The sequence below is a fragment of the Scomber japonicus genome, chromosome 6, assembly GCF_027409825.1.
Source record: "Scomber japonicus isolate fScoJap1 chromosome 6, fScoJap1.pri, whole genome shotgun sequence".
In the NCBI taxonomy this organism is placed as follows: domain Eukaryota; kingdom Metazoa; phylum Chordata; class Actinopteri; order Scombriformes; family Scombridae; genus Scomber; species Scomber japonicus.
The window spans coordinates 24,674,331-24,727,459 of record NC_070583.1 but is presented as its reverse complement, the minus strand read 5'-3'; the positions used below and the strand labels follow the sequence as shown (position 1 = coordinate 24,727,459).

Here is a 53,129-nt window from a genome sequence, read left to right as displayed (position 1 = left end):
AGTCACACAGAGATGAGAGGTAAAACACACACACAAACACTACAAACATGCACTGACACACTCACTCACACACCACCCACATTATGGTTTATTAACATTTTCTGCTTCATGTCTTTTCCAGTCTTGCGTCAAACACACATCATCATCATCATCATCAACGGTTTCATGGTCAAGAGTAAACAGAAGATACATTCAATATTCTGTATAAGCTGTACAATGTGTAATAGTTACATTTACTCCCATTGCCTAAAAATACAATATTTTTTGAACCCCCAGATCCATTTTAGTAATATATCCGATCACACCTTTTAAAAAAATGCTAAGGTGTCTATATACAAGGAGGAGGAGTGTGGTAATCACAAGATAAAATTAAAAAAAGAATACAAATAGTTTGTGAAAAGGCAGATGGCAAGCCTAGATGCTTTCTCCCTTTTGTCTTCAGTTTTTCATCGGATACCATGGCAACAGATTGATGGTTCGCAAAGAAAAGGAAACCCACGGAGGAAAAAGGATTTCATGTAATCGGCTTCTGTCTACATGAGGTTCTGAAAAGAAACAAACAACACAGTGAGCCTTGAGACAGGTGCAAACAACCATACTGATAGTGTGATTAAAATACAGGTTAGTTCCAGAAACATGGTTGTTCTGATAAAGTGGCCAAGTAATTCAGATTTCTTGTGTAGCATTGTGTTGTGTGAGATTTTCGATCAGATTTTCATGTGGAAAAACAGGCACAGGTATTTAAAAAAAAAAAACATGAGAAAATTGTGACAAATTCTACCACAAAAATACACAGAAATAGTACCTCATTGTACAAATTGTAATTCCTTTAATTACAATTTGAGATACATTTTTTTCTTTCTATTTCTGTTCTATTCCACTACATTTCAGGGAGTAAATTTGTACTTTTTACTCCAACAAATTTGTCTGATAGCTGTAAGTACAACTTTAAGATTTCATATAAACATACAGTATGATCAGTGTATACATTTTGAGGCTGTACTATAGATTAAACCGCCAAACAGGGCATACATTTGTTACAATTAACTCATCTCAGCCAACTACAACATTAAAATGTTGCTTACATATTAATGTATCAGGACTAATAATCAAATAATATAAATGATATGATATAACACTCTCATAAGTAGTCTATTTTGAATGCATGGGTTTTACTTCTACCTGGGTATTTTTATGTTGTGGTATTAACTTCACCACAGGTTTGAGAAGTTTCTAATGATATGTTTTTGTCAGCAGCTTTCAACTCCACTCAGCTACAAACTTTGGTTTTTCAGGTCATTTAGTTTCATACAGACAGATGTCAGTTTATTTGTTAAAGCATGCATGCTTTACAAAACAAAACAAACACCACTCTTATTAGGCTTAATAATCTTTCTGTTCCCCATCAAGGATTAGGACATGCAATTTAGGAAAAAAAAGTTCTTGTCTGCAAGTCAAACAACCAAAGGAAACACCTACCATTAACTATCCTATGCAAGTTGACAAGTAACTCAAACTGCCCTCAGTTGACTTTTGAACAGACTGTGACCCACACTATGCAGACACAATGTCAGTTCAGCTCAGTTCACCAGTTCTGTACCTCATCTCTCCTCCGGCCAGCGGTGGAGGGCCGCGGAAAGGCTCCTCCACCCAGGGACCCATAGGCTGACATCTGGACCTTGGGCAGGAAGCTGGGCTGTCCATACTGGATTACATTATTCTCATCTGCAGATGACAAACAAATCACTCAAAGTTACAGCTGTATTTATATAGGTTAAATCCTAAGTGATGAAGCAGATTGAAAAAAGACCCCCTGCTACTAAGAGCAGAGCCGCAACGATGAACTAATACGTGTGCATACACTGGCGGCAGTTGTTTTTTTTTTCTAGGCCAAAAGGGATTTGTATGAAGCATCAAAACAATATTAATACATATCCATTTGAGTACATTTTTAGCTCCAGCTGTTGAAGCAAGATGATGTGTATAACAGAAATTGCTTTTCTATTTTCGGTTTGTTGACAGACACACAATGATATAAGCTTAACAGGTGAGTATTATACATGCTACATACCCTGTGATGACCATTTTGAAGGGCCTCTCCTCTGGAGTGAGAGATGTTCTCCCCTTTTCTGAAGAGTGGGTGAGTCGCTGCCCTCCTTTCTTTCACCATCTGCTCGGCTGCGGCTCAAAACGTCAGCCAAGAGCTGAAGGGAGCTGTCTGCAGGAGGAGGCGTTGGTGGAGGGGGGAGTTCTACATGTGATTGATAATTGGTGATAAACAAACACAGAAATATTGACAAGACCAAGAGTCATGGCATGGCATGAATGTCTGTGCTAAATTTCATGTCATTGCATCCAATAGTTGTTCAAATATTTCCCTCAAAACCACAAATGTGAACCATTTGAGATGTCACAATAAGGATGAAAATGTTTGACCACCTAACTGATTGACATGCCATCCATAGTGCCACACTGCTAGCACAGCCAAAATTCTTAAAAACAGTACTATGACTGGCAGTAATACCATTTCCTAGTACTTCCCCTTTCTTTTTTTCAAACTACAACCAAAGCGAGGTCTGCTACAGTGTGTGTCATACCTGCTTGGGCGTGTAGCTCTCGCCTCAGCTGTCCATCCTTGGGGGTTTTCTTCTTACTCCTGGATCTGTGTGCCTGGGCTGCGGGGCTCGACTCGGCAGCTGGAGCAAGAGATTGTCCTGACAAGAGAGTGTGCTGATGTTATCCTCAGGAAACTTCATTCTCCCTTCTTTATTTGGATCCCCTTTAGCTTGTCTAGTTTTTCATAATTTTTTACAATCATTTAACGAGCTGCACATTTTTTTGTTTAAAATGTTCCTTCTTTTTGAAGTAATATAACTTAGTTACCTTATTTCTGAGCTTATGATAAAGACCTCTACACCCTGATTTCTGAGCAGTTACCTTGCACTCATCATCAATCCATGGAGCACCACTTTGTTTAACAGACCTTTCTAAGTGGAGCATGCTCATCCACCAACCACAGATTAATCCATGAATTCTTTCAAAGCAATGTTTACATAATTTTCCTGACATACATCAGACCACTTTAAATCTTAAACATCATTAAAAAATGAGTCTGCATTAAATTATTCATACAAGTTAACAATCCTAACGCCAGACTTGGGCTTTTTTGTTGTTAAAGCAATCAGATTATGGTCACGGCATCCCACTGCCACACTCAACTCATTAACTGAATTATTAACACAGATGGTTGTAGAAATTCTTGTGGGTTAAGTCACAACCTGGGTAAGATTGCAAGCATCTATCAAAGGAAATCAACTTCTTATGTATAAATATTTAGGTCACAAAAAAGGAAAATACTCTTACACACATTACTCGCATATCTATTCAAACACTTCTACCTTGTGGCCTATAACAACAGCCAACTAGAATAGGCTTTCAGTATGCAAGGTCAATCTGTAGCTGTATTACTTCAATGCCAGTACTAATATATTGTATATTCAGAACATAAAATGCAACTCCACCACCATATTTGTACCTGTCTCTTAGATAAAAAATTTTATCCTTCGTCCACCAGCTCAGAATCATCAAATGTAGTGTCCAGGTGTGTTTCCTGGTAATCTTATGAGCCTTGTTCCTGAGGCTGCATATACATAAGGTGAGCTAATACCAATCCCTTCCTCGGCAAACGTAATAACAAATATGTAGTTTTATTATTTGGACACATAAAACAGCATTAAAAGTTAAAAGAATAAGACAAAATTCTTTTAGAAAAGGAAAATTGAGCCTTGAAGTGCTTTAAGCCGCTGATTGAGTTTGTCCACTCCTGGGCGTGACGAGCAGCTTATCATACTTCAGGCTGGCTTTATCACCTCTTTCTCGGGCAGCTTTCAACTTGGCAGCTTCAGCTCTTTCCTCCTCACTTCCACAGCTTCTGAGAAGTCTTCAATTATATAGATTTTTGTGCCCTTTAATTTCTTGGCAGAAGAAAGGATACTCTGTCTATCTTTAAAACACACAAGTTTCACAATCATTTTCCTAGCCCCCCCCCCTCCCCCCCTCCCCCCATCAGTATCCATATTCATGACATCCAGTACCAGTTTACTTGAGAGCATTTGTTGAACCTTCCTCTCTGATTAACTCCCGTTCTATCCTTTCTCTTCTGCAATCCCAATTAAAATATTTGTCCTCCTGCACCGCTTTCCAAAGCAGTCCAGCTTGGTAAACATTACCTCCATTTCATGCCTAGAATTCATTATGTTGTTTTCAAATGACTTCATCTTTGTTTTATTCTCCTTGTATCCCCTTCTTGTCTCTTCAAATTTATCTTGGGTGAATTCCAAGCTGGTCTTCATCTCCTGTACATCTCTAAAACCACCATCCAGTCTTTTTTTTAAGTTCTCCTGCTGCTGAAATACCATCTATATATGTATAAAACTCTCTCTCTGATGTTCCAACTGGGGAAATAAACTCATAGTCACCACTGACTCATCCCAACAGGGAGATATTTTAATATGTTTGGGAGGCATGATCTGTCTCACCAAGAGTTGACAGATGTTGGAGATGTTGATATCCAATCTGGCCTGGAGGCCTTTATGTCAGAGGCCCAGTAATCCCAGAAGTCCCTCAACTTGGACTACAGCCACAAACTCAAAAAACTGAAGTACTATTCCACAATGTTGAGAGAAAATACAGATCAAAATAAGGTAGATTCTTGTTTGATTTGAAAATTGAAGGAAACCAAGGAATACTAAGCTTCACTTTGAATAAATCTGACAGGATTTCCATGTACAAATATTTTCTGTTAGGTAATATCATAACCTAAATTATACATGACACTGTGTGGTTGTGCACTGCCTTTTGGGAAGTTGCGTCATAGATTTGATGCATTAAACTGAATTTAAACTGACCTTTGCTGAGGCTCTCTCCCTTGAAATGGTCTGCCCATTGGCTGGTGTGGTACAGCTCAGTGGCATCCTGGGCCTTGGTGTTGGTAAAAAGATCTGGGTTAGACTGGGAGACCTGGGAGCCCAAGTGGTGGCGGGCCGTGAGGTCAAAGTGCTGCAGCCGTGGACTGTCGCTGTGTTTGAGTGCGTCCCGCTGAGGGGAAGACATCAGAATTGCTGTGTTGGACAGCTCGTCTGGTTTAGGAGGCAGGCTGGAGAGTTCCTCCCTGGAAGTGTCCATCAGGTAGGTTCTGGCTGGCAGCGGAGGACACCAGTCCTCATCTTCCTCCTCAGAGCTTGAGGACAGAAATGAGGAACAGCAGCATGAGTGTGTGTCTTAGTGGGAAACACTGAAACCTACTGTATATGATGTGATATAAAGTGTTGGTTTCACTTTATAGTGTATTTAGTTGACATTTATTATTAAGAAAGGAACACTTTCTATTCATATAAAAAAGGGAACTGATATAGAGTTATAGAAGACTAGAATCACCCCCGTGATTCATGTTGTCACTTCTGTGCTGTCAGGCCTAATTTAATGATGGACGTGTCATTGAAAATAGAAAGTACTAATCCAGACTGTCAGATGGTGGCTAATGTCATTACAAAAGACACGTCACAGTCAGAGCAGCCCCCCAATCCCACCCCGTTATGTCCACAATCTAATCTGTCAGAACCAGTTAGAGGAGACGTTCCCCCCTCCATAACCCCAAAGCTCAATCTACTCACTGCCTGCAGATGCAACTATTGTTAATTCAAAAACTCATCAGACTCAAAACTACACTCAAGTTTGGTTTGACAGCCTTGGCAGAGTTGCAGGGCAGCCTTATATCCATCTGCCTTAACTCTCTCTGTCATACACGCGAAGTCAGAAGCTTTGATGCTAATAATAAACTGAATAAAAATTAAAAAGCGATTTTTCTTCTATATATGAGATATATGGAGTGATTAGCCTCACCTGTGTTGCTCTTCTTCCTGCTTCGTCTTTGTACGACCTCGGTCTTTGTTGGCAGGAAGAGGAAGCGACAAAACATCCACCCAGGTGAGAGGAGTTGACTTAGACGTGGAGCCAGTTGACCTCTGCTTTACCAGTTTGTCTATAAACAGAAAGAAAGAAAGAAAACCAAGTGTAATCACTGTTTTTATGATCTCCGCACTGAGCTTATGAGTTAAAATGAGTCTGCTTTTTAGATTAACATGCCCAACTGAAGGCTTTTAAAGAGCTCTTTTCTCTTTGCTCTGCTTATGAGTGCCTGAAGGCCGGTTTCTTTTTGTTCGCCAGTTTTTTCATCTTCAAGAGCACTTAAAGGTTCCCTGGAATTATTCCTGCATGTGAAATGATTAAGCACTTGGCTTATGCATTTCTTTACATTATTAGTTCAGGTATGTTTTCATCTGAATCTTGTACAAGGTAAAGAAAATGTTCATAAAAAACATTTATATCAGTGTGTGTTTCCATCAACTAATGGAATGCAAATATTTTCAATAGGGGAAAGATTATATAATTCAAATTGTGCCAGGAACTGTTATTTCAATGAATGTCTCCTCTGCCCAAGGTCTCCTCTGCCCATATACTTCCTGTTTCCATATATTCTTTATTTTCTTTATTTATTTTTCCACATGCAATATTTACATATTTCTGCAGTTTGGGGGCATTTTCATTCAGTTTTGTTAAATACAAAAATTCAAAATGCACATAAAAACATCTAAATGGAAGCATACTATTGAGAATATATAGCAATGCTGGTGCAGGCATTTTGCTATAACTTATTCTTTGAGTAGCAATATATGCATTTACACCAAGACCATTAAAAAACATGTAGAAAAACTGAGCATCAATGTGCCTCAAATTGTGTAATGGCTGACAGTTAAACCATTGTTCAAAATCAGTGCACAAGGTATATTACACTGTAACAAGTAACCATGGCAACAATACTCATACATACTACTACATATTTCATGTTGCTTCAGGCTATTGTCACATGTAAAGTAGCCATGGTATAAAAAGTTCAATAACAGACCATAACTGTTCACACACTTTCCCCTCTTTTATAAAAATAAATAGAACATACAAATAAAATAAAAAAATCTCACCGTTGCTTTTCTTGGTATACTGCAGCTTGGCATACTCAGACCCAGACTGACCAGACTGGATGGTCCATTGGTCCAGGTCCTGCTCCAGAGTCACAAGGCCATTGTTTGACAGTATTGGGTTGCTGCTGTAAGGGTCTGGCCCCTGGGTGTAGGATGTGCTGGAATAGGTGTCGTAGTACGCCAACAGATCGTCCTCAGCAGCTGTGTTAATGGTGCTGTAGATGGGACTGTCGTTGGACGCTGTGCTGTGTTTCTCTGACTGGTTCGGGTAGTTGATGATGCCAAGTGCTGTGCATGAAAGGATCATGTTAATTAAACAACGGTGGTTATCTATTAATAATTTAAAAATGTCAAATTTCACAACAACTTTTACAGTCATGCAGATCTTACTGTTATAATATCTTTCAGAGTCCAGCTTGCCAGAGCAGCAGTTGACAGAGTCTTTGCTGTTATGGCAGAGGTTCGGAGTGGGCCAAGAGTCAGCCAGCCAGGGGTAGTTACCCATATTTGATCCCAACAAGCCAGGACTGGAAGCAGAGATGAAATTATATCAACACTTCTTCTACAAGAACAAACACAGTGGCAATAATTATCTGGATGAAATCATATTCTTCAATTTACCCTCCATTGATGATTCCAGATCCTTCACTGTGAGCGAAGCCAACTGGAAGAAGTAAAAATGACTTGGTTATAAATCTTGTTTTACAGCAGAAAAGATAAAGACTGTTTCCAAATATTTAATAGGACATGTAAAAGATTTTGAGACAAACTCGTGCTCAATTGCAAATAAATGCTTTATCCCATGTGGGTTTCAGAGAGCAGATTTTAATCGATATTTTATGAAGAAACCAGTGTTGACCTACATTCACTAAGAGGAACACAACAGATGCATGTACAATGTGCCTGCAATAAAATGCAGATGCCATTTGATGAATCAATGAAAAAGTTTCTTGCTTCTAGGCCAATGCCATCCAAATTTACAACATGATAATAGAATCCATGCACTAAAAGGTGAAATAATACAATCTATACTCATTTGTAATTACCACAGTGAAACATTTATGGAAAAATCAAACTGCATCTGTTTGGCCTTGAGCTGTCTATTCAGTATTTATGAACATGAACAAATATCTCTCAAAGTCAGAAAACAACTGATGTGTTTATGTGCTAATGTGCCAAAGGGCATGTTCTAAAATAAACTGCTTAATGTAGACATACACTTCCGTGTGTTTGCAATGTTTCTTCTATTCCTATCACGAATAAAATGCCTAGTGGGGATAAATACATTTTAATTAACTGAATATGCGACAAAAGTGAACGCATCACTTTGTGAAATACAAGCTGAAATTGAAAACATTCATCACTGCTCAAGATATCCCCAGCAGTCTATTAAAAACTTGTTGAAAACAAAATTTGACAGCTTGCTTTACAACTGCTTTTCCCCCCCTGCAACATCTCCTTTTATGAAATATATAATTTATGAGATGTGACAGAAACTTCTGACAGTGTTTTAAAACCTGAAATCCTCATAGGTCATGTCATTGTAACCTTTTTCTACTTTTTACAGTTAATTTTTTATGGAGCGATCTGTCTGAACTCAAAGACTGAAAGGTGCTGAATGTGTGTCACATTTCAGAAATTCAAATTAAGTTAAATCTTACAGTTAATGCTTTGAACATCCCAAATCTGTCATAATGTCAAAACCCAACTGAGCTTCTTTTCCACTCACCTGCTGGGGTGTATGCGAAGGAAGTGGTATAGTGTCCCAGCTGCTTCCGCCTGCGGTGGCGACAGTACATCCAACCACCAAAACCCATCAGGACCAACCACGCAGCCACACCCAGCCCTGCGATGAAAGCCGGCTGGCGGACAACGCTTGCAATCTGCTCTGATATGCTAAGATTACCACCTTTCTTTACAGTCGTGGATGACGTGTCCACTGGCACGGCTGAGTGGATGACACAAGAAAAAGGCATCAATATTTCATACAGCCCTATGATTCAGCAAAGTCAGAGCAGAATGTAGAGTCATTATCTTTATCATGAAAAACGACCTTGCTAAATTATTTGATTCCACTCAATATCATGTAGATTATACACAGAACAGTGACATTTTGGGGAATGCTCTCAGTCATTTTCCTGCTGCTAATTAGATGAGAAGACTGATACCAATCATGTTTACGAGAGTGGTATCGATCTTCTCATCTAACTCTCAGCAAGAGGGCCAAATGTTTAACTATTTCATAGAAAATTGCAATACAGTATTTTAGTGTAGCAGGATCTTAAAAGGACAAGTACAGTACACATCCTCTGGGGTACAACCTGTCTGGATAAGTGGCTACATACCTCACAAAACAATTAACTTTTAAAAGGATAAAAAGGGAAAAATTCCTAACTGACACATTTCTCACACTAAAAATAACAGTGTTGATGGTACTCCGGCGTGAAGTTACTCACACAATCAATACATTACATTCTACATTCAGATTTCACCTGTGGTAAACCCGGCCCTCTACAAGCACATCTTTCCATATTTCTCATTCAGTAGTAGCTGTAACAGTTTAAGTGACTCACTGAGAAACAGGCTGACAGGCGAGCTTTGAGCACCCACACCCAGGCTGGTGACAGCAGCCACCATGACGGTGTAGTGGACGTCAGGCAGCAGGCCTGTCAGCAAGATGGACAGAACCGCTCCATCCACTGTTCGGTTTATCTGGTTCTCCTGCTCCATGCTGCTGCTCAGACACCAGACCTGATCACCACCAGACATGAGGCGTTAATGTTTGAATTTTAAACAATGTAAACACATGAAGACATTATTTCATCCAGTACACTCTGCGATAAGATGTGGCCTGTGATTATCATAAGACAGACTACGATAAAAACTTGGGTTCTTTTCATTTTGACAGCATTGAAGCTCTATCTGATAGTACACGGTGGAGAAAGACAGCAAAGATACAGCAAAGATAAAAGAGAAAAAGGTTGTCAATGCAGTGACAGTTAAAAGCCAGACTTTAAACCGTAGTGTTGCAAATACATGTGCCTTTTGGCATCACAGTTTATGAGTTGAATGTGTGTTACTCTCTCATTGAAATGAATGCATTTTACTGTGATAGATTACTGTGCTATATAACTCTGTGGCTGAAGAAATATTCAAATCTCTTACATACAAATACCACAAAGTTATAATAGAAATCCTGCTTTCAAAATTCCATATTTTAAAATAGGATTTATCAAGTCAGTAAACTGACAATCTAATGTGTGCTAACCAGACTAAGCTACTCGTCTTTTCCAGACCAAGTAATGCTGTAGTAGTGAGTTACTGAACTGAATAATAGTGTGTTATACTGCAAAATGATTTAACTTTTGACTTGTCTTGCTTTAAATGTATAAAAGTGCATTTATATTAACAGCAAAATGTGCCTTGAATATCAACAGTAAAAGTAAACATTTTTAAAAATGTGAATACTTTATACGTTTCGTATTCTAGCAAGATAACTAGTGATTATAGTTGGGAACAAATGTAATGTAATCTCTAAAACAGAATAAAGAAGTAGTGAAAAGTAGTATAAAATAGCTCAATTAGTAAATGTACTTCATTTAATTTATGAAATTATATTCTACAATAAATAATCTGATGAATAATCAATTGTTAAAATTTTCAGATGAAAACGCTTCAATTTATCCATTTTACTTCAAATAAATTCCTTCAGAAATTCCTTCTCAATAGCGACACCTGTATGTTAAGCTTGTATGGTCGTGTGTGTGCTCGCAGCACAAGACTATTGCAGGTGATGTTAAAAGGTGATGGACCAGATTATGTTCTAGGGTAGGCTGAAGTGAATAAAGGTAGGATTTCAGTCTTGATTTAAAGATTTCAACTTAAAATGCTTCTTTAACATATAATGGAAGGCCATTGAGGAAGATAAGGGGCATGGGAGGCAAATACTCTGAAGCCAACTCATCTTTTATTGATTGAAGGAAAGACCAGACGACCAGAATTGAGAGGGGGAAGAGGGCCAGTTGGTGTTTAAAATCAGCTTGCACTTGTAGCTTGTACTAGTAACCAGTGAATATGTTCAAATTTTCTAGTTTTTCGGTGGAGCGTACAACAGTGAGGTGAGTTGTAGTGAAAATGTATCCTGTAATACACATTTCATTTCTTACGCTTAAGCCATGGGATACTTGCACTGAACAATCGTTGTCAGCAAATTGAATGTTTAAGGGGATTAAGTGTGATCCTTGCCGCTGGCAGATGATCCGCTATATACAAAAGGAATTTCATGATCAGACTTGTGTAGCTCTGTCATAACTTTACACATGCAGACACAGATGGGAAGAAGAAATCAGAACAATAGAACTGTGTGTTCCACTTCAGTGTGTTTCTTTTCTGGAATAGCAGCCTGATGATTACTAATCAGTGTGTTTGTGCTAAGAGACAGATAATCAGATCTCTTTGGGTTTTTTTTTTTCACTGAGCAAACAGATGACAGGGACAGTCAGTGTTCAGCCCAGAAATGTACTGGCAGCAGATAAGAGGCAATGAGTAATTGTTTATTAAAATCAGTCTTTTTCATAAGTATCTAAACAACAAATCTAGACAACACTGAGTAATAGCTGCCTGAAAATAACAATATAACACCCAGGATTAAAAGGCTTTTTTGCAGTCTACAGCTGGCGTCACTGATTATCCGCCTTACAAGCCGAAATAAACATCAGAGAAGACGACAGGAGTCAGGTAACTGCAGCCTCACCTTGTACTCTTGTATGCTGCCGCTCTGAATGTTGTGTGGTGGAGGCTCCCAGGACACACTGACACTGGAGCTGTTGGTGAGCTGCACCACTGATATAGCTTGCGGAGGTGCACTTAAAACTGTAGAGAGTGACAAGAAGACATTTTTTATCAGTATTATCACAAATTGATATGAGAATTATTTTTAATTCATAATCTAAATGAAAGACTCTAGTTTTCCTGTGGCTGTGATTGATTCATTTTCTCTACTGTGCTTTTGGGGTAATGCTCTTCAATACATTTTTATTTCATTTAATTTAATTATTCCGTAACTACCTCGATTTAATTTTCTTCTCATTGTGTTTTTCATGTCCTGTCACACTTCTTTGCCTTTTTAAAAATTCACCTTTCAAAGGCGGTACACTGTACAAATACATTTGCACATTTGTGTATTTAAAGTGTTAGAAATGATACTGAATTATTCAAAAGTATGCAAACAGAAAACCTCTCATCCTGGTGGTGAGATCATTAATAATTCAGGAAAAATATTAAACTGTTTAATCACATTTTCCGCTTAATAAAGTTCATCTTACCCTCCTCAGGGGTACGAAGCAGAACCATGAGGCTGTCATGTCCCTGCAGCTCATTGAAGTAAGGCCGTATCTTCACCTCATACTCTGTTTTACTGTGCAGATCTACTAACGTGGTACTGTGTTCAGACGTAGCCTCAACATCGTGGACCAACCAGGAACTGCCGATAGTCCGGTAAAATATACGATAACCCTGAATGTACCGAGACTGACGGGCAACCTGTAAAAAAGTTGGCAAGAAAAAGTTTCACATTTCCATTTGTAATCAAGGGCAGAACCAGCTGTGTTTGCACTTTAAGTTAATCTGTTTGTGTCACGTAATGTTTGGAAGAGTTTTTGAAGTTAATGTTTGGAGATTAGCGTGTCCTCCACATGCTGCAAGCAAACTTTGAAAAGTCAAGTTTTATCATCAGCAAAATATTCAACTCACAGTCCAAGAAATCTTGGCACTGGTAGGAGACAAAATCACAGGCTTCTGCAGGTACACAGACACCTCTCCTAATTCTCTCTGCACCTGTCTGTGGTCCACACCCTGTTCTGTAGGACTCCCATCTGAAACAACAGAGATATTTCCATTCAGTCCAGATTTAACAGCTGAATAGCAGCTACTAAGCATAAGAAAGGAAAAAAGGCTTTTGATGAAATTAAAAAAAAAAATGCTCAGGGCAGAAGAGCATCACACTGAGAAAGCAATTAGTTTTGAGACTAAACATACAAAGCAAGTTTTTCTAAACCTCGGAGCACATTATCTTAATGCCATCCCTGCATCCAGTATCTGCCTTGTAAAATTAGAATCTAAAATCAAGATTATAGGATAATGCCAAAGTATAATCAGAAAGGACGATGTCTGCTTATGTAACTCACCCTGTGTCCTGACAGGCTCAGATATTGGGCTGGGATCACTGAGTCCATACGAGTTGACGGCTCGGACGATGAACAGATAAACGGTGTTGGGGAAGAGACCGACAACTGTGTGCCTCTCCTGCTTCACGTGGTCTGCCACTGTTTGCCAGGTACTGCCCACTGATTGGCTGGGGAGCAAAAGTCATATTGTTTTTACCAAATATTGTCCTAAGAAAGAAAACTAGGACAATATTTTTTCTTTTGATCATTTGATTATATGAATATTGTGAGATGAAACAAGTGAATTTGATTATGACTCGATTAAGGATTCTGTGTAGGTCAGATGATGATGTCACACTTGAAGGTCAAGATCAAGATCATTATCAGGTGATGTATGCTGACGCTGGATAATTTGATACACAGTTAGCTGCTATGTCCATAAAGTACATTTTCAATAGGAAACATGCTGTCCTCAGTTTGAACATAAACATTGTTTCACTCCTGTTATCTTGAGAGCACAGCTTCATTATCGTGTTATCTATAGATAACAAGGTAATGGGTTTGATCACAACTGCCACACTGATAGCAAAGACAGATGAAAGTGGGACTAGCAATGTCAGACGGCAAGATCTGAGTTTTGCATGTTGACTAAAACACAGGCTAAAAAAGCAGTTTTATTAAGAAATGGAAATATTTGTTCTAGATTATGGCAGATTATGAAATAAATAATGTGATAAAGTAGATGGGATTAAGGCTGCAACTAATGATTGTTTGGTTTGATTATCCTTTAAATTATATTTTTATGATTAGCAAATAATGAAATGGCAGAAAATGGCGAAAAAATGCCTATCACGTCACAAACCACAAGGTCGTCAACCAAAGCCCAAACCTACAAAAATAAAAAATAATTTTCATGGCTATTACAATGATGTAAAACACAGCAAATCTTTCATTTGAGAAACAATTAATCAGCTATAAAAAAGTCTACTTTTGAGACAATTATTTTGAGACTATTTTGGGAAATACATTTATTTGCTTCTCTGCTGAGAGTTGGATGAGAGTATCGAACCCTGGAGCCAGCAGCCTGTTAGTCTGACTTGAAACAACACATCTTATCTTTGAGTCTTTTGTTTTTTGTATGGATTAAACTAATCAGATATGACATGTTAACTAGTGAACTGCAGAGGTGCTAGTAGGTGGATTTTCTTACCTTCATATATAGCCAGGCTAACTCTTTCCTCCTGTTTCCAGTCTTTATTGGTAAGCTAAGCACCTCCTGGCTGTAAGTTTATATTTAGCAGACAGATATGAGATTGGTATCGATCTTCTCATATATCTCTATTCCCAAAATGTTAAACTATTTCTTTAAATAACCAGAACAGTGTGATGAATGCAAAGTAACCTAAAAATAAGTATCTGACATTTTTTATACCCAGTTCTGTACCTCTAAAAGTACAAAGTCACGGCCAGTCTCAGCTTCAGGACATAACAATGACAAGTTTTATTCCTTCTTTTTATTGCAGTCGGTTATAACGATGGCTTCTGAATGGGTCCGGTGAGGATGCAGCAGCCTAATGCTGTGCCGAGACAGGAACTATCAAGCAGCATGAGCACAATTTAACATTTTCCTCAACTCCATGGAGGAGAAAATGGCAAGGTAATTACAAGAAGCAGACCACACATTTCTCTGTCATCAATGATTTCTCCTCTGCCAGCTCTCTCACCAAATGTTCTCCATCTCCAATGTTGCCATGTAAATAGAATCATACAGCTTTTTATAAATGCTGCATATGTAAATGCTTAGGTGTGGGGACGACTGTGGCTAGACTCAGTTCTACATGGAAACAATAGAAATGTAGGTGTTATGTGCTGTATACAAGGAAGTATACTGTCACAGAAAAAATATTAGTTTGTATCTTTGTGTTTGTTCCTGGCGATGCTTGAAAACAAATATTTCCAAGCAATTTGATAGTGGTGGAGCGTACAGCAGCGAGTGGATTTTCAACCATGGCTTCATGATCAGCTCTGTGTGTAAGTCTGCCACACTGAGCTTACTTTCTGCACAGAGCCAACTGGACTCTCGTGTATGTGTGTGTGTGTTTGTGTGTGTGTGTGTGTGTGTGTGTGTGTGTGTGTGGTTGTCTCTGTACACTTGGTCTGTACCCTCTCTGCTGCTTTTATAATGAGTGAACCCTCCAACTGGGCTAGCATCCCAACCCCCCCTACCCCCCTTCCGTTGCCCCAGGACAGAACAGAGCTGCCGAGCTGACCACTTCAATAACTGTCTTCTCTTTCACTCACTGTCTGTCTCGCTAAATCCTCTGGTTGGTTGTCTGAGCTGCTATGGCTCTCCTTGGGATGCCATGGCTAAATACTGATGCAGAAGAGTGTCACGGTTTAGCTTCAGGAGGTCACTTAACAGAACTGTCTCTCCCTGAGGCACAAAGGAGTCATTACGGAAACATAATGACTTGACATGAAGACAGATCTTTAAGTGGGAATAGTCAAAATACTTGCCGAGTAAATCTGAAACTGAAAGAGCGTGGATACAGTTAGTTAAAGTATCTACGATATTTTCAAGATAATGGCGTCTCAAGAGTTAGCTAGTAAGGCTATCAAGGTATAAATGTTATAGTTTTTCATTCATTAATAATATTAATGGGAAGTTACACCGATTTTACATGAAAGCATCAATTTACTAGTCACAGAGGGTACTACACAGCCTGTGAAAACAGTTATATAATGACTCCCAGAGGAGCTTTGCCAAGTCTGAGAAAATGTCTCAAATGACATCAATTGAGTCATCTAGGCTTAGGCTTGGAGATTACACATTTTTAGCACTGAGTCTACATTACAAATGGTCAAATGGTGGGTGTAGAGTTTGACAGATATAGAACATAAGAAATTAAGGATATAGCATTTTGTTCTTTCCTGTTCTATCCTGTTCAACCTACATGTCCGGCCTCCACTTCAAATTGAGCACATGCCCAAAAGAAATTCTTAGATTACTCCAGCATCGTCAGCTGCATCACATACAGTATGACAACAAGGAATGGGCCAAAGCCCTGCTGGAGAGCTTCATAGGGTCTCGTCTTCATCATCATCATCATCTTCATCATCTTCTTTAGCTCAATATCAGAAAGACTAAGAAGCCAGTGGAGAACCACTGGTGGAGCAAGAAGAAGCACACAGCTCCTATCATCAAGTTCTTCCTGAGGAGGCTCAGGTCCTTCAACTTGTACAACAGGCTGGATGCATTTCCAGTCTGTATTAGTCAGTGTCCTCTTCTTTTGGAAGGGTGGTCTATTTATTAATAGACTTTTCATATGCTTACTCATTCAGACATCCAGAGCAGATATCTAGTGCCCTTATTCTTTATTATAATTCTCTGGGTTTGCTTCTGGCCTCTTGCCTGTATCTCTCCTGTGATTCATTCTCATTGCTGTTGCTGCTATGACACCTGAATTTCCCTCTGGGGATCAATAAAGGTTTATCTTATCTTATATTTGGAGCTTGATTCACATATTAGGGACTAAAAATCTGCATATTATGGTACCCCTTGCATTGATTTTGAGCATTCCTTTTTCCTAAATAGTCTTTCTTTGAACTTTATGGAAGTGGAAGTTGTTCATTCTGATTGTCATTAACATGGCGAGCAAGCAACAAATTGCTTGGTACTCAAACTATGTGCATTTTTCCACTTCCTCTACATTCCTACTGTTCCTAACGCTATGAATGTGCCATTTTTACTATTTTTCCCCTGTGAGTTCTTATGGTGTGTGCACTGGGTGATTTTTCTGTCACTAAATTGCTGATGTGCTCTTTTAACTCAGCTATCATCATGAATAAATGTCAGCATTTAATGATACACAGAGATAAGCTTCACAGTCTAGTGAAGGACAGATGAAAATGTTAGGTTTGTCTGAAAGTTATCAACTCAGAGTCTAAAGTACAGTCCCAGTCAAAGGTTTCGACACACTTTTTCATTCAAGTCAATGGGAAACTGTCTCTAAACTTTTGATTGGTAGTGTAAAATGATCCGTCTTGAAAAAAATGACTCAAAAGGGCACTCAGTACACCAATAAGCTTTAACTGCGTACCTGAAGGCCTCGATAATGTAGGAGGTGACAGCGGCCCCGCCCTCATGTGGATTGGACTGCCAGGTAAGAGTGACGGTGTTTTTGGTCACCTCGGTCACCACAGGCTTCTGTGGAGGCCCTGGCAGCTGGATGAACTCAGAAACTCTGGATACCGAAGAACCTCCATCCTCTGTTAAGAAAGACAAGGTAACATAATATTACACAGATGATGAAACACTTGAGCAAAATTGTGTTCTCATGAGGAAGTGTGCAGTTTATTATGCACAGAGGTGTAGTGTGAGAGTGACAGAGTGTGAAGTGTGACAGAAATATAGAGTGTGGAGAGTTTTGAGCACCTCTGACAGCCAACATCCCGCTCCAGCTCGACTCCCCTGTGGGGCTGGTTACGACGCATGTGTACATCCCCGAGTCGGTGTCCTGTTAAAGAGTGGTCAACATTGATGTTTGATGATTGTATGTAACTAACTAAGAAAATGTACAGATTAAAATCTTACACACACACACACACACACACACACACACACGTCAAGATTCAAAAAACCCTCAAAAGTAGTTTTAATTATAGTTACTCTAACTTGATGAACTACATAATCAAAATGCTGCTTACAGGTTAACACATCATAATAATACACTAATAAAATACACATGATGATATACGACTTTAAAAAGCTCCATTATAGAGACTGACCACTTTCATTTTTGCTAGGTAGTAGGAAATGCTTTATTCTCTGTGTCTGTAATTTCCTAATAATTCTCAAGAGGTTTAGTGGAGAAAATACTGAATGTCCTTGAAAAGAAAAACTAAATTAAACCCAAGCAAGAATTAATTTACCCTTACTAATTCATAATTGGAAACTTTGTTCTCCTTAAATATTAAATTGTATAGTTGCCTGTAGACAAATTGCATTTTTTGGATGTTCAGCTGAACACTGATTAAATTTGACATGTTTCAGTTGCATTTACTGGAAGTATACCGAATGAACTCTGTTTTTTTTCTCTATAATCAGTAAAAAAAAATGTATGGGAAATTATAAATATTCATTTTCGAGTCACGTTTTCGAGACATCTGATGAATATACACGTAGGTCCAATATTCTCTCTCCTTTTAGCTTTGGTTTGGTCTCCACCAATTCACAAGGCAAATATCTGAATCTTCAGCCACTAGATGCTCTGCTGTGTACACCAGCTAGTTGATGCTGATGACGAACCATAACAGTAAAGTTATGAGGCAAAAAACCTGAAAGCCACTTAAAAGCTTGTAGAGCTTTAGAGAAAAACTGCAGAGATGCTCATTATTATGACTGGAGTGACCCATTTCACATTACACATTTATACTTGCTCCATTCTTAATATGAAAATATCAATTATAACTGATTTAAGTAAAAGATGGGGATACTGCTTAGACCACAGCTGGGTGGTTTCATCCAATTTACAAAAAAAAGCCATGAATACCTAAACTGTTTTCCCTCAATAGTCCTCATCTCAGCTTCAGTCGTCTAAAAGCTCCAGTGCTACAAACCATCAGGCTCCACAGCACACTCTACCTGCCCTCCTGTTTACATTATGATTTGTATATGCCTGCATGCTTCACTGACACTCTTGGTGTTCACTCCAGCCTTGTGCTGGCAGAGAGCCAGTCTGCTGGAACTATCATCAGACCATATGAGATCATCCACTGCAGTGTTGACCTCTGGCTGACAGACAGCACAGCGTGTGGGCAGGTGAACTTCTTTAGATGACTCCAACTATCACTAAAATATTGATGGCGGGTAGGGGCATCAGCAGGGTAAATATTTTTAGTTCCTCACTCGTCATCTCCATATCCCTTCTTTTTTTCTCCCTTGTCATCCCCTTGATGCCACACTAATGCATCTCTTCTGTTCCATTGAGCACATTGGCATGGCAGATTTCCCCCGCCTCAGTGGTGCACTGGACCAAACCTTAATGCTCCAAGTTTGCAGAGCACCACTGCAGAGTATGGCGCAGCCGGAAAAAACAAGATGAAAAAGGAGGTGAATAAGCAAAGTCCTGGCAAGAGATTTAATTAAAAGCCAGTTAGATGATTAATCATCTATCGCTGGTCAATTAACGAAAATGATGCCGCTTCTTCTCCGTCCTCCCTGTTCTTACTGACCTCCAGGTGGGGTTATAACGCAAAGGAGCTACTGACTGCTCCTCCATCAAAGCAGAACACATTAGCATTTACAAACAAGCACCTTCATTAACATTACAATTACACACCGCATGAGCACATAATTGCGCTGGAGAGATATGCACTGCCTTAGAGAGATTGGTCTTTGCAACTCTGTCTCACCTTAATTTTACAAACGAAAAAAGGAATTTATAATGGAAAAGGAAAAAAACAAGTTGCCATATGAGCTGCGGAGAGAAGGTAAAAGTAAATTGGAGGTCAGGACAAGAATGTCTAGACAGTCGGTGTTCTAAGCCTTTTTGTAAATTCAATATCAGTATGTTGTTTCAAAAAATATCCTTTTCGTGCCCTTTGCAATAAATGACAGTCACTTGATGCAACCCACCACCTCCCTCCCTCCCCCGCCCCCACACATACCTTTATGTCTTTAATTTGCAAGGTGCCATTCTCCACCAAGGTCATTCGAGGTTTATTTCCCTGAAGTCTCTCTCCATCCTTCTCCCATGAAATCTTGACTGAGGGCCCTCCGATTACACGGCAGTGCAGCTGCACCGTCGAACCTCGAGGTACAGTTTGGTTGGCTGGCCCTTGGCGAATGATTGGTGGGATACGGCCTGAAGGGCCTACCAGTTAGAGGGGAGAAGAGGCAGAATATTTGGTTAGGTGTGTCATCTTTCCTCTGATTAGCAATACACTAGCAAAAAACAGAGGAGAGGGAGAACTCACAGAAGGCCTTCAGAACATAAGATTAAAATATTAAAATGCAAAGGGGGAAAATACTTGAGATGCTTAGTAGGCAGAAAGCAATAGGCTGAAAAAAAAGCTACAATCTGGTGCTGACTAACGAAGAACACCGAGTCTGAAATTCATTTCTCATTCAGCATGGAGTCTCCAACTGTGTTCTTTCTTAGTCTTTGTGAGCCTAACTGCTGCACACCTACTAAGTAATTAATATGTTTTCCCTTCATTTATTAGATTGCACAGACTAAGGAGTAGACCTCCCCCAGAGTCAAACATGACTCTGTCTGGACTGATGAATGTAGTCACACACCTCCCTCCACCTCCAGCAGCGCCTTGGTCAGCACACTTCCCGCAACACTGATGGCCTGGCAGATGTAGAAACCAGAGTCCTCTGAGTGGACATCAGTGATGGTCAGCTCTCCGCTCATGGAGACAGAGTAACGACCAGACTGTGACGGCGGCTGGCCCGGGAACAACAACATCTGACAGACACAGCAGAGAAAGAATCTATGACACTGATGCTGCATTATTTTTATGATCAGTTAACATGTGCCTTTTTTTAAAATTACATTCATTGTTCAGTCTACAAAATTTCTGAAAATTACAATCAACAGTCCCCAAAGGCATTCACTTCGCACCAATATAAAAAAAGCAAAATCCTCAATTTGTGTTTTAGGCTGGAAGCAGCAAATATTTGGCACTTTTGTATAGAGTAGACTAATCATTCAAGCACTAACACTGACAAAAAGGACCCTGACTCAACATTTTCAGACAAAATGTTTTCAAGTTTAACAGTAACATTTTTATTAAGTTGAGGCAGATTATTTTACAAGAATTGAGCAAACCACTTATTTTAATAATAAGAGGTTTGAGTGCAGTTTTGTAAAGTAATTTCACATTGTCATGCTTCGCCATATCTGGAATGATTATTAAGGAAAAACTGAAGTTCAGTGTCCTGACTAACACAAATAGAAATAACCAGAAATTTCACAACCAACAATTAAATAAATGAAACATATTTAAACCTGAGAACGTCCATTACACATGTGTATATTGGGGAGCATGTCACCAATTGGGCACAAAACATCCCTCGTGGTCTAAAAACATTAACTACCTATAACAATAATGGAATGGTAGAAACAGGGAAGAAAACACAGGAAATGCAGGAACACACAGTAAATGAGTCCTTAGTCTTAGGCTTAGGCTTTCTGTCTATTAGAGATAAGAGAGGTTGCAATTAAGGAGCACTAGAGATACTATTGTTTTCTTCATTGACAACTTATATATGAAGAGGATTATGCATTATTATATTATAGACTTTTACTTAATTCATAGAAGAAGTTCTGCTTTTGATTTGACCTCAGTCCAGAGTTTTTTCTTGTTTTCTTCACTCCACTCCACACCTGCCCTGCATTCAGTATCGTTAACCCTGCACGGCTCCCTGTGTCTTCCCCAGCCAATCAGTTCCCAACCTGTCCTTGCGTCTTGCCACCTGTTCCTTAAGTTTATTTAAATCCTGGGTTTTAGTTCAGTCTTGTTGGATTCTGACTCTGATCATTTTTCTTCTGTCCTGTTGTACACGTTGAGTCCACCTGCTCCATTCCACATGACAAAACTATAGCAGCTGTTGTGCACAATTTTCCATTTTTCAGAAGAGGGTAAACCATTTTTTGATGTATTGGCTGAAAAAAGGGTCAAAAATTCACATCTGACTGGCATTTGACAGCTAGTTGGGGAAACGCACTTCAGCCTTTGCAATACACTGCAAAGGCTACATCATAGTTTAGCCAACAAGCATTGATAACTCTACAATAATCAACAAGAATTTTAAATATTTGAGAACAACAAGAGACTAATCGTTTAAGCCGCTGGAATTACAAAAGTAATCTTGTACATTAACTAAACAGCAGCATTGTTATTCTTTTTTTTTGCGTAAATAAGACATTAAATGTTTTTACTGTGGAGCCATCCAGGGAACATCCCATCAACTTCTAACCAAACTGCACAAAAACGGTCAAAACTTGAAGGGACAAATGCACTTTTGATGTTTTTTTTGATGATGCCCACTAACAGACGTTTTATAGATTTCCCTCATTCTGTTTCTGTAAGTGAGATAGATGTGAACAAGGGGGAAGGGATGCCCATCAATCCATTCAGCCATCCATTTTATTCCTCTAAGAGGCTTAGACTTCAGTGGAGGGACCAAGGTTATAAGGCTACAGATAATCCCCCCAAATACAGCAAAAAAGCTCTACAAACAGCGAAGCCATGCCTCCACCATCCCACAGACTGAAGCTTATTCATAAAATCTGCAGCCCAACTTCCTGTTTGCTCTCAGACAAGCGTTTGAAATCATCTGAAGCTGCTCCTCCATGTCAGTGATCCCAGCTGCTGCTGAGCAACAGGGTATTTATAGTTGGGTACAATGTGGAAGGAGGACAGTATTTTTCTGCAGGTTTGCCCTGAAGAAGCAGTTTCCACACCTGGTGTACTTCCTGCAAATCTTCCTTCAACCCCCTGAATCACTACTCCCTTACACCGTGGTTGAAAGCAGTAGAAAAATTTCTCGCCAACGCAATACCAATACTTTGTCTCCACTCATACTGTATCTCTGAGCCAAATGCAAATGTGCTGCTCTCTCTTGTTCGCCTCTCAACTGTTTCGCTTGGAAAATGTGTTTTGATGAAAAAAAGTCTCAGAAAAAGTATGATTAAATCAGAGAAAATCCTGTCCGTGTTGAGTCATTTTCACCTTTACAATAAAGAAGGTGTGAAATTATTCATATGATAAACAATACAGTAGAGGTAAGGTCCTGAAAAAAACACATACATAACACCCTGAGACAAATGTATTCATATGCACTCATCCAGTATTTCATAAACAGGAATTTACTGTAGAGAATGTCTCTGTCGCTGCAGTATATGGAATTAGAGAATATCTCATTCCCTGTTCCAGCCTCTTACCTGGCTGCCCTCTTTCTGCCAGAAGATGGCAGGTGGAGGGTTTCCTGTGGTGCCGCATTGGAAGGTGATGCTCCTCCCCTGGGTGGCAATCTGGTCTCTGGGTTTTGTGGCAATCTGAGGTGGTACTAGACAGGAAAAGAAGTGTAACCACAGATTAAAAGCCTTACTTTTACATAAACATGTGTTCAAATCCAAGCTTTGTGGTCCTCTGCGTAATTAATACCCACTTGCCAGCACTCATCATTGCTCTTAACAAGCAAGATTTTAAAGTTGTCCCTTTAACCTCCTGAGCTTTTTGATCTATCATTGCACTTTCATCTTTAATGAGAGACATCACCTCTGTGCCCTCTGAAAAAAACAAATTATCACAGCACAAGGCAGAGCTGTCCCGATGACATTTATTCAGTTATTTTGGGAAAGGTCTGGGCAAAGCTGCCATTTTCAAGCTTGGGTCAGAACCTTGCTTTAGCTATATCATTGCATCCTCACTGACCGCTTGTTTCTACCTCAGTCTAAAAAATTGGCTCACACTTCCAGCTGAATGAGAAGCTTCTCCAATCTGGATTCATCCAATCATACAAATCTCTGCCCAGCGCATATGCTCAAAGACTCACATACACAAGAGAGCACACAAACACATATTTGGCTCCATACACAGAGGATATGAATCATCTGTGTCGTGTCTTAATGTTATCACTAAAAACATGTTCCCAAACAAGAGACAAGACATCTCACACTTTCATCAACATCAAAATGTTTTATGTTTTTGTGATTTTTTTTTCCTCAAGAGGCTGAGCACATCTGATCTGTTAGTCTTATAAACATATTCTTTGGTTGTATTAGATTGGTGATTCGTGACTTATCTCTTATTCACAATAAGTATTTTTATTTCATTTTGATGTGTCATATTTTTCTATTGTGTTATATTGCAAATCAGCAGAAGTCTAGAAGTTGTTAGAAAGGGAAATTGTTTTTTTCTTCCTTGCACATCTTCCTTGCACTCTGTTTATTTAGATACAGTTGACTGTCTGTATTTTTCTTGTTTACTATTTTTCATAGCTGATGAAAAAGTCTGAGTTGCATTATGGGAAGTGCGGGATCCAGCTGTTTTGGAGTTTTATCTATACAACAGACTAAAAGTCAGGACATCTAAGCTTCTGCAGCTGATTTTGACTTTTTATTTTTTAATCTGTCTGTTGTTAGTCTAACAACAGTAATGGAAGTGCATTAAAATAGATGGAGTATCCCTTTAAAAACACTATATTATTATACATTATGTAAAAGTATACGTGTCTAGCCACCCAAAATGATTAGTAAAAGCACTAATGACAAATACAACAATGAACAAAATGTTAAATGGTCAGTAATGCAACCTGAGGTCAAACGTGTCCCTATTTAAAAGTTAAAACCAAGACCTCCATTTATAATTAAAAGCCTTGCAGCAGCATTTTGAACTGCTGTATCTGTAAATGAGAGAGGGATTTATGTGGTGTCACACTATCCTGACACACTCCCCACGATGCAGCAGATGTGTGTTTGATAAGAGCCCTTAATCTGGTGTACATTAAGTCACTGCATCTTATTTAATGCCTGAGTGCAGCAACAGGCATGTTGTCAACATCCCTGTACCTAATGGAAGAACTTATTTACACCATTAGGCAGTGATTGTTGATTTAAAAAACATTAAAACGGCATACAGAAAAAAAAAGCAACACAAATGGCTTTTTTAGGAAAAGAATTAGATGGAAAGTGAACTTACGGAACGGGCCAACTGGAATGATGATAAGGTTTGAAACATGATGGAGAGAGATGGAAAATTAATGAGATGGATGAAATACTGAGCTACAAAACAAAACCGGTGATGGCATGAAAAAAGAACAAAAAGAAGAAAAAAAAGAAGTGGAGTAAATGGAAATTGCTCGGTTTGGATTTCATTTACACTGATAAAAGCATTAGAGGATGAAGTCGTCTCAGACTATTTAAACCAAGACAGAGAGACAGAAAAAAAAGGGCACGGAGAGTGAGGCTAAGAGAGGAAGGAGATAAAGAGACAGGAAGAGAGAGGGAGAGAGTCATGTCTTATTAATACTGGGACTGCTCTCTGGCAGTGAGTTAAAGCACACATCTACCAAACATCTGTCAAATGGCGTAATCCATACGGTTTAGCATAAGCTCCTGGCAGCACCGCTGGATAGGGACTCAGAAAGATACACTGATACAAAAAACACAGAGCATTGGACAGGAAATGGGAACAGGCTTTTGTATGAAGCTGTTGCCATGTGCCTGTACGCTGCCTTATGCATGAACATGGCTCTAGGTATGAGAGCTTTTTTATGCATGCCAAAGTGTGTGTGTGTGTGGGTGTGTGTGCTCCCACTGCATTTTCAGCTCATATACAATATGCATGATGTGTTTCTTACCATGGACCTGCAACATGGCTGAGGCCTCTGTCTTGCCCACACTGTTCTCAGATGTGCATGTATACGTCCCTTCATCCTGCTCTTTGACGCGGAACAAACGGAGGCTGTTGCCATTGCGGATCTCAAACCTGGAAATGGGAAAAAATGAGATAGTGAAAGATCTAACAGAGAGGGGGAAAAAAATCACCATGCTACTTATCTACGCAAAGCGTACCAGTGGCACAAGGTGCCACTGTCATTTCTTTCCTTGTCAATCAACCTGTTGCAAGGATTTTTTTTTCAATCAAGTGACATTATCTTAAAACAAGTGGAAGAGTGTGCCTTATCTGCCCGTGATATTGTCAGTAGTGCCAGAAAAATTCTTGAAATAGTAAAATCAATTAAAAACAAGTGAGATTATTTTACTCCATTTCACTGATTTATGAAAAAAACTGTTCTTCAACAGTAGATTAAACAAGATGTTCAGATGGACTTTGCATAGCAGAATTATTTAAATAAATAACACATCAGCACTCGTATCTAATTCAGCTGTCTTTGCCTATGCAAGGTATATATAGTGAAATAAATCTAATTTAATTCACTTTATTTCATGGACTCACACACAATTAAGGAGGAAGAAGATAAAAGACAGAACACTCTAGTCTGACCAAACATGAAAAACAAGAGTCCGATGAAATTCTTATCTTAACAATCAATTCTCTGTTCTCAAAGTGAACAAATGAGACTCTATAACAGAGTCACCGTGTCACTGTGACCCAGTGGGTGCTGTACACCTGGTGCAGATTATAGCTGGATGAAGCAGTGTTGCTGTTATGCACCATCTCTGAACTATGCCTATGTTTATACACGATGATGATGATAAGACACCTTGTCTCATCACTTCCTGATTGGTGGGGACATTTATGATGACAAACATATGACCAACATCTTGGAACAAAGATTAACATCCTCTTGTTGCCCTTTTTATAGCTGAACATTATACGGGGAATCCCCACCAGCGAGACTTCAATGTCAATTGAAAAGATTGTTAATGCTCAATACTGTCACTATTAACTGTTAAATCATCTGTAAAAAGATGACTAGTATATCTGACCTCACTGTTAGAATTAAAAGAATAGTTTGTGAAGTGCACTTAATCACTACTTATTAAGAGCTGGATGAGAAAGTCTGTTAAATATGAAGCTGAAGCCATAGGACTCTTAGCTTAGCTTAGCATAAAGACGGGGGAATCAGTTAGCCTGGTTCTGTCCAAAAATAGCAAAAATGAACCTACAAACACCTCTTAAGCTCACTAATTAACAGATTTTTGTATGAATTAAACAAACAAGATAAAAGGTGTTATCTTATCTCATCTTTATACTAAACTAAGCTAACAGCGTGCATGCTGTAGCTTTATATTTACTGTATATATAGTAAGAATGTGGCATCTGTCTTCTCATGTAACTCTTTGCAAGAAAGAATTACTGGCAGACTATTCCTTTAATAGGACATCCACTAACTCATTTCTATCCACTTCACATTTAATTGTCTCTACACTATTCTGTGTGACATTCAATCTGGTGTCAATGTCAACACCATAATTGGGGAATGTACTCAACAGCTGTTGCAGATCAGCAATGCAGGGAGAAAATATGAGCAAATCACCTGTATAAAAGAGACGAATTAATAATAAAACATCACTCCAGTTCAAACTATAAAAATGTGGCACTTTTTAACCTACACAGTATGTACAATATACTTCCAAGATTATGAGACTGTGTTTATGCCAGTGTTATATTTTTTCCACTTTTAAGGGTAATATGATATTGGAAGATCACACAATTGCAATCATTTAATAGGCTTAGCTAAATATACATTATATTGCGTTTAGGATAAAACAGGTCACACAAGGATTCAGCCAACTAATGAATCCTCTTTGGTCTCTTTCTTTTATGAATTTATATGAGCAGTCTGATAGACAGATATGAATAAATGAACAATAACTCCACATATGTTTTCTGGGTCGTATGTTTTAATTATCCAATATGTGACTTGTCTCTGGTGGAACTGTATTTCTGACTCAGTCTCATAAGATCCTGTAATATACACATCACCAATCTGAGTTACTCTCACCTCCCGCGAGGAAGTTCCCCTTCCTCTCGGCGCCATCGCACAGTTGGGGCGGGATCTCCATGGACCTCACACAGGAAGTCGACAGTCTCCTCTTCCATGACCACCTGGTTCACCGGCCTTCGCACCAAAACCGGACGCTCTGCAAGACGAGAGAATGTGTCAGATACATTCATCTTATGTTCCTTAATGCTGCTGCACAACTCTATAAAAAGCTGGAACAGACCGTAGACCACCAGCTCTGCAGGATCGCTGTCCCTCTCTCCAACCATATTAGTGCCTACACACACATACATGCCGGCGTCGCTTTTCCTGGTGTGAGCAATCATCAGTTTGCCCCCACGCACCTGATAAACACCAAAGTGACAGCAGAAAACATTAGTCTTCCATGAGTGACAGATAACTATCATCATATCTTTTAACAGAGAACACACTTGAATACTCTGTGCTGCTATAAGTCATTAATCTTTTATATTCAATAATTTCCAAAAAAGCCTTTCAACAACCGCCAGAGATTGTCCTGGTGCTGTTTTGATGCATGAGTGGAAAAAACAAAAGTGACAGCAGAATCATAGACATTTTCCGGTCCACAGAAAACCAAGGTGACTGCATAGAAGTATGGTCTATTGAAACTATTGCACTGCAGATGTGCATCTGCAATTGGTATAATACATTTATTCAGGACTGAGTGTTGTTGGAAAAAAATGTTGTATTCATAAAGTAGCCTTGTGAAGAATAGTAGAAAAGACTAGAGACTTTGTATTGATGCTTCAGATTGCAGATACTGCAGTAAATGTCAATTCTTTATCAATGAGATCGAGTAGAGCAAGCAATAAAATGGAGCCATATAAAAGAACTTGAAATCTGATTTGCTCTTTAAATCTCCAAGTTAAATCTTGAATTTAATCATGTTTCGATTGAAAAAAAATTAGCAATTTATTACAATATGTTGCTAGTAAAATGTTCAACACCAATTTGCTATTTTAGCAAATACTGTAGGTGTCTTGTGCGTCACTTCATACCCATGCAAAATTAAGCCTGATATAAACTGAAGGTTGTCTTTAGAACAGATTTCCACCACAATTTAATCTCAACTTCATTGGACGACATACTGTATGCTTGTAAAGATGGATCCAGCAGCATTTAAAAGCTGTGTGTATGCCCTCATTATTTTAAAACTGGAGCATGGTTTGAACTCACAGACATGCGCTCATCCTTGGTGCTGACTCGGACGTTGTTGCGTTTCCAGGACACTGTAGGCTCAGGGTGACCACGTGGAGGCACACACTCCAAGACAGCAGGCTCACCAGCAGCCACCACCACATCGCTTGGGGCCTGCCGGAAATCATCTCTCAGGACTGAGAAGAAAACACCAAGAAATCTAATTAGCAGAGGCCCTGCCTGTCTGATGTATTTAAAACAAAGCCTGGAAATCAGACCCACAGATTGGAGAGCAGCTGCACACACACAAGCACTATCATCAAAAGAGGGGGACTCGTTTGTTGAGTTGTTTTCTAGAGTGAACCATCTTTTTGGAGAAGGTTGTCTGAAAACAAGCTTATTGACTGGATTATTGGGTTTGTATGTGCATGACTGCTCAAATTCCTGGCAATGTCCTTGTTAGACTGTGCACTGTTTTAATGTTTTCCCAGGCCTGTGTCCTACTCTGCTGTCTCTCCTGTCAGAGCAGATGAATAATGCACATCTCTCAGTCCAACACGGAGTAAACAAATAACAGTGCATTCATAATTTAGCTCATGTGTGAGGGAGAAAAAATGGCCTCTGCATTAATGAAAGGATTCTGTCTCTGTCGCAATCTATCTTATAAATCTGCAACTCAGCTCTGATTCAAGTGAAATCAGCACCAAACAAGAAAAAGCTTGTCCTCATGTCACCCCTGAAGTTTGCACTCAAGCCATCCTATGGACAAGACAGGATGAGAAGTTTGACGCGGCGACCTTTGTTATCTTCTAATCCTCTGCTGTGATTGACAGATGAAAGGTTCATTGTGAACTGTGAACTGGAGCCATCTCATGAGATCTCCTGTACAATGGGAACTCATATTCGGGATGCTGACAACCTCACATTGTCAGACACACACAGGCGGCTCCACTAGTTGTCATTTTGGACCACATCCTGTAGCTTCAGCATACAGGCTTTTTTCTCAACCGAAGTGTACTATTGCAGGATAATCAATCAATGCAATCTGATTCTACATTTCATGAATATTTTAGTAATCTTTCACAGCACATATAAAAAGTGCAGTTTAAAAAAAAATGTTTAAAAAACATGACATTTTGTTTAATGAATTTTTGAATTTAGTAGTCGCACCTTTAGCAGAAATTGTAGCCTTGAGTATCTAAAAGCTTTTCACATCTGGTCATTGCAATTTTCCCCAATGTTTATTTTTTAAAATTGCTCAGGCTCTGACAGGTTATGCGAGTATGGTGAGTGAGCCACAAATTCTTGACTGCATTGAGATCTAGACTGACATGGCAAGGTTTTCCTCTATGGATTTCTCTTTGTGTCTGCTATATTCATTTTACCCTCTAGCATCCCCACAGTGTGGTGCTGACACCTCCATGCGTCACGGTGGGATTTGTATGTTAATGATGATCTGCAAATCAGACAAAGTGCCAAACACGGCTCAATTATGGTCTCATCAGACCAGCAAACCTCCCTCCAGCTGTCTTCCGAGATTCTTCCCACGTTTCTTCAAGGCAAAAGAAGTCACAACTTTTGAGTTAAGGCTTTTTCTTTGCCGCTATCTCATAAAGCTAGTGAAGCACCCAGGTGACTGTTGTTTTGCACACAGTCTATCCAGTCTGAGCCACTAAAGCTCGGTACCCCTACAGGGTTGTCATAAATCTCTTGGTTGCCTCCCTCGCTAGTTTCCCTTTTGCACGCTCTCTCTGTTTTTGAGGACGACCTGCTCCAGGCAGATTGACAGCTGTGCCATAAATTTCCGTTTCTTAAAAGAGTACCCACCGATTTAGCATTGCACTCCCATAACACTGTCAAATTCACAATGGGCAGTTTTTAAAAAGCATGAAAATCGATGCGGCAGAACCAGAGGTATTGTCTTTATTATTCAAAGCATTCCTCTTCCTCCACAAAACCTGGTGCCTACATTACCCACAATGCAACTCAAATATTCTCTCAACTGCATAGATTTAAGTGTGTTATGCTAGGACGGGCTAATGTAGCTTAGATGAGGAGTGGGCTACCATATTTCATTATAACTCTGCATCCCGAGATTTTTTTAATTTTAACTTTGCATAGTTATAGAGTCTGGCTTACACAACTTCACATACTGTACACAATAGTACTCCACATGACCTGTAGACAGACTTCGGTGTATAACATTAGTGGAGTTTGCTGTCAATCTACAGTAAATATTAACCCCTCTTACACGGTTCTCAATCATCAACTGGTGTAATCTCTGTTTGTCTATACTCATTAACAATTAGTGGAATTACTGTAATCCATCTAAAATCGACTTAACTAAGCACTTAGTTCATCATAAGCCAATTACTCTGAGTACATAACGAAATCTATGCCACATTAATTATACAACAGTACGCCTGACAGGTCTGTGTCAACAGCTCTGGCCTTTAATACAGCATCAATATTCAGCTCAAATAAAATCTCACCTGAAATTACTTCATCACATCAATTTAAAAGGTGCAAAAAAATCATTCTTGTCGGATGGCTGTAATTGTCTTTGGTAAACATCTATGAATATTATAAACCATAGTTAGGCGGCAGACAGCTTTGCTTAGGTCTGAGGTGGACATCAGTCAATCAGAACCTCATCCGCCCTTTTCTTGAACATGCTCTGTGAACCTTATTGAAATTAAGTGGAAGTTTGCTCTCTTTACTGAGTGGGAGAACCTTTTTTTAATGCCATGACATTTAGGCTGGGTAAAAAGTGTTAAGTCTTTACAAAAAATGAGGACTCATTCAGAAACTTCTTCGACATCATTAAATTTCTCATTACACTGCAGTGATATTTGAATTATAACTCACAGTCAAACATTGTAATACATCTCAGTGGAGGTGATTAAGCATCAATGGTGGACTGAGCAGGGGTTTATATACAGTAGCGTGGACATCTGCTACGGACAGGTACAACGTCCTGAAGATCCTCACAAAACAGGACAATTAAAGAGGCTTTGCTGGTAGACTGTAACCAGTAAAGGCACTCACACTCCTATTAAAGGTCTGTTCACCAAATAAGCCCGACCCTGTTCACTTGACTGCCTGTTTCAAATGCTTTGCAGAGCTGAGGGGCTAATTGAAAGCACTGCCTTATTTTTAGACCTCCATCTGTAAGGCCTGGTTAGACGGGCGCACAGAGACCTTTGTTTCACTGCCATGGTGACTGAAGTGAAAAAGTTATGGGCAGAGAGCTAATCCCTGAACTGCACGCACACAGACAAACATCCACGGATACAAATTTGTACAGACACACATGCACACGCACACACACACACACACACACACACACACACACACACACACACACACCTTTAGCATTTTGAAACCCCTCGAGTCCCTGGGCACAGACTTTGAGAAAGTGGGGCATTTGAGGGTTGAAACACATGCCAGAGAGCAGAATATATTCCTGACATCACTTCCCCCCAAACACTGTGCAACACGAGCTCCAAAAAATTTCTTTGAAGCTGTGTTCAAGTTAATGTGATCCTTACTTGCTCCTGACTTTAAAGCCTTCCATGCAAAACAGAGTTTCCCACGGATGTTTATGTGATGATGATTCCACCACTGAATCGAACAATCTTCTCAGAAACACAGAGATGGGCCCTCCTCCTGAGGGGCCACTGTCCCTAACTTAACTTTTCAGACATAATACGACTAGATCTGCCAAATAATCTCCTAGACCAAACCCTTTGCTCTCCTTTCCGTCCGTCAGCGCTCGGCTCAGACACGGAGTGTGGTTACTGTGGGGCAGCTGAGGGTTGACCCTGCCACTGGAGAGACAAATCCTCATATTTCCCAAGGCACTTCCTGTAAGCTTAAATAATGGCAAAGCAGGGCTAAATGACTCATTATTTCCGAGGGCGCTATTCTGAGAGCATCCATTCATTTTCATAATTTTAATATTTCAGGGATATACAGATTAGGAGATTTAATCTCCCGAGAATATTCATCACTTGATTTTTAAGTGACATTTATCTCTATAATACAGTGTTTAGCAGAGCACAGCGCTATGACTGCAGAAAGGCCATCTGTTAGTGTTTTTTGGAGAAATGAGTAGTGGGAAGAGGGGAGATTAATCATAAGAATAATGGCATGTGTGGTATTCTCGCTTTGTATACAGGACTGATTTAAAAAAAAAAAAATTATTGTTGATGGGGCTTTTATTCTAATTGATTGTGACTGTCTAAAATGATGCAGCCACAGGGCGAATTACTTAACAGTTCACAGACCATTTACATACCCTGCATCTACTTGAAGAAACATGATGGGTGAGTGTAACAGACAGGTCAGGGGTGGAAAAAGCAGAGTTTCTATGCTAAACATGAGGTGACAGTGAGTGCAGCAAGCAGACAGAACAGACAGTGTGGGCTGGACAGATGTGTGAATGATTACCACGTGCTGCGTTTTCTCGGCTGTCAGGTAGAAGGGTGGACGGGGAGGTTAAAGGGCAGAGGAAGTGCAGATTTTCAGAGCCTAAAACAATCCGCTGCCTGACTCCTATTGTTCTTTTATTTCGGAGAGCATTAAACCCGTTAGGGAGGTGGTCTAATCCTATTGCCATGATACTGCCCTGTCATAGCTAATGGAGGCTTTGCCTACAGAGAAGAGAGATTGCTTTAATCCATCCATTGTCTGATTGTGTTGATGGAGGATGAGAAGGGACTCAGGGGCCCGTAGTCACTCTTGGCTATAAATTCTTCCACTTTCCAAAAATGCAATGATGTTTCAATCACAAAGACTGTTGTAAACAGACAAACACATTTTGATTCATTACTTAAGGCTTGCCTGGACTCACACACGCCATAGCAGAGGTTATTTACAGTACACAGTTCTAAACGGCACATAGCCTATAAGCTATATTCACCAGGGAACAGGGCCATCATGCAGTAAATTTTTTTGAGGGGGCACAGTTTCATAATGCATGTGTTAAAATAATAAGGCTGGCGATTTTCTATATTGTCAACAAATCTCAAGTTTTGTGTGTGTGTGTGTACCAAAGTCGATCATATTCCTTGGTGCCATAGACCTCTGTTGTTGTCCAAAAACTATTAAATGAGCCAATGTGGGTGACATGTTCCTTGTCTCTAAAGGTTACGGCCGCATTCATTTGTTTAGAAAAATCTCCAAAGAGTAACAACGATATGCGTATGTGCATTGGTATCTGACTTATAGGAACATCTCTCCTGACAGGTACAATCTCATCACTGTTATTACACTTTGAAGTCATTTCTAAACAAGCTACAATAACCACTCTATTCAGGAACCAAGGCAAATGCCACCCACTGTGGCTAATTGGCGTGTTTTTAATGGCTTTTGGACAACACAATACTTAGAAATAAATAGGTTATCATTGTTGGTTTGGCTCTGCATATGAGATTAGATGACAATAACAAAAATGTCATTTAAAGTTCACACAACAAACCAAGTTGATACAAATAGCCTAATAATCTGCTGTGGTTTCTATACTTATGATCAAAATGCCCATCAAACAGTGTATCTACTAAACTAAATGACAGTTATTAACATAACATTCATTCAATCAACAATCTTGAATAAGAAAGCAAAATGCCTCTAAAGTCAGGGGTAACGTTAGCTGGTTAGCTAGCTAGCAGCATTGCTTATTTAACATTACAATAGTAAAGAAAGAAAAAGAAAAAATGTAATCCATCCCGGTTTTGTTCATTCCAGTGCTGCAAAATCAAGTTAGCTGACATGACTATTAACAGCAGAGGACAAAAAGCTATGTAAAAATGTTAATTACTGGGTTACAAGTTTAAAAAAATTAAAAAAAAGGAGTGCTAACGTAATTTTAAAGACACTTTTTAAGGGAATTCTGAATCAGAGTAATTAAGGAATTCATTCAGGTTGTTTTATGGTATGAACTGCATTTTGTTCCTCACAATGTGGTTAAAATGACAGCAATTTGCAACATATTGACACAACTTTCACAGCTGGCAGTGGCAACTGCCCCCTCAAGTTAAATGGGCAGCATGTCTCTGTCAGTGATGATATAGATATGTGGACTGTCTCAAGTGAAAATGGAAATGGACTGCATTTTGTATAGCACCTTTCTAGTTTTCTGATCATTCAAAATGCTTTACAATACACATCAAAATTCACCTATTAACACTCACATTCATACAATGAAGGCAGAGAGTACCATGCAAGGTGCAAACCTGCTCATCAGGATCTAATGCACATTCACACCTCTGGCACAGCCATGGGGAGCAATTTTTGGGTTCAGTATCTTGCCTAAGGACTCTTCAACATGCAAACCGCAGGAGCCGCGGATCGAACCATGAATCTTCTGTTTAGTGGCTCTACTTTCTGAGCCACAGCCACGTAGAAAATGTAGAGCAGTAAAAGCAAAAGAAAACAAGCTGCAACCAGAACTTTGATTCCCTCATAATCCCTCATCAGGAGTAAGAGGAACATCTGGCTCTAAAGCCTAAAGTTTTATTTTTTATTTGTCCTACTTTATTCTAATCCTGCCACACCATGTGACTGTCTCTTCACTGAGACAGGCAGACATTAACATTCATGACATTGAAATACACACTACTACTGTCCTCTTCTTGTTTTATTTTAAAGCCAAAACTGTTTGGAGGAACGGAGGCATGGATTTCAATCCACTTCCACTGTCTCATTATTCTGGTTTTTCAACAGCCAGGAGAGTCAGCTGATTGCTGGCAGCTTACAGTAAAAGAAGAGAGAGAAAAAGAGAGAATAATGACTGCTGCTGACATTTTTCAGCAACGCTGCCTCCTTACTACGAGGTACTCTAAAAGGAGCAGCTATACAAAAAAATATAACTTGTGGACCCCAGGGTGTGCAAAACATACAACTAGTTTCTCATATTTATTGAAATACAAAACCATAACGAGTGAGAGAATCTATATGTAGGTTGTAGATAGAAGGCTTGGTCATCTAAGACAACTTTCAGTGGTAATTGATGTGTAATTAATGTGGCTAAAACCAAGTTAGTGTCAGCACTCTTGCTCCCTAAACGGAGCTGTACTAATAGTCGAACAGATGCATCGGTATTAATTACTGCTCAGTGGGAGTTTAGAGCTCTTCCTCCTCCCACCTGTTGTCCCTCAGACTCACACAGCCTTCACCACCAACACACACACACATTTCTGCAAGACCACCAGCTTAAAACTGGCTGCTCATTAACACCGCACACACTTCCCCAGCCCACCCCACCCCACCCCACCCCACCCCACCTCCCTGCCAGAGCTAATTGGGTCACTATTTACCCCACAGTCAGCACAACTTCACGCACAGGGGAGGGGAGGGAGTCTTAGACCACCACCATGCTGTCTTGGCATATGCCCCTGCTAGCCGGAGGCAGTGAGATTAGAACAAAACAGCCACTTATTAATACTGTTAGTCACTGTGTGCCTGCAGGTGAATCATCCCTTTACCGATATGACTGTACTGTAATCTGCAGCTGCACACATTATCAGCCATTTAAAAGAGGCAATATGACAGTATATGCTTCATATCTTCCCCCAGCTTGGATGTTTGTATTAGTTGCAGCCGCTTATGGTTCCCAATATACTGTATATCTGTGGAGGCTGTCCCTATTTTTGGATGTGAGCTACAGATGAGGTCAGTCAGCCATGAGCACTTACACACACACACACACACACACACACATATACACATACACACACATGCTGCCAGTAAAGAAGCCTCAATATGGAGGAGCATAAGACTGTGCTCAAATTGCTGTTTTGTGTTTTTTAACGAGGACAATTCGACCTTGCTAATCTGTTATGCTCCTTCGCCTAATCAACCCACTGACTAATCCATTTCCTCATGGCAAAGAGAGCCGCAGTTCAACCCAGGGCTGAGCCACACTGGCACAATTAGGAGAGGAGGGAAGACAATGGCACGTGTCCTGGACCGAGGAGGAAAAATAATAGACACGGCTCCGAGTGGGAGCTTTTTACTTCAGTGCACTTTCACTAAAGATATGAGAAAGCTCATACTGCCCTGCTGTACTCCTCAGCAGCAGACACAAAGCTATACATGCATGCTCACACATGCGATCTTGTTGGTACACAGAGAGGACTCTCAGGTGATGCAATGATAATATGGCCGCCATAGAGGGGGTCCTCCACGGGTCAGTAACAATGTCTGTGCAGCTCCTCGGGTGCAATTTGCTGCTGTTCTTTGTCATATATGACAGTTAACCAAATCTCTCCTGGGTTTGGACAAAACAAGATACGTTGGACTCACAATGGGCATGTTATGCTATTTTCTGACATTTTCTACAGACAAAACAATTTATTGCCTGAAACATAAAGGTAAAGGTAAAATAAAGGTACTTGCAGCCTTAATTTTCTATGCTGCGACTTGATCTTAAGTCAACAGTTTGATTTTAACTATAGCATATTAAGAGTATTATAATATGTTGTCAGCCTGCTTGCTATTTTCTTATTTTTGTCCATTAGTCATGATAACATTTTATACACCAGCTCCATTGTAGAAATTTGGGATTCTGGCAAGAAAGATAAAGATGAGGGCGAGTCTCCTACAGCTTTCCAAAACACTTCAGTTGAACAGAAATCATCTCAGACACTTGTCATTGAGTCTGACCGAGAGTAAACACAGAAAATAGTGTCCTGTAAATCCCTGCCGCTGTATTGAACTGCATAGCATAGTGGATCCATTAAGCACAATGACAAGTGTTGGAGATTATTTTTTTCTGTTAAACTGAAGTGTTTTGCAAAGCGGGCCGCTCATACTCCTCATACTAGTGATATTGAGCACAAATCTGATACCATTTCTCTCTTTTTTACTCTATTTTTAATCTGTATACATGACCTTAAAGACCGTGTAAAGTGAATTTGGACATTTTCTTCTAAACACATTAAATAGGTCAAATGTATTTCTAAAAAAGGTGTAAAAAGCATTTCAACCATTTAGATTTGAATTGTGGAGCTAGGCTTCACACACTGTGTTTCAAGGTTTCTGTGTTCAAGATTTAGTGGGCGGGTCTGAAAGTCACTGCTGCGTTAGCATAAACCCGCCCCTGCTGCTGTAGCGGTATAAATACATTCAGCGCACAGTACACTACTACTACTGCAGTCTACAGTTAGCTGAATTAGCCGCCGAGCTAGCTGCCGAGTTAGCTGCAGAGCTAGCAGCTGAGTTAGCAGCAGAATGCTCTCAGATCTAGCGTCCATGTTTCTGGTGGAGGTGGTGACTTTGATTGACAGGTGACACTTGGTAGGGGGCGGGGTTTCAGCGGACTCGGCGGGCACACCCACAGCGTTTGGGAGAAGAGAAAGAGGTTGCTTTTTACACAACTTTGAAGCCCAATTTCATATATTTGACGATTTTTTTAATCATTCAAACTTGGCAGGGTGGTTAACAACACACTTTTCTGTGGTATATCAAACTCAGAACACATATTTATTCTTACTTTACACGGACTTTAATGTGTGGAAGTCACTGAAATAATTCTTGATGCTGTGGCACTAAAAACTGGGTCAGAGGCTCACTATTATTGAGTAATAGTAACTGGTAGCAGAAACACTGACTCATACCCTGACAGGAAAACTGTATTTAATGTGAATTTGTCACGTCATGGTCAATACACAGTTCTCCACTACTATTAGAGCACATCATATCAGTGTTTTCTGAAGTTAAATGTAACCATGACCACTAGTTAAAATTGATAAAATTATGAGAATAATACCCAAGTAAATTCCCTGTAATATCTTAAGAAAATATGTAGCATCATTTAAAAACTGTTTTACTTTACAACCTCTAATATCGAGAATAGACTATTATACTATATTCTCCAATGTCACTCAATATCTAAACAAGCCCTTATCTTCTACATAGTCAAATACTCCGTTTGATTTAAAGGATAAATTGACAATTTTTCAAAATCTCAAAACAGTTGTCAGGTTCCCATATAAACACTTTCTTTTCATACTGGCCATTAGCAGATCCCCTCCAATTTCTTACAATGCAACTGATGAGGGTCATATTCCACAGTTCTCGTTTAGAGAAAAAATATATTTAAAAAGGTTTATAAAAGATAGGAGGATCCGGTAGTCTGAGTTAAGTCATATAAAGTGAATATCTTTCACAGTTACACTCTTTTTTAGTAAAAATGTTCGTCTTGTATCTCAATGAACAGTGTTTTCATAATCAGCTGCAATGGAGGGATCAAACAAAAATTGATTTTGGTAGAAGAAAAGACAGTAACTTTGACAGATATTAACTTAATATGACTAATTTTCAGTGGCTGACACTTCATATTAGCTTCAAATAAACTGCATTTTTGCACAGAAGGAGGCTTGTAGATTTTGTTTCCCATCACTTACACTGAATGTGCCTTATGAAGGGATCCTCTAATGGTCAGTATGAACAGGAGGAATAATTACAGCAAGATATTATTAAAATGTCAATGTTATTACATCTGACTATTGTTTGTGAGCCCATTTTTTAAAGTTGCTAAAATGTTCAGCTAAGTAACTAACTGACCAAAATGCCGTAAATGTTATTGATACTCACTGAGCAGATTTTTTCTCAAGCAGCAATTAAAAACCTAACAAAAGCAAAACAAATCACTCAAGATAAAAAACACATTAAGTTATTGTCTGAGTGAGCTAAATATTAAGATATCCACAGGCTGATTTAGCTCCACCCACACCACCATTTTTGTTGGGTTTCTCTCTGCAGTCTGGTTCTTTCATATCATTATTTCTAAGCACAGCAGGCAAATCTAATCTCCAGTAGACCTCCATAAAGCTGCCAGACAGCTGTAAAAAGATCTGGGACACAACTGTGAAGCATCTGTATATTATACATACACACAAACATCAACTTATAGCGCAAACACTTATTCACACGCATAAATGCACAACATTTTAAGGATTATGATAAAAAACAAAGCGCCTTACGGGCAACTTCCAGCGAAGCATTACGACTGATGGCCTCTCCCAGGTAGTTGCGGGCCACACAGGTGTAGACGCCCTCGTCTGGTTTACTCCGTCGTCCATGCACAATGCGCAGGAAGAAGAGGGAGCCACTGGGCAGCAGCATGCGGTGAGAATGGGGGTCATCTTTGTCCGTCTCCACCCGTTCGCCATCCTTGTACCACTCTATAGTGGGAGGGGGTCGGCCCTCTGCCTTACAGTTGAGGGTGGCAGGCTCCCCCTTGGAAACAATCAAATCCGAGGGGTCCTCCACAATCCGAGGAGCGCTGTCTTCAAACCGTGCCCGGGACCCTGTGAAGTGGAGATGAGGACAGATGTTATCTATCCAGCTGACCACCTACCATTCATGAAAACATGTAATCTCTTTGTAGCAGAGCAGACAGCAGCGAAGCCATTTGGGAAGGAGGAATATCTTTCTTTAGTGATGCTGGACAAAGACACAGACTGCATGTTGCATGAATTTGCGTTTAGCAAAGCAAATCGTGTATAATCTCTCTTTGAAGGCTTCGACTTTGAATTCAAAGTGAGTCATCATGTATTCCAGTAACAACCTGTGGCTGTCAGATCACTACATCTGATATCCAGTCATTCTTTCTACATTCTGCAAATAGCAAAACACAACCCGTATTGTGTTCTGTGAAGGAATACAGAGAAAGTATTGTCACAGGGGATATAACCTGTGCAGAGGATGCAATCACCCATATAATATGGAAATGGCCAATCTCAGTGTCAATCAGAATTGTTGCACAGTGGTGGATGACATTTGGTGGAAAGCAAAGAATAAGATAGGCAGACCTATGCATTTAAGGGAGAAAGCCGAGAGAATGAGAGAGGCATAGAAATATAGATAACTCCCATATCTCACTCTCTGGGGATCCATTACTATCTTTCCTTTGGCTGTGAGGGAAAGACATACTACTTCAAGACCTGAGGTAAGCTTTTAGAGCAAGACCAAATGTCTCTAACAATGTGTTACAGTTGGAAAAAATGAATAATTCAAATGCCACTGCTTTTAGTTTGGTTGTGAGGAACAGATGGTCTCTCCCTCTGAAAAAAAAAGAAAAAGACAGAAAGAAAATGAAAACGAAAATGGTCACTGTGCCACCGATTATTTTACTATTGTGTCTACAGCATTATTTCCAGCACATAATCTAGACTGCATGAAAATCCTCCATTATCGTCGGAGAGGAGCAGTCAGGAGTAACCTAATGACACACATGTTGTTTCACATGCTGGTGTTACATTATTCTTAAATCTGAGGCATCAGGATAAATCCTCACTTTTCAGCTGTAAGCAGATTTATTTCTTTTCATGAACAGATTTGATCCTCGCGAGCCAGGAGTCGCCATCATGGCATAAACCTGAAGTAAACATCTGAAGCGCGATATGAGCACTAACACCTCTAGGTCACAAACCAGGACAGCTCAATATGCTAATGCGGTATGTGGATGAATACTAATCGAGCTGTTAAGATGTGCCAAGGCACCTTAAGCAGGTCCTGACACAAAATCATACTTTGTTTACAAGTGTAAATCATTTCATGCTAGTGTAGGCCTGACAGCTAATCCTTCGACATATCACAATGTACTTTGTAGATTAGATTTCATCACATCTGTATGGCATGTTTGACTCAGATGGGAGTAGATATTGACACATTTGACTGTGTTCATCTACATTATTTTGATAAGAGCTTTGTTATCCTGCTGGTGAACCGTGTTTTCAGAGCATACAAAAGAAATCACCGGCAGTATCAAATCACATCTCATGTAACACGGTTACATCACTCTCGACTCCCTTCCTCTTCCATCATAACTGGATTACATCACAAAAAAAAAACAAATACTAGGAAAGAGCTGACCTTTTAATGGGATACTCTGGTAGCTTAGCATTGTGCTTCCATTAGATTGGAAGATAAATATTTAGGGAGGGTGGTCAAAAACCAAGCAGCAGAGAAAATATCCTGACTTTCAGTATTAGTTATTAGTACGTAAACCTCAGCAGTGATAAATTGTTTTCTGTTTTTGGTTGAAGCTTCAAAAATCCTTCACTCGGTTGTGTCTTTTGTCAGACTCTCTAGCTGATTAACTTTCACATCTTTCAAATTCTATGCAGTTTGTTGTGCAGACTTGCATAGAGTCTCCAAGCCCAAGTCCTGATCCCCTAGCATGACATTATCAAGGTTGTGTTTTCAAATTTAATATTGAAAAGCTCCCCCCAGAACCACAGAAGACATTACACACAGAGTAATACTCCTCCCAGCCACAGTATTCATATCCAGAACACAGATCAACTCAGAGAAAGCTTCTTCCTGTAGGTCATCACGATGGTGTCCTCTGACCTCTGACCTCTGACCTCTGTACTGAACTGCACATTTACACTCACAATCAGTCTTGTATTAAGCTCACCTTTCAACTGGACATACTGTTTGTGCATTTTAATTTTCATGCACCAAAAAAGAAAAGGTCAAATTCTAATAAACAATTAGTTTATTAGACACAATGTTTCAATCGTGGACGCCTGTCCAACAGGTGTTACAGTAGCTAACACTTGGTTTTTGACATTTGTACTGTATACAATGAAAAGTCCCACTTTTACACTGGACCATTATACAATCTAACATTTTAATATTAATATTAGATTACATTTATAATTTTAGAACTCTAAATTTTTATCCTTTATATTTATTTTTGTAATTATTATTTGTACTAATACTCTATTAGCTGCTCATGGATATTATACCCTGATTTTGTATTAGCATGTGACAAATGAAACATTTAAATATAATCTTTATCTTAAACTCATCTTTCTGTGTAAAATTGGTAGAGTGCTCCTTTAATGTTTGTAGATGTCGTCATTACTCATCATAATGTTTAATACACTCTCTTTAACCTCTTTAATGTAGCGCATATTGCATAAACAGTTCTTGGATGCTTACAGTTCATATTAATCCCTTTTAGGACATCCAATAGTCTCCAAGGAAAGCGGAAAAAGAGCTTTATGTTTAGGAATAATTTACCAACAAATTATATTATACTATTATTTACTCTCAGGCTAAGCTTGGTTACTTCATTGCTCCACACACTCAGTAAAACCATCAATTTGACATTAACAATGCCACTACCTATTAACAATGGGTCATTTTAATCCATTTGTTACCCACATTTATTGCTGCTGTAGTCAAAGCTCCCTTTGCTCTAATGTTCCCTCTCCAGTGTTTATGACACCCAGCTGTCCTTGTACTCAGTGTGTCAGCACATGCTGTGAAATTGTGGTTGCTTTCAATCCTTTTTGAATGGCATGAATTTCACCATGACAAATTTTTGTATATTAATTTAGTTTGGTGGTAGCATTTTTGAATGAGAATAGATATGCCTTCAACAATATTAAAAGTATCCAATGCCTGCAACTATACAGTCCAGTTCAGAATTAAATTCAATTAACTAAAAGCTCATTTATTAAAAGGAGTAATAATGAGGGTTATTTGGTACTTACAGCTATAGCTACCCTGCTGATATATTAAAGGGAGAGCAGTCTTGTCAAAAGAAGAAAAGCTTCAGGTGGTCAAAGTGACAAGAAACAAACCGCTCCTGTGCAATCAGTGAAAAGTCTCAGCCACCTTGAACACGACAGCAACACATTTTCCTTGTGAGAATAAATATTTTCACAGTAATATTTGGTTCATGACAGGAAGATTGCAGAGCTGTGGTTGAAAACACTTTCTGCAAAAAGAAACTCTGTCAGCCCTGTTAGCGACATGGACAAATAAACGATATAATGATAATAAACCATAATGGGGACCACTGTGAAGCTATGTGTTTAATGGGGTCACAAACACAGCTCATTAGAGCCTGCAGTAGGGCCTCAGAGCATATGGGAGTTTAAAGTGTGACTTGATTTGTGGAAAAATATTTTATTCTGGGGAATTCTGGTGTGAAAGGACGTGGGCTACTCACAGAGCAAATTACATAAACACAGGAAAAGATGTTTCACAAACTACTGCCTCCATTCATTTATGCTGTTACGACTCACAAAATTCACAGCTTTGATCGATATGGTGCAGTAAAGTACAGCATTTTCACTATATTTTCACATCAATTTTATTGTACATCCAGCTTCATGGAAGTATTCAGACGCTTCAGAATAAAATAGCAGGGTCATGTCTGACTGCTTTAAGTGGTTTCTCAGCAATTTATAAAAGTGCTTTACAAGGAACAACTATGCTAAGATTATTTAAAAGACACACACACACACACACACACACACACACACCGAAAAAAACACACACAACAGGACATGTATGTATTGATTCAGAGCCTTGTATTGAATGTTACAAACAATACAAACAAATCACTGTTAACACCCATGGTAGTTACAAACCATCTTTGTATTGAAGCAGTATCGTTGTGGACAAATCAATGAAACTCTTTTAAAACTGTCTGAACTTCAACGAACTTCACTGTGAGGGTAACAGAATGCAAAGACAGCCAAGATAATCCATAAGAGTGAATGGCAGTCAACCTTGAGCTGTCATCCAATATGCAGGGGCTCTGTGACGGAGAGCAGTCCTGCTTCATACAAGGTTATCACTCTCCAGTACACTGTCAACTCCATGCTGTGTACAAATTAATGTGTCAGGGTGAGAGGTAGGGGTGTTTTCAGTGAGAAATACAGTAAATTGTATTTAACAATTCTTATTCAAATGTTGACTCTTCCAAATTGAAGCTCATGATTGCTCTTTTTATGTGCTCTATAAAACAGTTCAGTCTATTAATCAGTGTCATCAATACAATTAGAGCGATCTGATCATCAGTGTAAGGATGATTAGATGCAGTAATTGTCATGATTGCATCTGATCTGTGAGAATTTCTTCATTTACTCAGAGCGCAAATGAAAAATCCACAGAAAGCAAACAACCACAGTCAAATGAAAGGCCATTAGTGCCGCACACAGCTCTGATAGACAAGTTATCGCATTGGTCCTAATTGCAAACTCTGACACACACCCACGATTGCTCGTGGCGTCTCCTATATTTCTGCCTCATCTAACACACAGTTAGCAGGATAACAGCTGAGGGGGTGATCAAGCTCACATCTTGAAAACCCTGTTGATTCAGCCTATATTTGGCGTTTCTTGGCTCCTAGCTGTGGCATTACATAAAGGGGGCCGCTTTCATTAATTAGTATTTACAAATATTAACCCTGCATCTTCCCCAAGGGCAGAAGTGTACTTCCGTCACGCTAATGTGTGAAAACAACAATGCTGCATGAGGGGACGTCCTGCTTTTGCTTCAGAGCTTGATGCCTCTTGGCATCAGTCAGGCTCCAAGCGAAAATTTATACAACAACTTGAACCTGTCTGAGCTCACAGCTTGACATCTGCTGACACAGAACCTTCTACCTGTTAGACAGGCTGCTCATAGACTAAGGGAGACTGCAGGAAGTGGCTGACCAATGACGTTACTTCATCACTCAGTCATTTGTTGACTATGTTCAAAATCGCATACTAACATACTGTCTATGACAGACATTCGTCACTTCCTTATCATAAGGATGAAAATGCCTCCTTTTGGGTGAAAACAAATGCTATAAATGTTCCGGTACTAAATTGGAAAAAATAGTGGCGACATACCGAAAGGATTTTGCCTTTCTTTGAACACTACACACTATATGCAACATTTTGGCCAAACCAGTATCCAGCTTAACTTTACATTGTGAGACACAGCACAGAAGCAGCAGCCGCAGCCCAACAGTGTGTCTGTGGGGCCGGTAACTTGCTGTCTGCTCAGATTTACTCCTCTCTTTTTTCAATTTCAATTAATTTACATACTTAAAAAGGCCAGAAACATTCAAGGAGTTCTTGTGACATTGCCAAGTAATCTCTGTGGGAAGGCGATAATGTGCCATAGTGAGCTAAATTCCAAGCAGAAGAAGTCAGGTTTGATTATCTCCTGGCGCCAGTCTGGGCTTTTTGAGCCTTTGTTTGGCAACTGTCCTCCTCAGCCATCATCTAATCTCTGAGTGATGTCATCGCTGACTGTACCAAAAGTGGGACATCATCAACATCCGGCAACATGACTCAAGCTGCTGCCTGCTCATACAGCACATTAGACGACTAACCACCTCCTGTAGTGGTTTCATCATCCACGGTCATTTCATCGAGACAGACTATGAGAGGCTTTAGTCAGCCTTCAGCCATATTTGTCACTAAGTAATGAGAAGGAGGACAGAGTGGACACAAATCACCAGCTAAGGGTTGTTTAGCATCGATTAGTTCCACACAGAGCGTGCCAACAGCTGAGATTGAATACAGCTCAAGAAAACTGAAATTTCAATGAGATGTACTAGGATCTACACTGATGCCGTGTTAATTGAGATTGTATGTGTGAAAAAGAGCTGCTGTGTTAAATTGAATGCAATTTGTTCAGGGGACTGTTGTTGTTGTCCCTCTGAATCACACAGAGCCTTGAGAAAACATAAAGCAAACCCCCACCACAGACCAGTAGAGAGGAAGTTATTGGCTGGACTCAACAAAACATATCTTTACACTTATAAAGTCTCACATTTCTCTTTTCCTCTCTCAATAAAAAAACGGAATAATATCCACTAGTGGGAGGTTTTTGTCTCAATGCAGCTTCTGCAGATATGATCAAGCCAGTTTTGAGTCCCCTTCTCACAAATTTTTTCATGATAATACCCAATCACCCTACGGGAATGCGCCGTATGACAGAAGTGGGAATGACAGGAAATACTCCAGATTAATGGCTGTAGGCAGATGGTGTGGGTGTTGAAAAGTAGCTTTAATGTTGAGAGGTGGCGCCCGTTTATAATAATGAAGCAGAGTGAGTGGCGAGAGTAGTCACAGGAGCCACGGAGCTCTGGTTTTATATTGTTAAATTATAGTGTATCATTAAAATGATACAAAACAGAGCAAGACCGATGAAGTGACCAGATTGATGCATATACATTGGTATTTACATATCGCCATATTACCACAAATAATAAAAGAGTGCACTACAGAAATAGCAAAGATATTTTAAAGCTCATTTAGAAACAGACACCATCATTGGTTTGTCCATATAACTCCTCTGACAAGGTTATATTTCAATTGTGCAGGACATTTGGTCGATTCTTTAAAGCTGCCTATAATCAATAATGTTCAATGGATCACATGTCTTCTTGCATGTGAATGAGCTTGTAGTGACAATCTCACAGTGGATCATTACCCAACTCTGCAGCTCTATAAAGCTTTTTAGCCTCCTTTCAGATTGAATCTATACTATTTTGGTTCACTCTTGCAGCACTAATCAGTGTGACTTTGGTCATAGTACATAGTAAAAAAACTGCTGTACATGACTATCAAACAGCAGGGAGACACAGTCAGAGACTAGCTGGTGAACATAATGGAGCATTTAGCGGTTTAAAGTTATCACAAGGAACTTTCAACTGGTTATGAAACAGTCTCATGTTGCCATTATGTGACCTACATCAACAAACTATTCAACAAACATCTGCACTCTCATGAATTGTTTTCTGAGCCCTGCTTTTATTTGGGGCTTGGATTAAGGCTCAGAAATTTGAGCTGTTATTAGAGCAACGGTTAAAAAAATATAATCTCTTTCTCAGAGGTAATCAAGAAGAATGAGCTCTTAAAAGCATTTTTCATAATATGTGTACATCTCCAAAAGCATTTCTTTCTTTCTTTTTGTGTGTGTGTGTGTGTGGGGGGGGGGGGGGGGTATTTTAACCACTGCACTAAAAGTGACAGTTAAATGATTTCACTTTTGCAACAGTGGAGCCTCTTCTGACCCCTCCAGCTGCCTAATGCCTCCCTGTGAGACCACCTCAGAGCTTGGGTGGTGGTGGTTGGGGGGGTGGGGGGGTACTGGGATACTGAGAAAACATGTGCACCTTCTTGGCGTTCACTGGTGGTATTTCAATATTACAAATTAATGCATGTGTGACATTTTGATTTATAAATCATTTTTGTTGAAGGATGCGTTCAGGTGCCACAGCTGCCCAGCTAAACATAACATTTACATCCATCAGGAGGGACTATCATAAGACAAGTCAAACACACCATGAGGCAGAGAGTGTGTGTGTGAGAGAGAGAGAGAGAGGGAGAGAGAGAGGGTGGAATTACTTATTATATGTGTTTTAAAGCCATTTCTGCATATTGACATTAACATTTTTACCTGATGCGATGGTGATGAATGAGACAGTCACAAGTAGTAAATTTCCAAAGTTCATCTCCACACTCTCCCGGTGTCAAATCCTCTTGAGTCTGCAGCCCCTCTGGCAATCCACCCAGAGTCAATTGACCAATTATATCACACCTCCAGTCGTCAAATTGCGCACGAATTTTACTCAAAGCAGGTAAAATTAACCAGTTTGGAGAATGAGCCGCAGCTGGATTATTTCAAGCGAGTAAAAAAAAAAACTTTGATCTCACTCCCAGAAACCCATGGCAGCAGCAGCAGGAGGAGAGGCAGCAGGAGCAGCAGCCTGGAGAAACCCTAATAACAAAACTCAAGCATTACTTCCTCCAAGCATGGCCACTCACGCTCTCACACACTCTTTCTAAGATGTACTACTGATGCTGAAAACAAAAACAACAACAAAAAGGAGATTTTACTATACTGAGTTCCGTCATAAATAAAATAATTCCCTTGCTCTCCTCTCCCTCATCTCTGATCCGGGCGGTTGCAGGTTACGGTATCAGTTTGTGCGAGTATGAAGCGCTGCACATGCAGAGCTGCGCACTCCCAGCTATCCGCAACAAATCCTCGCCAACCTCTAAGAGTCAGTGTTTTAAAGAGACAGACACGACATCTCTCTCTCTCTCTCTCTCTCTCTCTCTCTCTCTCTCTCTCTCTGTGTGTGTGTGTGTGTGTCTTTGTGTGTGTAGTCAGTCTATATAAACTATATATTGGATAAAACTTGCACTTTTTCCTGTTCTTTTTTAAATATAGCCTATATATTTTTTAAGTATTTTTAAAACAATTTTTACTAATATTGGGTTATTTTTGAGTCGGCTATTATTGGTGTTAAAATTAGGCTCTGGTTTTGGGTTGTACGTTTTTGTATTTTGTTCATGAATTCATTGTACTTCAAGGTTTATGATAGGAAATTAAATTGGAGACTAAAAATCGTTTGTTCTTGAAAAACTCCTGATGGAAAATGAGATAAAATATGGAAAATGTGTAGTTCTTAAAAATGGGGTTAGATGTCTTATTGAAGTTCCAATGAGCCTTTGGTTTTGGCTTCCTGGTGCTTAACTTGAGAGTCAAGACTCTCAAATTGGAAACAAAGATAAATCTGATATTATTTTTTCTGACTTTCCACTATTTTTTTATTTTTGTCTTGTGGAATATTGGATGTTTTTACATTTTCATGCCTGTAAAAACCCTTCAAATCAAACAGGCTGAGAAGGAGAAATCACTCTATTGTTTAACCTGCATAAAACACATGTGTAGCCTAAACTTGAGAGGTCACATGTTGATTTGTTTCATTTTTAGCGGCTAAAAGTCTGATAGGCTGGAAAGGATCAGGTTATAGGTCAACTTTTGGGGTCATGTTTTTATTAAGCTTACAGATATGAGTGATGTTGAGGTTTAGTGGTGGGAAATTGAATTTTCTATTCCAGCAAAAATCTGGACAGTCAGCAAATTGAATGAGGGAGTCCTGAACAGAGGTTATATAATACACTGTTAAAACTGCTTTCTGGGATTATTTCATAACTTTGTATGTGTAGTTTTCTTTTTTTACTCATTCTTTTTATGATGATTTTAATGTCTTTGTAATGGAGTTTATAAGCAGTCATCCCTGTGCAATATCACTAAAATTTTAAATGTTTGAAAATTGTCTTATCTCACAATAATTGTAGTGTAGGGTATTTGATCTTATTCATAATTAACATCAAACAGATAGATTACATTGAAAATACGGGCCTCAAAGTAAATCTCAGGAAGTGAGTACACCTGTGACCACTGAAACGTAAATTATTACACCTGTGACTTCCAATTAAGACTAATTGCCTGAACAAGGTTATAAAAGAACCTGTGAACTTTCGCAGTTTTGGTCTTGTGCATCATAGCGCAGCATGGTAATGAACTGTCTGAACAAGTTGGAAACCAGATCGTTACATTGTATGAATATGGGAGAGGGTACACAATGATCAGTAGGCTACCAAACAGAAGCTTAAACACAGTGGTTAGGAGATACAGGAGGACCCATACTAATACTTAGTAATTAATACCAATAACAGAAGGTGCAATGGCCATCTTCATAAAATTATAACATGCACGTTTCACTACTGTGCAGCCTTGCATTTAAAAACAGATGGGCAAGATCTCCTGGCTTGGCAAAAGGGTTATCTGTGGAAACTGATATTTCAGTGACTGCTCAGACATTGCATAAAGTCAACCACTCCAGATGACGTCCAAGAAAGAAAAAACATTCCTCACAAAACAGAACAATACTACAAGATTAACCTTTGCCAAAGAACATGAAAAGAAGCCTGATGAATATTGGCAGCACATTCTTTGGTCAGATGAAACCAAAATAAATTTGTTTGGATCAGATGGGGTCCAGTGTGTTTGGCAGGGACTCAGCCTGGACCACTGCAGTGACTGCATAGTGTGTCTCCATGAAACATGGAGGTGTGAGTGCACTGTTATGGGGCATGACATGAGTGCAAAAGGTGTAGGGAGGTGACATTTATAATGGCACTACTATATGAATGCATGTTTGTATACCAACATACTGAATGAAAAGATGACTCCCAGTCTCAAGAGATTTGGCAGGAGAGGAATTTTCCAACATGGCAACTATCCCAAACTCTGCAGATTATTTTTAGATTATTTTGAAAACTATGACCTGACCCAGTATATCCCCTGACCTGAATCCAACAGAACACCTCTGGAGTATTTTAAAGTGGAAGGAAGAGCAACAAAAAAATCCCTCCAGCAAAGAGTCGCTGAAAACAATTATCTGTGTATAAAAGCAGAACATCTTTTCACAGATTTGTGCTAGACTTATATCATCCATGCCCTGAAGGATTGAATCTGCCATCCACAACAGCAGGCATACAAAATATTAAAACTAAAAGAATGGGGTCTAACCAATGAAGGGTTTACTGATTTTTGTTGTAGTTCGTGTCATAAATATGGACCTTTCGTTATCATTTAATTAGTCCAGCATTCTGTTTTTCAAATGAATTCGCTTAATTCTTCTGGGTTTTGTCTAAAAACAAATTAAAATGGAACATTTTTAATTACTTACATTTTAATGATATTGACAAGGAGTGTACTCAGTTTGATCTCCTCAGCAATGTCGACTGCCTTCTTTACCTATACTAGTACGACATTAACAAGATAGATGTTGTATGTTTTCATGTGTCAGATTTCTTAAATACTACCCAACAGTTTTCTTTGGGTATTTTACAACCAACTGTAGTATCACTTTCAACACTGCCCACACATCAGCCCAAAAAGTTCCCATTTTCAGACAATCCCACCATATACAAGTGTGATTTATATTATTTTCACACAGTCTGCAGCATTATTGCATTAATGTTGTGCAGTTTATAAAACCCTCTGAGATAAATGTGTGATTTTGTGCTGTATAAATAAATGTGACTTGCCACTTTACTACTGTAGACTGCCATTGTTTATTAAGCAAAACATCAACACCTCTACCCAGTCATTGTTACTTTCTCAGTTTCATCATCATTGTCATAATCAGCACTGCCCCTGATGGAGAGCGTTAAACTGTTTGTTGGAGGCCTGCTGTGACCTCTGATTCTCTGATGATTTATTAAGCAGCTGTTGTTTCACACCCACAATCTGGCTACACTGGAGCCCTCAGTGCCCGACCTGGTCTTGCTCTTGGGGAGTTGTGGACACACATAGCTCCCTGGGGGGTAAGAGCTCTGTTTCACTTACTCCCCCTCCTCCAGTGTAGACCAGACTGGTTCCTCGGTGCCGTTGCTTTTCCTCCCTCTACCTCATTGTCTCCATGTCAGGCAGGGAGAGCCCAACATGATGGAAAGTGACTTTTGGACGGTCAAACGCCTGATCTCCTTTGTCCCTCTTGAATGGGACTGGAAATTGGGCAACAGAATAGGAGTCCAGATGTCTGTTGTAGGATGTGACACAAAGAGATACCCACAATGGCTTAATTCTCAGCTTCAGTGGAAGTGTGGACCTTATTAAGGGCCACAAAGACTAAACGGGCATAAAATAGAGGCATCTCAACAAGAGAGTGGCTGGAGTCTCGGAGGTGTCAGTTGAGAATATTGTTTTTATTTTCAACTCAGAGGAGTCATCTACAGATTCTCTCAAATCATTTTATTTTGCTCTGCTTTGAAGCAAGAGTCATGCCTGGATAGCATCGCTCAGTTTGTGTTTTTTATGCTTTTTCATAATGTATAAAGAGCTCCATTCTCTGTTTCCTTTTGCTCATTGTGTTTCCTAAAAAGCACCTTAATTGCGCATTGTGCAGGCTATTGTTGCAACAGTTTATTTCCTCCTAATGGTAAAAAATATGTTTTTCTTGTGTGAGTGTGTAAACTCAAATGTATGACATTTTCAGAAATCAGCCTATAAATGCAAGTTTAGTCAGTACAAGTAGAACTGAACATCTAAACATCAATATAATCTTTCCAATCAAGAGAGAGATCATCCAGACCCTGAGGTTTGCAACATTTGAAATAAAGTTGCTGCTCCCTTCCAATCACAGTCCATTATTGTGATTATAATCTGCACAGAAGAGCTCAGTCTTTACATTCGTGCAGTACACAAGATTTTAAAGGAATAGTACATTTCCAGAAATATGTTAATTTTCTTGCTGAGTTAGTTGAGAAGGTCAAAAATATCGACGTTGAATTTAAAGCTGGTGCCAGAAGATGGTAAGCTTAGCTAAGCATAAAGACTGGAAACAGAAGCAATCAGTTAGTCTGGCTCTGTCCAAAGCTTAAAAAACCTTTTTGACACCTCTTCTAAAGCTCAACAATGAGCTATGAACACATTATATCTTATTTCTTTAATCTGTGCAAAACACAAAGTGTACGTTATGCGGAGTCATGTGTTCTTGGCTGGGAGCAGTGACTTCCTGCCAATAAGCTCACTTTATGCTAATAATTGTACTTCCCAAAAAATGTCAAACTAATCCTCAAAGTGCATATACTTGTAAGGCATCCAAAATACATTGGCAACTCCTAACAAACAACTGTTCTTCTTTGTGTTTTATTTTTTCCTTGT

The 53,129-nt window shown here is 39.4% G+C and overlaps 1 protein-coding gene across 1 annotated transcript; it reads right to left on the bottom strand.

Moving 5' to 3' along the window:
- Positions 1-1,585: 1,585 nt before the first annotated feature.
- zgc:77784 (uncharacterized protein LOC402947 homolog) lies at positions 1,586-48,117 on the bottom strand. The gene is made up of 25 exons (XM_053320215.1): positions 48,063-48,117; positions 39,836-40,162; positions 28,887-29,044; positions 27,913-28,033; positions 27,690-27,828; positions 25,578-25,705; positions 23,158-23,282; positions 20,505-20,676; positions 19,871-20,076; positions 17,637-17,718; positions 17,302-17,470; positions 13,223-13,389; positions 12,789-12,910; positions 12,362-12,578; positions 11,791-11,909; positions 9,611-9,788; positions 8,767-8,985; positions 7,659-7,701; positions 7,428-7,564; positions 7,038-7,325; positions 5,902-6,040; positions 4,908-5,239; positions 2,598-2,714; positions 2,072-2,251; positions 1,586-1,725 (listed from the first exon to the last, which is right to left on the bottom strand). Exons 1-25 carry the CDS (start codon positions 48,115-48,117, stop codon positions 1,586-1,588), a joined length of 4,080 nt encoding a protein of 1,359 aa, XP_053176190.1.
- Between the last annotated feature and the right edge of the window lie 5,012 nt (positions 48,118-53,129).

Coding starts and splice junctions, on each gene's coding strand:
- zgc:77784 (XM_053320215.1), bottom strand. CDS start 48,117: ATGAACTTTGGAAATTTACTACTTGTGACTGTCTCATTCATCACCATC. Junction 27,829..27,912: donor TGCAGAGCTGGTGGTCTACG/GTCTGTTCCAGC, acceptor CTCGTCTTGCAG/AGCGTCCGGTTTTGGTGCGA. Junction 1,726..2,071: donor TTCAAAATGGTCATCACAGG/GTATGTAGCATG, acceptor TGTCATCTGCAG/ATGAGAATAATGTAATCCAG.